Consider the following 72,089-nt stretch of genomic DNA (forward strand, 5'->3'; position numbering starts at 1 on the left):
CATTTGTGGTTACTTTCTCTTTAGGCATAAATCCTATAGAAGATGGTAACAACTTAAAAGGAGAAAGATGATTGAACCCACACATAACTTTAAAAGTAGAAATATAAGTAGTTTTGTGAACTACTTTATGGTATGTTTGCTCACCTCTAGAGTTGTGTGTGCACTTCATGATTATTCTAGGCATAGTAGAAAGAGCTAGATTTTCAAATATATTTTGACCATGCGTTTGAGGATGATAAGAATTTAAAGTGTGCAATTTAGTTGCAAGTTTTCCAAAGGAAATCCTCAAATCATGGTTTGCGTAATTTGGAACTCTATTCAACATTATGCTTGAAGATAAACCATGAAGATGTATCACTTCTCTAGAGAAGAGTTTATCCATAACCATGAAGATTGAATCACAACCTTTTGTTGTCCTAGGGAGTTTTAATATGAAATTTATATCTTCCCAATGATCATTTGCAAAAGGTGAAGGAGTATAGAGTTTATGAGACATTGCCTTGGGCGTAGTTTGAAAACAAGAATTGTACCTAAGGTAATGTCTTTGAACTTCTTTTCTCATGGGGGACAAAAGTTTTCCTTTTAAAAGCTCTAGAGTTTTATCAACTCTAATTTGTCTCATGAGTTCTCCTTCATGAAGACTTTTTCTCTTATGTGTAAGGATAGTCTCGTTGTGACAATCATTGTTTATAAGGATTTGTACACTTTGCAATGGTTGTCTCAATAAGACATGACAAGTTTCTTTAGGCACTACTTCACATAAAAAATTGTTTTTGTAGATGCTTATAAAAAACTTGACATTCACTTGGTGATATCCTAGCACATATGAGAAATAATCTATTTCATTTTTATCTATGCAAGCTTCTTTTAAAGACTCTTCTTTTTCACTTACGCTTGCAAGTGTTCCTTTACCAAAGGTAAGGCTTTGAGGTTGTTCAACAAGACACATATTTTCAAAGGTATTTTTAAATCTTTGGTCTTGTTGAATGACCTTGTGGGAAGGAACACTCTTCTCCCACGCCTTTTGTTCTTCAAGGGTCTTCTCATGCTTTTCTTTTTCTTTAGCTTCCCTTTCGACTTCCCCTCTCTTCTTTTGTATTTTTCTTTCCTTTCTTTCTTTATGGGAAGCAAACAATTTTTCTACCCTCATTTCCCAATCTAGGAAAACTTCTATATTTTCTTTTCCATGGAAGTGGGGTTGTTCTACCCTAACCTCTCTTGGGTTTTCTTGTTCTTTTCTATCTCTTCTATGTCTTCTAGGGGGTGCTTGATAATAATCATTTACTCTAATGCTTCCCTCCCCAAAAAAATCATGATCTTTAGAGATATATGCATGAGAAGGTAATTTTTTTAGAATGTGAGACTTCTCATCCTTTGCTTTAGTCAAAACATTAAGTTTAGTCTCACTCTCCAATTGTCTATATGCAATTGATTGCACAGTTTGTGAAACTTCTTTCAAAAGAGTTTTTAACGATTTTAATTCACTTCCAATAGACTTTGTAGAATGAGAAGAAGAAGACATGGCTAAAGCTTTGTGTATACAAGTATTTTACCTTGAGAAAACTTAGGAAAGTCAAAGAAGGTAGTTTTCCAGGTAAGGGAGGTGAGTCACAAAGGACTACTTAAATACCAAGCCTTTGCCTTAGCCAAAAACTATCCCTCAATGTCTTCACACAAAACTTCCTCTTAGTAAACTACTTAGAACACAATTAAGTTGAGAAATCAAATTTTCAATGAAAGAAAACAATGCAAGCTACTAATCAACAAAGCTAGTCGGTTTAACACAAACTTAACAAAATAACCATGCAAAGCGTCACTAACTAAGCAATAGAAAAACAATTACAAACAATTAACAATTGCTAATTAAGAATTCTATACTAGTCAGCCCTAGGTGAGGCTTCTTGGACACTTTGAGCCCTTGAAGACACACTCAACGTCTAAATCGTAATTAAGAGGTAATTAACACAAATTAAGTTGCAAGGAAATTAAGAAAACTCCCTTTGTTGATCCTCTTTTTGCTTAATGCACTTCCTTGTTGTCTTTGCTTGTTGGCCCTCCAAGTGTTTGTAGTGTTTTTCAAGAAAGCTTGTTTGGGCCTTGGCTTTGTTTCCCCCTTAGAATGAAGGTTTTAATTCTCCAATTCCAGCACCTATCAAAAGACTAGACCTTACCCAAGTCAAGTTTCCATTCAATTAAGCACCAAAGGAGAAATAAATTCCAGCACCAAATTAGAGGTCAAAGAACAAAAGCAAGAAACAATTTAATTGAATAAAACAGTACCACCAAAAGGAGTTAGATTATGACAACTAGAAAGAGGTCCAAGAAATATTAAGCAAGCAAATAAAAGGTACCAAAATAAAGGTAGACACACAAAAGAATCCTAAGAATGGCACTAGAATTAGATGACCAAATAAAAAAAACAGCACCACTGGAAAATGTTGTGGGCCAGAAACGTGTTTTTCCCCAATTTATGCTGAGCTGTGTTTTTAAGATATGATTCTGAAATTTGATATGCAAGATATTCAAGATCTTAGCTAAATCCTGGCTTTGGAATCACTCAAAACGCATGGACCAATTTTTTTTAATAAATTTTGCAATTTTGGTGTTCAGTTACGCCAGCTGTAGCGCCTCAGGTTTGCACACTGATTTTAAAAGATTTATCATTTTTTTTCTGTTGCTTCTTTTGGACTAATTCTTTTTTTTTCCTTTCTATAACACTTCAAACTTGCAAATTCCAGAGAATCAAAATTTTCCTATGAGTGGAAATATTTTTCTGGATCAAAACAGTCAGCACAGAAAATCTGAAACAGGGGATTCTGAAAACTGGAAACAAAAACAGCAAGATACCAAAGTTTAGACACAATGGAAATTTGTGAAATAGAATTGTGTAGGATCTAAACCTCAATATGAACTCAAACTAAAATTAAAAAGGCACCAAAAGATCAAAGAACAGCAGATTCAAAGCAATTAAAGATACCCAAAATCAAGAAACAATCAAGCCAAATAAAGGACTACTAAGAATTGTTGACAATGTGGATGAACATGACTTGACAAAACATATAATATTCAGAAATTAAAGACTCAAAAGCATAATATGAACCAAATAATGAAAGCAATAAAGACTCAAAAGCCTAAAAGAAAATGGCAACTCAAAGGTGTATGGAATCCTATCACAATTTGCACAAGAACTTGTTCAAGATCAATTGAACAAGAGTGCTTCGGTTGGATCTTCCACAAAGCACACCAAACAAATTAAAATGTAAAAAACAGCAAGACAATTATGGAAAATAAGATGAACAACATGAAAGTAAAGAAGAACTAAAAATGAAAGACCAAAAGCAACTCATCTTGAAGAACATGGGGAGGGGTGTGTTCTAGTTTCCCTTGCTTTTTGCTTCGGTCCTTTTACATTTGTTGTCCCTCTTTGCTTCTTCTTCTTTTCTAGTTGTTGTTTTGATTCAATTGACAATACATGGATCTTCCATGTGAGTTTGGGTTTTGGTACTTGATGGCATTTTCATGAAGTTCTTCTTGAATCAAAGTAGAGTATGGGGCGGAAGCAATGTATGAGAGTGAGCAAGATCCTCCTAAGAGTGGTGTTGATCTTGTAGGTGCATGATAGGTATGGGTATTGAGTGGTTCGGCCAGCTCAAGGGAAAAGATGAAGGAATTGAAGTTTAGAGCCTAGGATTCTAGGGAGAAGCAAAGTTGAGCACAAATGGGCAGCATAACTTTACTCACAATAAACTTGAAAATACAAGGTGTAGGCTCCTCCTTTTATAGGCTAAGGAGGACCATAATGCAACCCTAATGCTAGCCAAATGAAATGTAAATGTGAAGCACATGGGTGCACATGGCACATGGGTGCAAAAATGAGCACATGGGGAGGGGTGTGTCTAGTTTTTATGCTCACCCCCTCCATGGGCTTTCTAGACCGGCCTTGGTAAATTTAGAGGTTTTTTTTAGAAACTCTAAGTTTACTTAGGTTGGTGTTTTAGGTGCCAAAATTAATTCTAAGAAAATTACAAATAAAGTTCCTATGCTAATTTTGACAAGAAATTAAAGTCTACTCTACACTAGAGTTTATGGCATTTGAACATGTAAAAGAACGTCTTCTTGGATCCTCTTGGCCATAACTCTATGGTTGGCCCAAATCTACCCTTTGGTGGGCTTGCATGTGGGCTTGTGCTTGGGCCTCTTCCATCAGTACTAGTCTTGGTGAGTTCTTGAACATAGAACCTTGATCCAATTCTATTAAAAAGTGCCTACCTCTTCTTCTTTTCTAGTTGTTGTTTTGATTCAATAGACAATACATGGATCTTCCATGTGAGTTTGGGTTTTGGTACTAGTCTTGGTGAGTTCTTGAACATAGAACCTTGATCCAATTCTATTAAAAAGTGCCTACCTCATATCCAACTCAAGTTGATTCCTAAGAATGTCAAGAATCATTCATATTGTGCTATTGGAATCATATCACCAAACGTGTAGTCCTGCCTGGCCCACTCGACATAGCACCACCTCTTCATTAGGTTCAACCTGAGGTTCGTTATTTGGTCTTGGATCCAAGTCGTCGCATAGGGATATATGATGAACCTCGGCCCTCCGGGTGGGTGTTCGTGGTGGCAGAATTTTCATGCTTGCGGCATAACATTCTCTCGCGTGTTTTTGGTCAGCATGGAGGGTGACCACCTCCCGGCCTCGACTCGGGTTGTCGGCTGGGAACTTCATGGCCAGGTGGGGTGTCGAGACTATAGCTCCCAACTTGTTGAGAGAGGATCGCCCGGTCAAAATATTGTAAGACGTTTCGGCATCGACCAGTAAGTATCTGATTTTGATCGTCCGGCAGTCTCGGTTTCCTTCTCCAAACTTGGTGTCCAGGTCAATGTACCCTCTGGTGTTTACTCTGTGCCCCGCGAAGCCAATAATTTGTTCATCATACTAGACAATGTCGTCATCCGACATGCCCATCTTTCGGAAGGTCTTCCACTACAAGATATCCACATAGCTACCTTGATCTATCAGTGTTTCCATGATGACAAAGTTGGCTACTTCAATGGTGACCACCATAGGGTCATCTTGCCTCGGGTTTATGTTTCTGAAGTCCGAATTCGTGAAAAGCATGGGAGGCAGGTCTCTCCTATTGCTTCTACTGATGGAGTACACAGAGTTGACTGCTCGGAGGTGTCTTTTTCAGGAGGATGACGTAGTACCCCCTCCCGCGAAACCTCCGACGATCATGTTTATAACTCCTCGTACTGGTATGGTTCCTCGACGGTCTCTTCCTCCTCGTCCTTCTCGGCCTTCTCGGCCTCCTCGACCTCTCCGTTCGTTTGTTTGGGTGTCTCTTCGTCCTTGTCTTTTTCCTATGTCAATTTCATTTTTCCCGTCTTCTCGGCTTGTTTGGACAAAACGTCGTAGATGGCCGGCTTGGATGAGCTCTTCGATTTTATCCTTCAGTGCCCAACAATCTTCCGTTGTGTGCCCCAAATTGCGGTGGTATCGGCACTGCTTGGTCAGATCAGCACTATGCGGGGTGGGAGTCCTGCTTGGTGCCTTCAGGAGATCTGCATTGAGAGCTTCCTCTAAGACCCTCGACCTTTCGGCAATCAAGGGGGTGTAACGGGTGAAACGTGGCCTGATAGAGATCAAGAGCAAGTAGAAGTAGAGGCCGAAGAACGATGATCAAGAAGAGGTAAAGGCCGAAGCTGAAGAGGTTCAAGAAGACATTAGCCTACCTCAAAGGCTTACAAGGAGCAAGTTCAAAGAATTAGGAAGTAGTGGTAGAATGTTTTCTCTTTTTATAGTGTCTTTTGTAGAATGTTTAAATATATAGCTTTTAGGAAGGTGCTTGGAGGGAAACATTAGATACCTCTTTTGTAAAAGCATCTTTAGGCTTTAGTTTAGAATTTTCTAGAAGGTGACTCTTCTTGACTCACTATAGGCGTTAGGAGTGAGTGAAAGGGGACCTTTGGTTAGCTTGTAGTGCAAGCTTTGTAGTTTTATGACCGCTTGCTCCTATAAAAGGAGGGCTTAGGTCCTTCATATATTAGAATTGATTTTTGAAGTAACAAAACTCTCCCAAATTGGTGATTGAGTGTAGTGAGAACTTGCCTTCTCCTCTTCCTAGTCTCATCTTGAGTGCCTTGGTTCCTCAAGTGGCGGCAATTCACACTTATCTTGGAGCATTCACACTTCAAGTGGCATGTTCATCAACCAAGAGCTACAACCACATAAGTCTTCTCTCTTCTCCATCTATTTCTTCCATTTCCATGTCCATTTGAACTCCGTAAACATGTTTTAGGACTTGTCTTGCAATTCTCTTCGGTGTTTAAGTTTCTTTTGTGGTTTTCATCGGTTCATCTTCTTCTTTGCTGAACATGTTCGGTTCATCTTCCTTCTCTAAGACTTTGTTCGGTTCATTTCTTTTCTAAGGCTTTTTAATCGGTTCATTTGAGCTTTTAAGCATTCCAATCGGTAAAATTGGCAAGAAATGGACTTCCATATGTGTTTTGGCTTGGTTACTTAAGTTTTGGTGAGTTCTCGAAAGATAGAACATTGATCCAATTTTATAAAAGTGCCTAATCATATTCCAGCTCAAGTTGATTCCATAAAATGTCAAAGAATCATCTACATCTTGGTATTGGAATCATATCATGTGGTATCATGAGTTTAGGTTTCTTCTTGTTTGTGTTTTGAGTTGTTTGTAGGCTCTTTAATTCAAGAACTTTCAATTCTTGTTGTTTCATTTCTGTTTTAGGATAATTTTTTAGTTTTCTTGTTGTTTTTTCCTTTTGCTTTTACTTTGTGTTTGTGTCACTTTAATTTTTGAATCCTTACAAGTTTTGTCATAGTCATATTTTTCCAAGAATGTTATCAATTCCTTGTGTTCCTTTTGTTGTAATTTTTGTTTCTTGCTTTTGTGTAATGCAGTTTTCTGAGTTTGTTTCTTGTCCCTTTGATGCATTTTCCTTTTAGTTTTGAGTTCATACTTGTATTTTAGATCTATACAAGTTCTTATACATCATTTCTATTATGTCTTTGCTAGTTCTTAATTCTGTTTTTCATTCCTATTAGGATTCCTCTATTTTCCAGAAAACGTGCTAATTGTTTTGCCTTATTGCAATTGATTTACTTACTGGAATTTTCTGCAATTCTGGATTTGTGTTCGTCAAAGTGTTATAAAAAAGTAGAAAAAAGAAGTACTTCAAAATTCAAAGTACAAAAAAAATGATAAATCAAATACAAACAGTGTGTAATTCTGCCGAAAAAAATACGGTAATCTGGCAGTGATTTTAGAAAATTTATCTCAATTAATTGGCTTACTGTTTTTGAGTAATTCCAGTGCCATTGTTGAGCTAAGATCTTTGAACCTGCCGGTTGACCTAGCGCAAGAGCGTTGCCTCTTCACGATCTTTCTCGCCAACTTGACACCACATGCCCTTCAAGTCCGCACCACAGATAGTCGCTCTGAGAACCTGAAAACAGAATATGGCGCCTCTGCGGCCGGTGGCGCTCTGACGCTCAAGTCAGTAACAAGAACACCAAAAAATTGAGAGAAAACTATACTCTGTAGAACCGTACTAAAGTGCACTCAACCCAAAACAATGAGCCGTAATGAAAACGTACCTATGCAAATTCTCTTAAGTTTACCTTTATAGCTAGGTTTTTTCTCTCTCCAAGCAGTTATGCTTTGGACGCATGGCTCGCATCCAACCCTGCACGTGTCATCATCTGGGCTGGGGTAGCAGGTAGCACCCAGCCCTACACGTGTCATCATCTGGTGGGGGTAACTTGAGCGTCACTTCTATGTAGCATCCAACCCTACACGTGTCATCATCTGGGTTGGAGCAACAGGTAGCATCCAACCCTACACGTGTCGTCATCTGGGTTGGGGTAACTTGAGCGCCATTCCTACATAGCATGCAGTTGTGCGACCAAGTCTCCTACTCAAGGTGTAACCTAGCATGCAACACGCTCTGGAACGCCACCTGACAAGGCGAATATCGGATGCAACAAAGTACACCGTCTCTGTCATACTACTTGTCGTAGGTGCCACCTTCCTCTTCGCCACGCCATGCACGTTCTAACTGAGAGGAACTCGCCATCGATGAACGTGCACTCTGGGAATCCTGTCGTCGAGGAGCAAGCTATTTACTCCAACTCATTTAACCTTCGCGCCTCATGCTGACGTAACGATCATCTTTACTGAACTCACATGCTTGAACTTCCTCGCTCGAACCCCCAATCAGCTACAACTGAGTTTACTGGGAAGTTCGGCGATGTGCTTCTTGCGGCGATGCCAGACCACCTGATCTTCCATTATCTAATACGTCGATGACACACAAACCCGGCGACAACCGACTATGTACACTGCAGAACGCCACTTCCACGATCGGCGACCATGCTTACTTCTGAACCATTCGTCTTTCTCTTGTCCACGTGTTCTGCTGAGCACGCCCCACATAGTCACGTGCTACACACATCATCACACCCGATGACCTGGTCGGTACACAAGCCCCCCAGTCTTGAGCTGCAACTTGTTCAGTGAAAAGACTGAAGGGTTGAATTTCCGGCGACCTACGTGGCCTCGCGCGTTGGTGCTCATACTGTTCACTGAGTTGACACTTCACCAACCCCTTCGATCATACGACATGTGGACTTATCAACGACTATTATTCATTGCCGTTTGTGCTTCTCGCAACGTTCGAAACTCTTAAACACTTCGCGCCACTAAACTATTTCATTATCTTCTTCCTCACTCCAAACTCTCGAAACGCTTCTTCTCCTTCAATCACCATCTTGCTGAACGCTCTTCTGATCATCAAAAGGTAACTTTTTTATCACTCCCGTTGATATTTGCTGCATTTTAATCAATTTGCATCATCCATTAACTGTCTGGAGCATACGTTGTGGGTTGTTTTCGTTCTTTGCTTCACTTTTTCCTGCGTTTAGGGTTTCTAGCCTTTTCTCCGTGAGCCCCCCTCGTCCTCCCTGTCTTCTCCTTTTTCTGTTGGGTCCCTCTGTTTTCAAGCTCTCATCTCTTCCTTTTTCGTTTTCTTTGCATCTCTTCTGATGGCTCGCTCCAAAGTCACTCCAAACCCTCCTCCATCTCCACAAAACCCTCCGACGAAAACTTGTAGGGTCAACCCCTCTTTCTCTCACAATCCACCAAGGGATCCTAATATCCCTTCGAGCCAGGTCGTGAGACCTGCACCTTCACGACCTCCCCAACCGCAACCAAACCCACCTCACACCAGTAGAGTTGTGCGACCACTCCTAGACTATAAACAACTGTATCCCTAGGCCTCCTTAGCTTTGCTGGGTGAGACCTCCTCCATTAACACCGACCTCGACATCCTCCGCCTCAAGAAAGGTGATCAAGCTCACCTTTCTTTCAGCAAAGAACACGACGACAAAGTGGTTGTTCGACCTTGTCCTCCCGGATAACCCATTTGCACTTACAGCCAGGGGAGTAACGGCGAGCCCTTTTGCTTTATCTACGCCACGATGTTCAAGAAAGTCAAACTTCGCTTCCCCTTCACTCACTTCGAGAGGGAGCTTTTGACTGAGCTTGACATAGCCCCCACCCAGCTTCATCCCAACAGTTGGGCGTTCGTTAGGGCATACCAAATCCTTTGTGCACACTTGGGACATCCAGCTTCGGTGGACGTGTTCCTTTACCTGTTTGAGGGCAAGAACCCAGGCGATCATCTATGGGTCAGTCTCAATGGGGTTGCTGGGAGGTCCATCCTCTCCATCTTTCAGCAATCCTATAAAGACTGGAAGGGGAAGTTCGTGTGCGTCTGCTGTAATGACCAAGACCCCACTCTCCTCGACGGATTTCCCTCGTATTGGGTGGACAAGGGAATGAAAGAGACTAGCTTCAGGAGGGCTAGAGGGCCGGAAAAGATGGGGGAGCTCGACAAATACCTGTGCAACTTCTGGAAAGGAGTTTCCTCCTCTAACGTAACGTTGGCCACCTCCTCCATCATCGCCTATGAATTTCACGAAGGCCAACTAGACATTCATATAGGTTTGTCCTTCCCTCCTCTCCGAGTTCCCTTTCCTTGAATTCGCGTCACCTTGCTTTTTACATTGATGTCATCATTCTGATTCGCGCGTAGTCTTAACTAGCTAGTCCATGCATTAACTCATATTGCTTATTTCCTTATGCATCATCAACTGCTTGAATTTGGACTGGTTTGTGATCGTTGGCTTCTTTGTGCAGATATGATGTTGGGAAAAGGAATGATGGCTAAGCTGCACTCCATAGCCAAGCTTCACAACCTGGCGGCGGGCTCCCAAACCGTGCCAAACTCTGCTGCAGAAATCGCCGCCGCCCAAGGCAAACCTCCGCCAGTTGGCCCATCCGCCGCCGCTGCTCTTCTAGCCCCCGAGCGGAAGAAATTACCACTCAAAAAGGCTAAGAGGAAAGCCCCCATGGTTGTATCGGACGACGAAGCAGATGAAAGTACCGAGGACGGGCTGATCTGCAAGAGAAAGAGGGGAGCTGCAACTGAACCACCAGCAGCTGAGGGCGCCCTTCCTGACTACGTCGAGAACCCCCCGACCGCCTCCACGCCATTCAAGTCCGCTGGGGATGTTCTTGCTTCAAACGCCTCGGCTGCTGAAGTTGTACCTGAACAGCTTGCGGATACGCAAGCTTCCTCTCAAGCTGCAACAGAACTCCCCTCCTCACCACCACGCCTCGAGGCTCCCCTCGCCATCCAACCTTGCGAGGGTGGTAGTGAGAACCAACCTTCACCTCCTCCCTCAACTCCAGCCCTTCCAGCTCCTCTCCAGGAAGCCTTGAAGTCCTTCACAGTGCGCCTGAACGCCATGCTCGACGAATGTCTTCCTCAAATCGTCAGTGAAGGGCTAAAAGACTCCTTGGACAAGTTTGCGCTTGATAACCGCATCCGTCAGGAGGAGGCGAGCACCGCGAGAGCCGAAGCCGAGAAAGTCAAGTGTGACATGATGATGCAAGGGCTCGAGTTCTCGCGGGTAGAAAACGCTCTCAACGAAGAGCTCCGAAGTTTGTGCAAGGACAAGACTGAACTGCGCCAGAAACTGCACTACAAACTTCAGGACGCCGTCGAGCTAGAGAGCAAGCTCGTCCCTATGAGGGAGAAAATTGCAGAGGCCAAAAAGATGGCCAAACTCGAGAAGAGGTCGACCGAGAGGGAAACCCTTCTGGGGAAAGTTGAACAAGATCGAGACAAAGCCTCCAAAGAACTGAGCGAAACTGCTGTCGAGCTTGCCCAAGTTCACTGAATGCATGCAATCTGAATTCGCCGTTGCTTTAAATTACACCAGGGCGACAAAGTCTCTTTACAAAAACTTAAAAAAGGTAAGCATGCAAACTTAATAACTTGGAAACTTTGATAAACTTCTAAACTTTCTTTATTGGGTGGCCTCATTAAAAACCCTCCTTAGGGAAAAAAGAGTGCCCCCTTGAAAAATTGTTTTAACTGAAACATCTTAAACTGTTCAAGTTAATTTCTACTTACAATGCCTTAACAGTAATAAAACTTGAGATGGGTGGCGTAACAAGTGCGAGGAATCGCCCCTCCTTCCAGCGTCTCCAAGCGGTAGGCGCCGTTCCCGAGCGCTTCGGTTATTCTAAACGGTCCTGTCCACTTGGGTGACAATTTGTTCTCCATCTCGTATTGGTGGGCCTTCCTCATCACCAGGTCACCATCTCTGAATTGCCTCGGCCTTATTCTGGAGTTGTACTTGCGTTCAACTCTTCTCTTTACTGCCTCAGCCTTCACCCGCGCTTCCTCCCTGACCTCATCCAGCAAATCCAAGTTCATCCTCCTTTCTTCGTTGGAGTCTTCCGCCACGAAGTTTTGGAATCTCAGCGAGCTTTCCTGGGTTTCAACTGGAATCATCGCATCACACTCATACACCAAACTAAACGGGGTTTCGTGGGTTCCCGATTGCTCAGTGGTATGGTACGCCCATACTAAGCGGGGAACCTCTTCAGCCCAAGACCCTTTGGCCTTCTCCAACCTCCTCTTCAACCCTCTCAACAAGACCCGGTTGGCTGACTGCACTTGCCCGTTCGTTTGTGGGTGCTCCACAGAAGCAAACACCTGCTGAATCCCAACATCCCCACACAGCTTCTTCAACAGGTGACTTGCAAACTGAGTCCCATTATCTGATACCAAACGCTTGGGCACACCAAATCGACACACAATATTCTTCCACATGAAACTCTGAATCTTGTGCACAGTGATCTAGGCTACTGGTTTTGCTTCAATCCACTTTGTGAAGTACTCGATCGCCACAACCAAATACTTCATCTGCCTGATCGCCAAAGAGGAAAAGGTCCCAGTATATCGATTCCCCACGTATGGAACGACCAGGGGCTATAAATTGACTTCAGCTCTTCTGGAGGCGCCTTGTGCCAATCGGCGTGCTATTGGCATTGCTTGCAACACTGGGCGTATTTCTTGCAATTTTCCCTCATCGTGGGCCAGTAATAACCTGGGCGGAGGGTTCTTGTTGCCAAAGCTCGACCCCCGATGTGACTCCCACAGATCCCCTCATGGAGCTCAGCCATAATCCTCATGCACTTCTCTCCATATACGCATACTAAAAGGGGATGTGTGAACCCGAACCTGTATAACTCGCCATCGATGAGGGTGAACCTGCTAGAGTTCTTCTTTATCTTTCTGGCCTCCATCAAGTCCAATGGGAGCATGCCATCCGCCAAGTAGCGCTGGTACGGCGTTATCCATGTATCTGGCTCATGGATAGCGCAGACTTACGTTATATTCGTCTCCCCCCCTGGACGTGCTCTGACTCTCGGCGTCCTCAGAGTCTCCTGAGTCAAAGATCTATGACTCTTCGTCGTTCCTTCCATTGACTTGCACACGTGAAGAATCTGGTGATCTACCACGAATGCTCGAGGTGTCTTCAAAGTTTCTTATATAACAGTCCTCTGCCTGCCCCCCTTGCCCGAATTGGCGAGCTTGGCTAGCAAGTCAGCTCGGGCATTCTGCTCCCTTGGCACGTGCACCACTTCGAACAAAATGAAGGACTTCTTCAACTCTTGAACATACTCCAGGTAATCCGCCATCTGCGGATCTTTGGCCTGAAACTCACACGTTACCTGCCCGGTGACCAACAACGACTCACTCTTGGCCATCAGCACCTTTGCTCCCATCTCCTTTGCCAACAAGATACCAGCGATCAAAGCCTCATACTCCGCTTGATTGTTGCTGGCTCTAAAGGCAAACCTCAGAGATTGCTCTATCAACACACTGTTGGGTCCCTCCAAAATAACTCCAGCCCCGCTATCCAGCTGGTTAGACGACCCATCCACCGAGAGCACCCAACGAAAATCATCCCCGGCGTTCTGCACTGTTTCAGAAGATAGCTCGACCACAAAGTCAGCGAAGATTTGCCCCTTGATCGGTCCCCGTGGCTCATACTTGATGTCGAATTCCGACAACTCTACCGCCCATTTCACCATCCTCCCAGCTACATCCGGTTTTTTCAAAACCTTCTGGATGGGTAAGTCGATCATTACCAACACTGTAAAGCTCTGGAAGTAATGGCGCAGCCTCCTCGCCGAAAATACAACCGCCAGCGCTGCCTTCTCTAAGGTCTGATACCTCACTTCTGGGCCCTGCAACACCTTGCTAACAAAATAGATGCGTTTCTGGACATGATCTTGATCCTGGACAAGCATCGCACTTATCGCCCTCTCGGTTATGGCAAAATATAACCTGAGGGGCGTTGCCACTTGAGGTTTGCACAGAACCGGCGGACTCGCCAAGTACTCTTTGAGCTACACAAAAGCTTCTTCACACTCCTTCGTCCAAACAAACCTGTTATTTCTCTTCAAGCATTGGAAGTATGGGTGGCCCTTCTCTCCACTGGCGGATACGAATCGAGACAGAGCGGTCATCCGGCCCATGAGCTGTTGCACCTCCTTTACAGTGGCAGGACTCCTCATCGCCAGAATGGCAGCACATTTGTCGGGGTTTGCCTCGATTCCCCTCTCCGACAAGAGAAATCCCATAAATTTTCCTCCCTCCACGCCGAAAATACACTTCTCAAGATTTAGTTTCAGCTTGTATCTGACTATTGTAACGAACAACTCTTCCAGATCAGTGACATGCCTGCTCTTTTCCAGAGATGTTACGACCATGTCTTCAACATATGCCTGCACATTCTTCCCGAGCATAGGGGCGAGCACCTTGTCCATTAGCCTCTGGTACGTGGCCCCCGCATTCTTCAGCCCGAAAGGCATCACCTTGTAGCAATAGCATGACCTTTCCGTCATGAAAGCAGTCTTCTCCTCATCCATGGGATGAATTTTAATCTGGTTGTATCCTGAGAAGGCATCCAAGAAGCTGAGCAACTTACACCCTGACGCACTGTCTACCAGGGCATCCTTGGCAAGGGATAAGAATCCTTTGGACAGGCCTTATTCAGATCTGTGAAGTCAACACACATCCGCCATTTCCCACTGCGCTTCTTGACCAGAACGTCTTTGGCGAGCCATTCTGGATATTGGATCTCCCTGATATGGCCTGCTGCAAGGAGTTTCTGCGTTTCGTCCTTGATCACCTGTCTCTTTTCCTCGTTGAACTTACTCCTTCTCTGGCGGATTGGCCTGACCTGGGGATCCATTGCTAAACGATGGCACAAGAAATCGGGGTCAATCCCCGGCATGTCTGAAGCAGACCATGCAAATGCGTCCAGGTGTCTACTTATCACCTTGGTGATCTGGTCTTGTGTCTCGCTGTCTAAGGTTTTCCCCAGTTTAAACGTCTTGTCGTTGATCTTCTTCTCAAGCCACTCCTCCACCGGTTGAGGCCACATGCAAGCCCACCAAAGGGTAGATTTGGGCCAACCATAGAGTTATGGCCAAGAGGATCCAAGAAGACGTTCTTTTACATGTTCAAATGCCATAAACTCTAGTGTAGAGTAGACTTTAATTTCTTGTCAAAATTAGCATAGGAACTTTATTTGTAATTTTCTTAGAATTAATTTTGGCACCTAAAACACCAACCTAGGTAAACTTAGAGTTTCTAAAAAAACCTCTAAATTTACCAAGGCCGGTCTAGAAAGCCCATGGAGGGGGTGAGCATAAAAACTAGACACACCCCTCCCCATGTGCTCATTTGTGCACCCATGTGCCATGTGCACCCATATGCTTCACATTTACATTTCATTTGGCTAGCATTAGGGTTGCATTATGGTCCTCCTTAGCCTATAAAAGGAGGAGCCTACACCTTGTATTTTCAAGATTATTGTGAGTAAAGTTATGCTGCCATTTTTGTGCCAAGCTTTGCTTCTACCTAGATTCTAGGCTCTAATCTTCACATCCTTCACATTTCCTTGGGCTGGCCGAACCTCCCAACTTTCATACATACCATGCACCTTCAAGATCACCATAGCTCTTAGGAGGATCTTGCACACACACATCCATGGCTTCCGCACCATCTCTTACATGATTCAAGAAGAACTTCATGAATTTTGCCATCACCTCTTCTCGCTGGCGATCAGCGCTCTCGCAATACCTAACTCCCTGGCGGTCTCCGGGCAGTTTCTCTCTTCCTCCACCCGAGCGGCGCTCTCGGACCTCGCCTCGATATCCTCCATTGGCACATCGCCCTTGACGGCCACCTCCAACGCTGTATCCACAACTGGCCAGTTTTCCTGCTCAGGCTCCACACCAGGGGGCGGCGTTGTGGTTACGTGGCATACAGATCTTGAGGTTGTTTTCATAGCACTTCTTCGCCTCCTTCTGGTCAAAACAGATGGTGATAATCATCCCTTCCATTGATGGTAGCTTGACCTTCATGTGCCTTGTTAAAGGCACAGCTCCTGCCTTGTTGAGCGTTGGCCTTCCCAACAGGATGTTGTATGCCGATGGAGCGTTCACGACAAGGTACTTGATCTTCTCTGTGCGCGAGGCCAAGCCATCTGTGAACGTCTTCCTCAACTCAATGTACCCCCTGACCTCCACTTGATCACCAGCAAAACCGTACAAGCAGCTCCCATATGGCCTCAGCTGGTCAGGGGATAACTGTAACTTTTCAAAAGTTGGCCAAAACATCACATCTGCCGAGCTTCCTTGATCGACCAGCACCTGACAGACTGTCCTTCCCGCCGTAACAAGCGAGATTACAATAGGGTCATTGTTATGAGGCACGACATCCCTAAGGTCTTCTTTGGTGAACGTGATGTCCACGTCGGGTGAGTGATCCTCAAAGACCTCCACTGACATCACAGACCTTGCATACTTCTTTCGCTGCGATGCAGTACACCCACCACCCGATAATCCACAACATATGGTGTGGATCTCGCCGTGGATGGGTACTTCGTGCTGCTGTCCTTCACTGCCCGCCGATTGTGAGCCTGATGATTGGCCCGCTTGCTTCTCCGGCAAGTAATCCTTCAAGAACCCACATTTGACTAACTCGGCGAGTTGGTATCCCAAAGCCAAACACGAGTTGATAGAGTGGCCAAAGCTCTTGTGGAACTCACACCACGCGTCCGGTTTTGGTCCCAACACCTTATCTGTCGTCTTTTCAGGCACTTTGAGCTTGGCAGCAATGTTCAGGATGGCTATCAGGTCAGCCAACCTCATCCCGAACTCATACCTTGGCAGGCGATTGGGCTCTCTAGCCCTCCCTGGGCCCTTTCCCTTGCTCTTCTTTGGATCGTAAGGATGATGCACCCTTTGACCCTTGTACCGTCCCGTATCCGGGCGTTGACTAAGTCAAGGTCAACGTCAACGGCTGAGAGTCAAAGTCAACGCAAGGCTTCGCCTAGGTGTGGAGACGCCAAGTGCCAGCATCGCCGAGAGGAAGCGTCGCCAAGGCAAGGCGTCGCCTAGGTGAAGGCGTCGCCCAACCAGGGCGTCGCCAGATCAAACAGTGTAGAAACAAGGCAATCACAGCGCGGTTCCCCGATACCCATGGGTAGGAAAGACCATGGAGGGAGCGGCACCGTGGGAAGGCCTCAGGTCCCGATATCTCGGGAAAGTGATAAAGAGAAAAAAAAAGGTGGCTTCAAGGCCATAGTGATAACATCAAGGTAGGGCAGCCTGACTCGTGAAGTACCCCTGCCACCCCAGAGACGCCTTCGGGACAGACACGACCCAAGAGGAAGGTCACGCCCAGGGTAAGCGGGTGCAGGGTACGAAAAGAAGGCAGATACGCTCTCAAAGTAAGTGGCTAGATACTTGGGGGCATGAGTTGACACCCAAAAAGTCACCCCTAGCGCATTAGCCCTCCCAAGCAGGAGGACTCACACGTAGAAACGTCCCCAGATGGGCAGAAACGCCCCAGATGGGGTCACGGCGTCGTGAGGCCCTCCACGTGTACAACAGCCATGTCAGAATGGAAACACCCTTTAGTCAGGTGCCAGGTAATTAAGAGTCATTCAATACAGTTTCCCTTTCGAGCATTCAGGTACTATAATGGCTCCCAAGCGTTTCAACGACTTAAATGCGCTAAGTTTTCTAATTAAAACGCTTTAATGAGTGCGTTACGTTTGTGATTAAAAGCGCTTTAAGGCGCTTCAAATGCTTGGGTAGTTTAAATAGCGCGGAGAATGTTGGAAAGAGGGTTGGAACTTTCGGCAAATTTACCAGAGAACTCTCTAGTTGCTTGCTCGTGCTTCAAGGTTACGCACAAGTGACTGGAGAATATTTTTGCCTGAAGGAGACAACACACACACATATACACAGTTCTTTTACCACCTTCAGAGTGCCATACGCAGTGCTCAGACACGTAGGTGGACAGTTTTGGTGTTTCTTCCTGGCTGACTTGAGCGTCGGAGTGCACACGGCCGCTAGGGCGCCCCTTTGTCCTCTTTTTTGCAGGAATCCACAGGCAACCAGTGGGAAGGAGTCCCTAGCTGACGGTTGAGGTCTCGCGCAAAGACGTCCCGGTCAACCGGACGGAACAACCCTTCTTCCCTGTCGCGACCTTCATCACCCTCTGCGGCTGGATCCTCGTTTGAGCGCGGGGCTTAGCTGGGGCCACATTTCCCATTTTCTCGGAGACTTCGCTCTTAGCGGCGATGTGAGCCACGGCACGTCGCCGGATTTCAGCAAGCAGTCGAACAGAAAACACCAAAGCTTCAACAAACTCTAACTGTGGTTGGGAATCACCTTTTATACGGCCCCACGGTGGGCGCCAGATGATACTGTCGTTTGACCTAGCGCAAGAGCGTTGCCTCGTCACGATCTTCCTCGCCAACTTGACACCACGTGCCCTTCAAGTCCGCACCACAGATAGTCGCTCTACGAACCTGAAAACACAAGATGGCGCCTCTGCGGCCGGTGGCGCTCCGACGCTCAAGTCAGTAACAAGAACACCCAAAAACTGAGAGAAAACTATACTCTGTAGAATCGTACTAAAGTGCACTCAACCCAAAACAATGAGCCGTAATGAAAACGTACCTCTGCAAATTCTTTTAAGTTTACCTTTATAGCTAGGTTTTTTCTCTCTCCAGTCAGTTACGCTTTGGACGTGTGGCTTGCATCCAACCCTGCACGTGTCATCATCTGGGCTGGGGTAGCAGGTAGCACCCAGCCCTACACGTGTCATCATCTGGCGGGGGTAACTTGAGCGTCACTTCTATGTAGCATCCAACCCTACACGTGTCATCTTCTGGGTTGGAGCAACAGGTAGCATCCAACCCTACACGTGTCGTCATCTGGGTTAGGGTAACTTGAGCGCCATTCCTACGTAGCATGCAGTTGTGCGACCAAGTCTCCTACTCAAGGTGTAACCTAGCATGCAACACGCTCTGGAACGCCACCTGACAAGCCGAGTATCGGATGCAACAAAGTACACCGTCTCTGTCATACTACTTGTCGCAAGTGCCACCTTCCTCTTCACCACGCCATGCACACTCTAACTGAGAGGAACTCGCCATCGACGAACGTCCACTCTGGGAATCCTGTCGTCGAGGAGCAAGCTGTTTACTCCAACTCATTTAACCTTCGCGACTCATGCTGACGTAACGATCATCTTTACTGAACTCACATGCTTGAACTTCCTCGCTCGAACCCCCAATCAGCTACAACTGAGTTTACTGCGAAGTTCGGCGATGTGCTTCTTGCGGCGATGCCAGACCACCTGATCTTCCATTATCTAATATGTCGGTGACACACAAACCCGGCGACAACCGACTATGTACACTGCAGAACGCCACTTCCACGAGCGGCGACCATGCTTACTTCTGAACCATTCGTCTTTCTCTTGTCCACGTGTTCTGCTGAGCACGCCCCACATAGTCACGTGCTGGACACATCATCACACCCGATGACCTGGTCGGTACAATCTTGAATTTTTTGTGGTTACAATTTCATTATCCAGTTCGTTTTATATCATTCCAGATAAATCGGTAAACATCAAGCACAGTTTGCACAAAAATATTTTCCAGTAGTTCTGTTTTTGTTTTCTTCATCTACTCTAGTTCTTTTCTTTAGGTCTCTTTTGTGTGCCTTCTTTTTTCATTGAGTACCTTATTTTCTTGTTTGTCTTTTATTCACTAATCTTTGAGTTTGTCATACATTTTGTATTCCTTTTGTTATAGCCTTTTATTGTTTATACCTTTTCTTGTTTGTCCTTCATTGTTTCTTTGGTTTTGTGGTGATTAGCTTTGAGATTGTGTGCTATTGCTTTGAAATCTTTAATTTGAGGTTACTAAAGGCCTCCAGATAAGATTGGTAAAGGGGAGTATTCTTTCTTTGGAGTGCTTTGAGTGACACTTCACTTCGGCATTTTGTTCTAATTGTTGCTAACTTTGTTTTCTTAACATTGTTTGTTCTTGTGTTTGCTGTTTTCTTTTCTAATGGATACCTATTCAAGTGAGGAATCTTCAAAGCCACGCTCTACTCATAGAGCTTATGTTGTTAATGAATTGAAAGAAGCAAGGAAGGCTCTTGCTCAAAAGGATGAAGAATTGCAAAAATTAGAAGCACGGTTGGCTAAGATTGAATTGCAACAAGAAGGAGTTGTCCATTCTTTGCATGAGAGGCAACCTTCTCCTAGACATTCTTCAAAAGGTTCTGCATCTGCTCACGGTTCTAGGGATGATCATAGACGAAGGAGGCATCATCCTCATACCAATGAAAGAAACCATCACCATGACCAAAGACAACACCAAGAGTCCAAGCCTCAAGTTCCTTTTGTCAAAGTTCCTAGTTTTAATGGTTATAGTGATCCAAATGTATATATAGATTGGGAGGCTAAATGTGAACAAATTTTTAACACCTATGAGGTTGAAGAGGACCAAAAGGTGAAGATAGCTACCCTAGAATTTTTTTATTATGCCATGAAATGGTGGCATAGCTATGTAACGGACATTTGCTACAACAAGAGACCTCCCGTGGTCTCTTGGAACAATTTGGTTGAGTGTATGCGCTTTAGGTTTGTACCACCACACTTTAGGAAAGACCTCATGTTGAAGCTCCAACGGTTTCAACAAGGCACGCTAAGTGTGGATGCATATTTCAAAGAATTGGAAACGCTTTTGCTTAAAGTTGATTTGAGAGAGAGTGAGGAAGCCTTGATAGCTAGGTTTGTAAGTGGTCTAAGGAGGGATATTCAAGATGTTGTTGAGCTTCAAGAGTATTCATCTTTGGGATCTTTGGTTCATCTTGCAATGAAGGTTGAGGCCCAAATTGCTAAAAGAAATGCTTTTAAAAATTCTCCCAATGATGGTTACTACAACAATTCTTGGAAAAATAGAAGATCTTTTTCCAAAACTCCTTCTAAAGAGTCTTCTTTCAAACCTAAGGAATCTAGGCCTTCGACTTCTACACCTAAATCTCCAATTAAATCGTCTAGTAGGAAATGCTTTAAGTGTATGGGTTATGGTCACATTGTGGCTAATTGTCCTTCTAAGAGGAATATGTTTGTGCATAATGGCATTGTAGTTAGTGAGCATGATTCGGATTCACCTAAGCATTCTTCACATTCTAGAACATCTAGTGAGCATGAGAGTGAGAAACCACTTGAAGGAGATTTGTTGGTTGTGAGAAGACTTCTTGGACAAGTTTTACAACCTTTTGATGAAAGTCAAAGGGAAAATATTTTTCATACAAGATGTCTTATTCAAAACAACATTTGTTCTTTAATAGTGGATGGGGGAAGTTGTGCTAATGTGGCTAGTACAAGAGTAGTAGATAAGCTTGGATTCCGTACTATCTCTCATACAAAGCCCTACAAATTGCAATGGCTAAGTGAAGTAGGCGAAATCATTGTGAATAAACAAGTCCTCATTCATTTCTCTATTGGAAAATACAAGGATGAGGTATTATGTGATGTTGTGTCCATGGAAGCAACACATGTTCTTTTGGGAAGGCCTTGGCAATATGATAGAAAAGTTTTTCATGATGGCTTTACCAATAAACTCTCTTTTGATTTCCATGGTCACAAGGTCATTTTGAAATCTCTCTCTCCAAGGGAAGTCCATGAGGACCAAATTCTTATGAAGAAAAAGAGGGAGAGTGAAAAAGAAAAGAGTCATAAGCATACGCTCTTCATTTCTAGGCATGATGTCCAAAGGGATATAGTGGCTCACAATCCTATTTTCTTAGCTATTCCTAGACCTCATAAGATAGAACAACTTGTAGATAGTCCTCATTGTTTGGATAATTTGGTAAAGGAGTTTCATGATGTGTTTCAAGATCCTCCAAAAGGCCTTCCACCTTTGAGAGGGATTGAGCATCAAATTGATTTAATTCCGGGATCTTCTTTACCGAATCGTCCGGCCTATAGGACCAATCCAAGTGAAACTAGGGAAATTCGCCAACAAGTTGAGGATTTAATTGCAAAAGGTTGGGTTCAAGATAGCATGAGCCCTTGTGCTATGCCTATTATCCTTGTCCCTAAGAAAGATGGCACATGGAGGATGTGTTCGGATTGTAGGGCTATAAATAACATTACAATTAAGTATAGGCATCCCATACCTAGGCTTGATGATTTGTTAGATGAATTGCATAGTTCCAAAAATTTTACAAAGATTGATCTTAAAAGTGGCTACAATCAATTCCGTATAAAACCAGCCATGTAGATCAATCTAAGGTAGTGGCCATTCAAAATTGGCCTACACCTACCAATGTGAATGATGTCCGAAGTTTCCATGGTCTTGCTTCTTTTTATAGAAGATTTGTACCCAACTTCGGTACCATAGCTGCACCTCTCAATGATATAATAAAAAAGGATGTGGTTTTTAATTGGAGAGAAGCACAACAAAAAGCTTTTGATGTTTTAAAAGAAAAATTGACTAATGCCCCCATCTTAGCCCTTCGTAATATTGCTAAAGCATTTGAGATTGAATGTGATGCTTCAAGTATAGGCATTGGGGTTGTTCTCCTTCAAGAGGGCCATCCCATAGCTTATTTTAGTGAAAAGTTGAAAGGAAGTCATCTCAACTATTCCACTTATGATAAAGAATTGTATGCACTTGTTATAGCTTTGTTTACTTGGCAACATTATCTTTTTCCTAAAGAGTTTGTGATTCATAGTGATCATGAATCTCTTAAATATTTTAAAAGCCAAAACAAACTTAACAAGAGGCATGCTAAGTGGGTGGAATTCCTTGAGCAATTTCCTTATGTGATCAAGCATAAGCAAGGCAAAAATAATGTTGTGGCCGATGCACTTTCCAGACGATATGCTTTGCTAAATCTTTTGGGTACTCAATTTCTTGGCTTTGATCACATTAAGGAACTTTATCATGATGACTTTGATTTTTCTCTTATCTATCAAGAGTGTTTAAAAGGAGGACACAAAGACTTTTTTTATACAAGATGGCTTTCTTTTTAAAGGAAAACGTCTTTGTGTTCCCCAAAGCTCCATTAGATTATCTCTTGTTAGAGAAGCACATGAAGGAGGATTAATGGGTCATTTTGGGGTTGCAAAAACTTTGGATGTGTTACATGAACATTTCTCTTGGCCTCATATGCATAAACATGTTCATAGTTTGTGTGAAAAATGCATAGCTTACCGTAAGGCTAAATCTAGATTGCATCCCCAAGGTTTATATACTCCTCTTCCTATCCCTTCAATGCCTTGGGTTGACATTTCTATGGATTTCATCTTAGGATTACCCAAGACATCTAAGGGAAAGGATTCCATTTTTGTGGTAGTGGATCGTTTTTCAAAGATGGCTCACTTTATTCCTTGCCACAAAGTGGATAATGCATGTCATATTGCAAACCTCTTCTTTCAAGAAGTGGTTCGTTTGCATGGTATTCCTAGAACTATTGTGTCCGATAGGGATTTCAAAGGCTTACAAGGAGCAAGTTCAAAGAATTAGGAAGTAGTGGTAGAATGTTTTCTCTTTTATAGTGTCTTTTGTAGAATGTTTAAATATATAGCTTTTAGGAAGGTGCTTGGAGGGAAACATTAGATACCTCTTTTGTAAAAGCATCTTTAGGCTTTAGTTTAGAATTTTCTAGAAGGTGACTCTTCTTGACTCACTATAGGCGTTAGGAGTGAGTGAAAGGGGACCTTTGGTTAGCTTGTAGTGCAAGCTTTGTAGTCTTATGACCGGCCCTTGCTCCTATAAAGGGAGGGCTTAGGTCCTTCAAATATTAGAATTGATTTTTGAAATAACAAAAACTCTCCCAAATTGGTGATTGAGTGTAGTGAGAACTTGCCTTCTCCTCTTCCTAGTCTCATCTTGAGTGCCTTGGTTCCTCAAGTGGCGGCAATTCACACTTATCTTGGAGCATTCACACTTCAAGTGGCGTGTTCATCAACCAAGAGCTACAACCACATAAGTCTTCTCTCTTGTCCATCTATTTCTTCCATTTCCATGTCCATTTGAACTCCGTAAACATGTTTTAGGACTTGTCTTGCAATTCTATTCTGTGTTTTAGTTTCTTTTGTCGTTGTAATCGGTTCATCTTCTTCTTTGTTGAATATGTTCGGTTCATATTCCTTTTCTAAGACTTTGTTCGGTTCATTTCTTTTCTAAAGCTTTTTAATCGGTTCATTTGAGCTTTTAAGCATTCCAATCGGTTCAATTGGCAAGAAATGGAGTTCCATATGAGTTTTGGCTTGGTTACTTAAGTTTTGGTGAGTTCTTGAAAGATAGAACATTGGTCCAATTCTATAAAAGTGCCTAATCATATTCTAGCTCAAGTTGATTCCATAAAATGTCAAAGAATCATCTACATCTTGTTATTGGAATCATATCATGGCCCCTTGGGAAAGTCTCTAGGCTTCCCGAAATGTGTTGGTCTGCTTCTGTCTCTCCTCCTCTCAGGTTCGTCGGGTGCCTGAGCTCTGTTTCGGAATTCTTTCAATTCCTCCAGCTGCATGTATTTGGTGGCTCTTTGGCGCAACTCATCCAATGTCGCGGCCGGCTGCATGCATAAACTATCTGAAAACGGTCCCGGCTTCAGTGCAGTTACCATGTGGTGCATTGCCACTTCGGGACTAAGGTTCCGTATGTCCAAAGCCGTTTTGCTGAATCTATCCATGAAGGCTCTCAAGGACTCCGACTTCTCTTGTCGAATATTCACCAAGGCGATCGAGGTGAGGTGGTGTGGTCGGCTGGTAGTGAACTGAGCTCCAAACTTAGTTTCAAGTGTGTCAAAACAATCTATGGACTGTGTCAAAACAATCTATGGACTGAGCCGGTACTCGGGTAAACCAGCTTAAGGCTGCTCCCTTAAGGGAGGTGGGAAATATTCGGCACCATAGCGTGTCTTCTGCCGTGTGCAGGCCAACCTGGGTTAGGTACGCATTCACATGTTCGTCTGGGTCTGTGGTTCCATCATATTTATCCAACGTGGAATTGCTCCAGGTTCCCGGCAAGGGAACTTCAAGGACAGTGTCGGCAAAGGGGCTCATTCGGGGTGACGTGCCTAACGCGTTATATAAGATCGGCCTCATGTTTCCCTGATACGAGCTTCCGATCTCATGTGTGTCCGCGGCTTCCAGAATTGTCGGCCTCTCAGCAAGCTTTTGTTTCATCCGAGCATTCTCTTTCCTCAAAGCCTTTATCTCCTCCTCGCTTTTCTTTTTCAATAAATCCATCTCCCTTTGTATCTTCAATATCAATGTCATAGGGTCCAGATGACTGGTTTCTTCTTTGGCATTCCTATCGTTGCCTGTCATGTTCCTCGCAGTTACCATGTGGAAAATTCGTGGGGTTTTTCTTCTCGGCCCCACGGTGGGCGCCAAAATGTTCCTACAAGACCTAAACCCTGCAGAACACTTCCTCCTGTGGTGATCTTCTCGTCTTTCAGGTCTTTCAGCTAGGCTTCTTCCAACCGGAGTCTCCTGATCTGGACACGATGGGGGGAGGGGGGGGAGGGTACCTGCGAAGACACTCCGACGATCAAGTTAGACCGAGAGCTAAGTACCAAAATAGTTGGGAATGAATAGTTACCTTGGGTCTTCTGCTATTTATACTGCTCTAGATGGGCTATGGTTGTTATGTCCTGCTTTAAGGTCCAAACGAAGGCCCAATTGTGCCTTAGCTGTGCTTATCACCTAAGTTGGCTTGTTTATACCTAATTACGTGTTTAGCTTCGCATCTTGTCGTCTAGTCGGCCTTTCGGCCATCTGGTAGTACAGCCTCTAAACTTCACAGGGATACTAATTTGCGAGTATATGTCAACATGTTCAACTAAAACTACTTCCTTCTCAAATTTATCTACCTTAATGTCGTATGACTTGCATGCAATGTTCACGAGGATTTTTCTAGAAAATAGGGTAGAAGAAGTTCCTTTTTAAATGGGAAGAAGGAATTAAAATATTTAATATGGCTCAATATTTGAAAATTATATCTTATTTAACTTCACATGATCTGACCACTGATTTCTCTGTTTCAAACATTGGTAATGCATGCATCAAACCATGGATAAGCGGGGTTTTTTTTATTATTATGGAGCAATTTCACAAGTTATTTACTGTGTTTTAAAATTTTAAAAAATATTAAAATAGATAATTCGTGTTGTGTTGAAGTGTTACAACTTCAATTGAAATGAAATTTGATTATATTTCTTCCTAATAAAGAGAGTGGTACATTGAGCGTGACTTATTCATTTGGTTAATCTTTTAAAATTTTACCTATTTGAGTAATTAATAAGTAAAATGGTAAATGGTAGAATTCCCTACAGAGGCCACATTTAATATGCTTTGCATGAGTTGATGGTAAATTTTGTATAGAATTGAATCTGTCTATCACTGTCATTTTATTTCTATTCTCCTTTCTTCTACATTTAGTTTTCGGATTTTATCAGGGATTAAATTTTTGCATGATGCTGTAATAACTCATATGCAGTTGACAAAGTGTTTGTTTATATTGTTTTCACATAATCAGATTTCTATAGCAATATGTTTCCGCCGGTTGACCAGGGTCGTCTTCATGCGTGGCTTATCCTCACAAGCTAGGGCACCTTCGTTCTGCTCTGTCTGTGAGTACCTGAAAAGAAGTGAACAAAGGGGCGCCCTCGCGGCCGTTTGCACTCCGACGATCAAGTCAGCTAGCGAGAAACATCAAAGGTGACACACCTCCGTATCGAACACCGTGACTGGATGCTCTGAAGGTGGTCGAAAATACTCAGTAACTAATATTGTGTTGCCCTAATTGTCTGTGCGTACAGTGGGTGCGCCGTGAAACAACTAGGGTTTTTCTTCTCTGTGTAAACTGTGAGAATTAGGTCAAAAAACTTCCACCGTTTCAAACATCCCAAGGCCCCTTTTTATACACCTCCCGCATTTAAAGCGCGTTAAAGCGCATTGAAAGCGTATAAAAACATGCATTGAAACGTTCGAAACTTAACTGAATTAACGCGTACCTTAGTGAACTATTAGGAAAGGCTTGATGTTTTTAGTGCTTATTGCCACTTATTCTTCTGACTTGATCGCTGCTCTACACAGAGAGCCTCACAGCGCCGTAACCTAACTTAGGGTTATTCCATTGTGTGAGTCCTCTTTCCTCAAAATGCATCTGGCGCAGGGGGTGACTTTCTGGGTGCCAACTCATGCGCCCCAGCCTCTAGTCATTCGCCCTGGGAGTGTATCTACCTTCCTCTCGCACTACGCACGTGGTTTGCCCCTGGGCGTGCCCCTCTCATGGGTTGTATCTATCCCAGGGGCCTCCAAGCGATGGCATGAGTACTTCACGAGCCAGGTTACTCCCTACTAGTACTAGAACTATGGCTTTGAAGCCACCTTCCTCTTCTCCTTATCACTGCTCTGAGGTGCTGAGGCCTTTCGCGGTGTTGCCCTTTCCACGGTCTTTTCCTACCCGTGGGTATCGGGGGGCAGCACCGTCGATGCCTTAACCTTGGCGATGCCTACCCCAGGCGACGCCTCATCTTGGCGACGCCTCACCTAAGCGACACCTACACTAGGCGATGCATCGTCTTGGCGACGCCTTACCTTGGCGACGCCCCAAGTGGTCAATTCGTTGAATTTCTTCCTTGGGTCCCTTGAGGGGCCCCACCATACGTTGACCTTTGACTTTGACTTTGACTTTGGTCAACGCCCGGGGACGGGACGGTACACAAGCACCCCAGTCTTGAGCTGACACTTGTTTCAGCAAAAAGACTAAGGCCTCGCCCTAGCATCCACGTGGCATTCCTGTTGACGTGACATTCCTTTCATCAGTTGACGTGACGCTCTCTGAGCGTCTGACGCAACATTCTCTGCACCAGAGATGTGACGCTTTAAGTTGCGCTTTAATCTTTCGACACGTTGCGCGATCCAACGGCGGAGGATGAGTGTCGTTGGCGCTTCCAAGTTAACATTATAACCTTTCGAAATCGCGCGCTCAAGGCACTGTTTCATCTGTTCTTTTCGCATTCTACTCACTGTTCACCTTCTTCTCCAAAAGCTCTCACTGCATTCTTCATTCTCTCCTTAGCACTTCCAAAACCGATACTCAAAAGGTACGATTTTTCTCCTTCAATGGCCCTCTTCCTTAACTTTTTGTACTGATATAACTGCCTGGGCCTGTTTATTTGCATTTTTCTTCCTCATTTCTCTGTTTCTTCCCTTCTGAACTTCTCGCATGGGTAGGGGTTTTCTTAGGGCTTCTTCCCCCTTTTCTTCCTAACCCCATTCGCTAAACCTTTTCTCTTCTTCATTCTCCAGTTTCTTCATCAATGGCGCGTACCAAAACAACGGCCAACCCTCCACCCTCCAAAGTCAACTATAGGGCCCTTTACCCATGGGCTTCAGACGAGCTGCTCGAGGAGTACTCGTGCTTGGTCTCCACAAAGGCTTGGAGGGATCACGTAGGACAGTCGAGCGCCTACGACCATCGTGCCTTCGCGAAAAGGCATGATGATGACATAGCAGTGTTCCCTTGTACCTTAGGGGAGCCTGTATGTGGGGATGAGCGGGCCAACAACGGGGTCCCCTTCTTCTATTTCTACCAGGTGGTTTTCAAGCGCATAGGGATGCGCTTGCCCTTCTCCAGGTTCAAGAGGGAACTGTTAACTGAAATCAACATTGCCCCAGCCCAGCTGCACCCCAACGGCTGGGCCTTTGTCAAGGCCTTTGACATCTTGTGCGGGTTCTTCAAGCGCGCTCCCTCCGTCGACATCTTCCTTCATTTCTTCGAAGTGAAGAAGCAAGGGAAGAGCCTCTGGGTGATCCTCAGCAACATCCCTGGAAGGGTCCTCCTGACCTTATTCCAACAATCCTTCAAGGGGTGGAAAGGCAAATTCTTCAAGGTTTGTTGTTCCGACTTTGACCCCTCCGCCCTTGACGACTTCCCCCTATACTGGGTGAAGGAGGTGAAGACCATGAAGCCCAAATCCCTTGACGAGTTGCCCTCGAACGATCGAGAGGCTTGTCAAATTCTGACCAGCACGGGGGGCTTCGACACTGCCACCCTGATAAGCCTAGAGTACAACGTTGAGGCTCTAGCAAAATACATAAGTATGAGAGCCACCCCTATAACTCTTCCTTCACTGCACTTTCTCGTTCTTACTTAGTGTATGACTTACCTGCTTTCTTTGTATAGTGTTTGACTTGTGCTTAACCCCTACTACGTTTGTCTTTTTGATGCAGATTCAAAGATGGATAGATAACGAAGGTTGAGGCTGGCTCATGTCCTGAAGTCCAAAGATGGGGCTTCGGCGAAGGAAGTTGAGAGCCACCCCTATAACCCTTCCAACCTCCAACGCCTCTCCATCTTCTCCCAATGCTCGCCCTCAACCTTCCACGACGCCATCAACTCCATCAGTCCAACCTTCTCCTAATCATCCTCCACACTCTCCACCTCCCATCGCGGCCATGCCTCTCGCGCTGGCCGAATTTGCTGCCCCCTCAGCCCCCCTTGACAAAGGAAAAAGGGTTGTGGAGGTGGTTTCTGATGATGAAGAATCTGCTGAGGGGCAGGTCTTTAAATGACAAAGGACAACTCACCATGCCCCTCAACAAATTGCCTCTGCCACTTCCTCTTCGCATGGGGTTGAATCCTTGAGGGAGGACCCTCCAAGCGCCACTTCCCCCCCTCAACCAACCGATTTGGAGGGTGGGGTCGAAGCTGGGCCCACAACAGCTCCTCCAACTATCCCAAATCTCCCTCTCCCCATACAAGATTCACTGAGGGGCTTTTTGGGTAGGCTCTCTCCACGCGGCCAATGATGGCAAATTTCATGAAGGTCTTCTTGAATCATGTAAGAAAATGGTGCGGAAGCTATGGAGGTGTGTGTGCAAGATCCTCCTAAGAGTGATGTTGATCTTGAAGGTGCATGATAGGTATGAACATAGGGAGGTTCGGCCAGCCCAAGGAAAGGTGAAGGATGTGAAGTTTAGAGCCTAGAGTTCTAGGGAGAAGCAAAGCTTGGCACAAAATGGCAGCATAACTTTACTCACAATAAACTTGCAAATACAAGGTGTAGGCCTTCCTATTTATAAGCTAAATGGCCGTAAGTTTTAAGCTAATGTCTAATGAAATGAAAGCCAAATTAAATACAATTCACAAAGCACATGTGCCATGTGCTCATGACCGGCTAAACCTAGAGAGTTTCTAGAATGTTTCACTCAAATATGCTTTCTACACTACTCTATTTACTAAGCACCCCTAATGGGCCTTTATGCAACATGTACAAAGCTTTCTCTCTTCCATCCGTGGCTTCATTCAATTGGGCTTTAATATGCTTAGCCATTGACCTTGTGATAGGCCCTAGACGGTCTAGGTCTCCTCCTAGACGCTCCATGGGTAGCCTTGCCTCTTCACGTCCTAGACGCTCCTTCCTTCTAGCTAGGCGCTCATCATGGTCTAGACGCTCTTCATGGTCTAGTGTTGGGCTTTGGCTTTCATGGCTAGATGTGCTTGGCCCTCCTCCATCAGTCAGGTTGAAGGGCCCCAAAAGGAAAGCCTTTATTACTATATGGGTGCCTTCATGTCCTGTGCCCACTCCTGCCATGCGCAGGCCAGGGCTAAAGCTATCAAAGCTTCTACCTTCCAAGCGCAGGAAGTTGCCTCTCTGAAGGAGGAGAAGGAGAGGCTAGCCACTCACTGGGGGCGTCAAGAGGATGCCTATAAGACCTCTCTAGGGTGGCGCAAAAAGCAAAAGATGAGGCTAACAAACGGCTGCATGAGGTGTCGCAAGCCCAAGCCAAACTCCTCAATCAGGTGGTGCCCCTTCGAGTGAAGATCGTCGATCTCGAGGAGGCAGTCAAGACCTCTGAGGCGTAGCAGAAGAAACTTGAGAACCAGTGCATTGATCGGGAGCAAACACTGGGGAAAACTGAAGTTGCGCTCGAGGAAAAGACTGGTGAATGCTCCCGACTAGCCGCCGAGAATGCCACCCTCCAAGCCAAAGTCCAAGAGCTAATTTCTACCTTGGCCTCCAAGGACCAAGAGATGGCCACTCAAGCTGCCAACTTCAAGGTTGCCGAGGAGAAGCTGATAGGGGAGGCTGCCACTGGGTTCGCCAATGGGTTCGCGAAGGCTCTTGTCCAAGCGGCCTGTGCCAACCCTGGTATCGACGTCTTCGGGTGCAGCCCTCTGAATGAAGTGGTCGATGGCAGAATCGTGCCATTGGAGGCCCCTGAGGAACAACCTCTCTTTGTAACCACAGCAAACTTTCATTTATAATACCTAATTGATTTCCTTTTTCTTTGTAACTTTGTATTTACAACATTTGGACTATCTGCAATTCTGACACTTCGACTTCGCTTAAATGTTATCTGCTTTCAACTCTTCTTGCGCTTTATCTGCTTCTGCTTTCTTTTTTATGTCAAAGGCACAACTAGTACTTGCCTTCGATGCATTTCTTCGTTGCTTCGCCTTTAACTCTTTAGGTAGCACGTGTCTCTCCCTCTTACTCTTTCTTCTTAAGTCGTGAGGCACACCCTTCTCTTGGTCCTTTCGCTCAGAACCTTGCTTGGCCTTCGTATCTGTAAGGAACCTTCCTCATGAAGGTGTCGCCTGCCTGGTCATTGCTCAAAGGCCAAGGAGGATTGCTTATAAAAATCTTCAACCTGCTTTTTACTTATTTTTCTTTGAGCCCGAGGCACTTGTAGCCAAAGGCATTGCCAACTTTCTCATCGCTTTAGGACGAAAAAGGGGAGTCTCTTCTTTCCTGGCCTCCACATCGCTCAAGGGCGAGGTAGGACTTGATCCCTTCTATGGCCTCAACATCGCTCGAGGAGAGACCTGCTCTGGGTGTCCTCAGCGTGTCTAAACACTTGGGACAAAAGTCGTGCTTTGGTGTCCACACCCGAGGAGAGGCCTATTTCAACAGCGTCGTATCGCCCACGGGGTGTCTAAACACCAGAGCAACTTAGCCCTTATCTTTTCGCGCTTGGTGCCCACGCTTGAGGAGGGCCCACTACAACAGCGTCGTATTGTCCTCAGGGTGTCTGAAAACACCAAGGCGAAGTGTTCTAAACATCAGACGCTGGGGCTAGCTGTTCCTACCTGAGGAGGGGGCGTCCCGAAGGAATCCCTTAACCCCTGCTCAGGGACTAGGCGCCCAGATTTTTAGCCTACGTCTAACGTCTGATACCGGGGCTAGCTATTCATATCTGAGGAGGGGGTGTCCCGAAGGAATCCCTTAACCCCTGCTCAAGGACTAGGCACCTGGATTTTTAACTTATGTCTAACATCTGATACCGGGGCTAGCTATTCATACCTGAGGAGGGGGTGTTCCGCAGGAATCCCTTAACCCCTGCTCAAGGACTAGGCACCTGGATTTTTAACTTATACTGAACATACCTGTTATCTTGCTTTGAATCTGACCTCCGCTCCTTTATCTGGCGATGCCTACTTCTAGCGGTGCCTTGTCCTGGCGACGCCTTATCTGGGCAACGCTTCACCTTGGCGACGCCTCATCTTGGCGACGCCTTGAATCTTTGTCTTTGTTTCTTTAATCTTTGATCTTACATGAGAGGGAAAAACTAAGGCAGAAATATCTTAAACTTCTCTTTTCTTTATTTGGGTGACCTCGTTAAAACACCCCCCGGGAGGGAAAAAGAGTGTCCCCTTTACAAAATTTCAACTAAAATAAAACTTTAAATTCGCCGCATTCCAACTACGTGGGATGGGGCCTCCTTCTAGAGTCTCTAACTTATATGAACCATTCCCCTTGGCTTTGATTACTCTGAACGGCCCAATCCATTTGAGAGACAACTTGTTTTCCAACTCGTAAGGATGAGCCTTCCTCATGACCAGATCACCAACTTGGAATTGTCGCAGCTTCACCTTAGAGTTGTACTGACACTCTACTCTTCCTCACGCCTCAGCCTTTATTCTCGCCTCTTCTCTGGCTTCGTCTATCAGATCCAGGTTCACTTTCCTTTCTTCGTTGGATTCTTCTGCCACGAACCCTAGGAAACAAGGCGAGCTCTCATGGATCTCCACTGGGATCATGGCGTCCGACCCATATACTACGCTGAAAGGCGTCTCCATGGTGGAAGATTGGGGCGTTGTGTGGTAAGCCCACATAATCCTCGGTACTTCTTCTGCCCACGCCCCTTTAGCTTTCTCTAATCTGCGTTTCAAACCTCTCAACAAAACTCTATTTGCTGACTCGACCTGCCCATTCGTCTGGAAGTGTTCGACTGATGCAAACACCTGCTTGATTCCTACTTCTGTACACAGCTTCCCCAACTGTTGGCTCGCGAACTGGGTGCCATTATCTGAAATGAGACGCCTCGGCAACCCAAAACAACACACAATGTTCTTCCAAACAAAGTGTTGTACCTTGTGCGCAGTTATTTGTGCCACTGGTTCTGCCTCTATCCACTTGGTGAAGTACTCGATGGCAACGATTAAGTACTTCATTTGCCTTATTGCCAGTGGGAACGGGCCTAAGATATCAATCCCCCAAGTATGAAAAGGCCATGGGCTGTATATGGATCTTAGTTCCTCTGGCGGCGCCTTGTGCCAATCAGTGTGCATCTGACACTGCTTGCAACGCTGGGCGTATCGAACACAGTCTTCTCTTACCGTTCGCCAGAAAAAACCTGCACGTATTACCTTGGATGCCAAGGATCTTCCTCCCACGTGGCTCCCACAAATACCTTCGTGGAGTTCAGCCATTATCCTATTGCACTCATCGCCACTTACGCACGTCAAGATAGGGTGCGTAAACCCATGTCTCAATAATATCCCATCCACTAAGGTGTACCTTGCGGCGTTCCTCTTGACCTTCTTGCCTTCTTCTGGTTCCACTAGGAGGATCCCATCCGCGAGGTATCGCCTGTAAGGGGTCATCCAGGTGTCTCCTTCCTCCAAGGCGCATACCTGTACACCTTTCTCTTCTTCCGACGAGGTCGCGTAGGTACTGATGCAGGGTGCCCTCGCCGTATCTTGACTCAAAGAGCGATGGCTCCTTGGATTTCCTCTCGCTGCACTAATGTGAAGGACATCCACCCTGTTGTCCGCCACAAACTTTCATGGCATTTTGAGGGTCTCTTGGATGACAGTCATCTGCCTTCCCCGCTTGCCTGAGCTGGCCAGCTTGGCAAGCAGGTCAGCTCTGGCATTTTTCTCCCTAGGGACATGCACCAGCTCAACCGCGGCGAAGGCTCCCTTCAACATCTCGACATACTTCAAGTATGCGGCCATCTGTGAATCCTTTGCCTGATACTCCCCTGTTACTTGCCCTGTGACCAATTGTGAGTCCCTCTTTGCCAAGAGGCTTTGAGCGCCCATTTCTTTAGCCAAAAGCATCCCAACAATCAACGCCTCGTACTCCGCTTGGTTATTGCTTGCTTTGAAGGCGAAGCATAAAGCTTGCTTGATCAACACTCCGTTAGGCCCCTCCAAGATTATTGCAGCACCACTCCCCTGCTGGTTGGAGGACCCATCCACTGAGAGCATCCACTTTGACTCCAACTCTACCTCTTGAGGGTCTCCTCCTGGTGAGAGCTCTGCCACGAAATCAGCATAGACTTGCCCCTTGATGGATCCCCTGGGTTCATACTGGATATCAAACTCTGACAGCTCCACCGCCCAGCGAACCATTTTCCCCCCTACATCTGGCTTTCGAAGTATTTTCTGGATGGAGAGGTTCGTCATCACCACCACTGTGAAACTGTGGAAATAGTGGCGGAGCCTTCTGGCTGAGAACACCATTGCTAGTGTCGCCTTCTCTAGTGACTGGTACCTCAATTTTGGGCCTTGCAAGGCCTTGCTTACGAAGTAAATGAGCTTCTGCACTTGGTCTTGCTCCTGGACCAGCACAGAGCTAATGGCCCACTCTGTTACCGCAAAGTATAATCAGAGGGGGACGCCTACTTGTGGCTTGCAAAGCACAGGTGGCGTTGCCAAGTACTCCTTCAACTTGAGAAACGCCGCTTCACACTCATCTGTCCATGCAAAACGGCTATTCCTCTTAGGCATTGGAAGTAGGGGTGCCCTTCTCCCCTCCAGCAGACACAAACCTTGACAAAGCTGCCATCCTCCTAGTCAATTGCTGAACTTCTGATGAGAATCAAATAAAGGAGGCTTTTATTAATAAAGGAAGAGGTCATTCACCTTCACATTTGAAGTTCTTCCTTCTAGTCTTCTCAAAATTAAAAGAAGACATAAAATAAAGATGAGGGCCAAGCCCAAGCCCAAGAAGGCCAAAGCCCAAAAAGCCCAAGTCCATCCCATGAGGCAACGCCAAGCATTAAATAAAAGAGCATCATTTGATTTACTCTTGTAGGACGTGTGGATATTAAATAAAGGAGTGTGAAAATGTAAAATAAAGTCACATTGTCCATGTGACTTAGGAGAGTAGGTGTAGGTGTAGTTTTTAGGAGGTGTCATAGTAGAAAAAGGTCACACCTCCCATGTGACTTGTTTTTTGTGGGAATTTCAAATGAGTTTTATTTGAATTTTCCCACCTATTTTCCAGCACCCTCACACTATAAATAGAGGTGTGGGCTCTTGTAAAACTCGGAATTGAAATTGGTAATAGAGAAAGTCTACTCAAATTGAGAGAGAATTGTGAGAACTTTGTCTTCTCCTACACCTTGTCTTATCTTGAGTGCATTTGGTTCTCTCAAGTGGCGGCACTAGCTCACTTATCTTGGAGCCTTCACCATCCAAGTGGCGTGATCATCAAATCAAGTCCTTCATCTCCATAAGTTCTTCTCTCCTTCATCTTCCATTTCATTTCCTAAGCTTTACAAAATGCTAAATATGTCTTAAGCTTCTTTCTGTTCGGTAATTCAACTTATTTCTAGCTTTGTTCGGTTCTTCTTTCTTTGCTTTGCTTTTGGTTCGGTGCTTTTCATTTCTAAGCAATTTTATTCGGTTCATTTGCTTTTATACACATTTTAATCGGTTCAATTGGCAATAGATGGATCTTCCATGTGAGATTGGTGTTTGGTGCAAGTTTTGGTGAGTTCTTGAAACATAGAACATTGATCCAATTCTATTAAAAGTGCCTATTCTTTCTCCAACTCAAGTTGATTCCATAGAATGTCAAAGAATCATCTCTACTTTGCTAGTGGAATCATATCAACTTCTTTAACTGATGTTGGGCTTCTCATGGTGATGATAGCTGCACACTTATCGGGGTTCGCCTCTATCCCTCTCTCGGTGAGCATAAACCCCAAGAACTTCACTGCCTCCACGCCAAAAACGCACTTTTCTAGGTTTAATTTGAGGCGATACTTTGATATGGTAGCAAACAGCTCTTCCAAATCCGCTGCGTGCCGCCCTCTCTTGTGTGAAGTCACCACCATGTCATCTACGTAGGCCTGCACGTTCCTTTCCAGCATGGGTGCAAGGACCTTGTCCATTAGCCTTTGGTAGGTGGCGCCTGCATTCTTCAACCCAAATGGCATCACCTTGTAACAGTAGCTGCATGTCTCCGTCATGAACGTCGTTTTACTCTCGTCCCTTGGATGCATCTTGATCTGATTGTAACCTGAGAATGCATCCAAGAAACTCAACATCTTGCAGCCCGATGCGTTATCCACCAACGCGTCGATGTTGGGCAGTGGGTACGAATCTTTGGGGCACGCCTTGTTCAGATCTGTGAAGTCAACGCACATCCTCCATTTCTCATTCGCCTTCTTCACTAGAACCACGTTGGCAAGCCACTCAGGGTATTGTATCTCCCAGATGTGCCCGGCACTTAGCAGCTTCTGCATCTCTTCCTTCACGTCGAGGAATCGTTCTTCGTTGAACTTCCTCCTTCTCTGTCGCACAGGGCAAACCTTGGCGTCCATGGTAAGATGGTGGCACAAAAAATCTGGGTCGATGCCTGCCATGTCCGCCGCAGTCCACACGAATGCATCTAGGTGGCGTGAGATTACTGCAGCTACCTCTTCTTGTTCTTCCTGGCTCAAGAAGCGTCCTAACTTGAAAACCTTACCCCTTATCTGCCTTTCCACTACGTTGTCTACTGGTTGGGGTTGCTCACTCTGCAAGTTCTCTGCGCGAGACTCATCCATGGGGTCCTCTTTTATAGGCGTCACCCTATCGGATGCATCGGGCATCGCCTCCTCTGACTCTTCTTCCATGGGCGAGGCCACTCCGTATTCTTCTTCCATTGGCGAGGCGTCACCATATCTTCCTTATGGGCGTGCATCTTCTATAGGCGTCGCCCCTGCAGGTGTGGCCTCGACAGGCGTGGACTCTCCGGGCGTCGCCTCTTGCACTGGTTCTAACTCCATTTGCGAATCTGAAATGGGTAGTCGTTTAATCACCATGACCACGCCTCTCTTTGTCTTCAGGCTATTTTCATAGCATTTTCGGGCCTCTTCCTAATCTGACTTGATAACTATCACCTTGCCACTAAGGTCTGGTAACTTCATCTTCATGTAGCGTGTGGAGGACACTACCCTTAATCTGTTCAGGGCGGGTCTGCCTAACAAGATGTTATAGGCTGAGTTGGCGTTAACCACCAAGTACCAGATGCTCTTGGTGCTCGACGCCGCTCCATCAGTGAACGTCGTTCTCAGCTCCAAGTATCCACGTACCTCCACCGGGTTGTCTGCAAATCCATATAGGCATCCAGTATAGGGTCTCAAAAGGTCAAGGGATAACTGTAGCTTGTTGAAGGTCGACCAAAACATGACGTCTGCAGAACTGCCCTGGTCGACGAGAACCCTGTGTACTTTTCTTCCCGCAGTGACTATTGAAATGACCACGAGGTCATTATCGTGTAGGACGACATCCCGCGGGTCAGCCCTTGTGAAGACGAGGTGATGGCATTCCTATGAGCTCTTCTTGGATTTTGATGATGATGGGTGCGGAAGCTTGGTGGAGGAGAGTGGAACAAGGCCTTCCTAGGAAGTGTGGGTGCCTTGAAGGTGCATGAGGAGTAGTGAGGGTTGGAGTGGTTCGGCCATCTCCATTTGAGGGTGAAGATTGAAGACTAAAAACCTAATTCTAGAGAGAATTTGGCAAGGGAGTAATTTGAATGGCACTTGGGCAGCATTTCATTACTCAAAATAGTCTTGCAAATACATGAGCCAAGCCCTCTTATTTATAGTGTTTAGAGGGCTGGAAATTCAAAAGAAAGTGGAGGGAAATTCAAATGAGAAGCATTTGAATTTGGAGCCAATTCCTAGTCACAAGGAAAGTGTGACTTGGTTTCTTTTTTTTGGCACCTCCTAAATCTACACCTACACCTTCTTTTTTATGTCACATGGAAGGTTTGGCTTAGCTTTATACATTTGCACCTCTTATATTTATATCTACACCTCCCTTTATGTTCTACTAAAAATACTCAAAAGTAATTACAAAAGAAAGACATCCAATGATGCTTAGTTGGCCCATATCTTCTATTTGTTGGGCTTGAGCTGAAGCTTGAACTTGTATTTGGGCTTGGGCTTGGGCATTTTCTATCATGAGCTTGGGCCTCTTCCATCATCCCCTCCCTCTTGAAAAGGATTTGTCCTCAAATCCAATGATTCTTCTTCATCATCATTATGTGGATGTATGTGGCTGGATGGTTTCCATCACGAGGTCTAACTCCCATGGGTCATGCGGAAACTCCTCAGCAACTGAACTCACTGACCTCACATATTTCTTGCGTTGAGAGGCAGTGGGTCCTTGATGGAGATCAAGCTCAAGTGGACATGGAGGCCAATCATAAAGAGCAAGAAGAGGTTGAGGCTCAAGTGAAGGATGCCCATGGAGGTCAAAGCCCACCTTAAAGGCTTACAAGAAGCATGTTCAAAGCTTTAGGAGCTAATGGACGTTTATTTTCTCTTTTTGTAATTTCTTTGTGTGAAGGTGCTTAGAGGGAAACATTAGAAACCTCTTTTGTTAAAGCATCTTTAGGTCCTTAGTTAGGAGTATTAAGGGGGGGTGCGTTAGTAGATAGGTGTAGGAGTAACTAGGGAGGTGCCAAAGTGAGAGAGAAGGTCACACCTTCTTCATGACATAGTTGGCGCCACTTGCATTTGAATTTAGAGGGGAATTTTGAATTCATTTAGCTTTGCATTTGAGCACCTCTAGGCTATAAATTAAGGTGTTGCCCTTGTACATTTCAAATTTGAATTTTAATTAGAGAAACTATACTCAATTTTTTAGAGAAGCATTGGAGAGCTTTGTGCCTTCTTCACTAGTCTTATCTTGATGGTTCAATGGTTACCTCAAGTGGCAGCTTGCACACTTATCTTGGAGTCTCCATCCTTCTAGTGGCATGATCATCCAACCATTCCTCCATCTTCATGAGCTCTCTCTTCTCCTTCCTTCCTTCTCTTTTCGTATTCATGTCTTAGCTTGTGTTCCTTGTCTTTTGGTTCGGCAATCTTAATTTTCAGCTGGTTGTTCTTCCTTTGTTCTTGATTCTGTTCGGTTCTTTTAATTTTCCAGCATTTCTATTCGGTATTCTTGCCTTTTGTTTCATTTTGATCGGTTCATTTCAGTTTTATTCCATTTTGTTCGGTGCATTTGCTTTTCTTTCCAATTTAATCGGTTCAATTTGACAATAATTGGAACTTCCAAATGAGTTTGGGTTTTGGTACTAGTTTTGGTGAGTTCTTGTTCATAGAACCTTGATCCAATTCTATGATAAAGTGCCTATCTTATATCCAACTCAAGATGATTCCTAAGAATGTCAAAAATCATTCAAAGTGTGTTATTGGAATCACATCATGTGGTATCATGAGTTTAGGTGTGTTCTTGTTTAATTTTTGACTTGTGTAGCACTTTAATTTCAAGAGCTCTTTAATTTCTTGCAATTTACGGTTCTGTTTTTAGGCTTATTTGAGTTTGCTTGCTGTTTTAATTCTTTTGCCTATCATATGTTTGAGTATTTTTCCTTTTTGAATCCATACAAGTTTTGTCTTAGTCTTGTTTTGCCATAATTGTCATCACTTCTTGTAGTCCTTTTATTGATTTTGTTGTTTCTTGCTTTAGTGTCATATAATTTTCTGAGATTGATATTGATCCTTTGTGCATTTTCTGTTTTAGAATTGAGTTCATACTTGTATTCTAGACCTATACAAGTTCATATACATCATTTTCCATTATGTCTTTGCTAGTTCATAATTCTGTTTTTCATTCCTATTAGGATTCCTCTGTTTTTCTGAAAATGTGCTTAATGTTTTTCCTTATTGCAATTGATTTACTCACTGGAAAATTCTGAAATTCTGGATTTGTGATATTGAAAGTGTTAGAAAAGATTCTAAAAAAGAAGTACTCAAATTCAAAGTACACAAAAAATGATAAATAAAATACAAAAAGTGTACATGTCTGACGAAAAAAATACGGTAATCTGGCAGCGATTTTGAAAAATTTATCTCAATTAATTGGCTTACTGTTTTTGCGTAATTCCAGTGCCATTTTTGAGCTAAGATCTTGAAGTTTCTGTAGTTAAAATTTCATAATCTAGTTCGCTCTATATCATTCCAGTTAAATCAGTGAACATCAAGCACAGTTTGCATAAAAATATTTTCCAGTAGCTAATTTTTTGTTTTCTTCATCTACTCTTGTGCTTTTCTTTAAGTATTCTTTTGTGTGCCTACTTTCTCATTGAGTTCTTTAATTTTCTTGCTTGTCTTTTGTTCATTAATCTTTGAGTTTGTCAAACATCTAGTTTTCCTTTTGTTCTAGCCTTTCTTTGCTTATACTTTTTCTTGTTTGTCTTTCTTGCTTCATTGGTTTTGTTGTGGTTGGCTTTGAGATTGGTGTCTTGCTTTGACATCTTTCATTTGAGGATTCCAAGACCTCAAGATCAGATTGGTGCAAGGACATTATTTCTTTGAGAGTGACCTATTTTTCTGGCCAAATTCACTTCGGCAATTTCATTGCCAAACTCACTGTTTTTGCTAATTTTGTTTCTTGACTTGTTTGCTGTTTTTGTGTGTTTGCTGTTTTTATTTGCAAATGGCTGGATTTTTATTTGCAAGTGATGCATCTTACAAGCAAAATTCTCCTTCCAAAGCTTCGGTCCTTGGTGAATTACATGAAGCACAACGTACAATTAGGCGTTTGGAAGAGAAATTACAAAAGATGGAGGTGCAACAAGCTAGGCCATCTCCTTCTATCCATGATGGGCATCATTCACATAGACCTTCAACAAGAGCTTCTTCAAATGATTTTGGCCGTGAAGAAGACCATAGGAGAAGGAGAACTCCACCCCAATTTCATGGACATAGACATCACAACCAAGGGGAGCGACATCACTATGGAAATGGCTTCTACCAAGATGCAAAGGCTAGGCTACCTTCGGTCAAGCTTCCTTGTTTTAATGGCTCTAGTGATCCTAATGTATATTTAGATTGGGAGACTAAGTGTGAACAAATATTTGAGATCCATGAGATCCAAGATGAGCACAAGCATAAGCTAGCCACCTTAGAGTTTAGTGATTATGCCATGAAATGGTGGCATGGTGTTGTAAAAGACATTATCTATCACAAGGGTCCTCCCGTGGACTCTTGGAACTCTTTAAAGGATCACATGCGCGCTAGATTTGTGCCCCCACATTTTAGGAAAGACCTCATGTTGAGACTCCAACGGTTTCAACAAGGCACGCTAAATGTGGATGAATATTATAAAGAGCTAGAAACGCTTGTGCTTAAAATTGAATTAGAGGAAAGTGGAGAAGCTATGATTGCTAGGTTTGTGAGTGGTCTAAGGAAGGATATCCAAGATATTGTTGAGTTACAAGAGTATTCATCATTGGGTTCTTTAGTTCATCTTGCAATGAAGGTGGAAGCCCAACTTGCTAAGAAAAATTATTTCAAAAATGCTCCCAATGATGGTTACTACAACAAGTCTTGGAGGAACAAAAAGTCTTTTTCTAAATTTCCTTCCAAAGATTCTTCTTTCAAACCCAAGGAAACTAAGCCATCTACTTCTAGACCTAAATCACCCACTAGAACGTCTAATACTAAATGTTTTAAATGTATGGGTTATGGTCATATAGCTGCTAATTGCCCTTCTAAACGAAGTATGTACATGCATGAAGGCATTGTAGTGAGTGAGCATGATTCGGATTCTCCTAAGCATTCATTGCATTCTAGTTCATCTAGTGAGGAAGAGAGTGAATGTCCACTTGAACGGGATTTGTTAGTTGTGAGAAGACTTCTTGGTCAAGTTTCACAACCTTTTAATGAAAGTCAAAGGGAAAATATTTTCCATACAAGATGTCTTATTCAAAACAAAATTTGCTCTTTGATAGTGGATGGGGGTAGTTGTGCTAATGTGGCTAGTACAAGAGTAGTAGATAAGCTTGGATTGCCTACTATCTCTCATACAAAGCCCTACAAATTGCAATGGCTTAGTGAAGTGGGAGAAATAGTTGTAAATAAACAAGTCCTCATCCATTTCTCAATTGGAAAATACAAAGATGAGGTATTATGTGATGTTGTGCCCATGGAAGCCACTCATGTTCTTTTGGGAAGGCCTTGGCAATTTGATAGAAAAGTTTTACATGATGGCTTTACCAACAAACTTTCTTTTGAATTCCATGGTCACAAGGTTACTTTAAAATCTCTCTCTCCTAGAGAAGTCCATAAGGACCAAGTCATAATGAAGAAAAAGAGGGAGAGTGAAAAAGATAAAAAAGATAAAAAAGATAAGAGTTTTAAGCCTACACTCCTTGTGTCTAGGCATGAAATTGAAAGGGAAATAGTGGCTCCTCATCCTCTTTTCTTAGCCATCCCTAGAACTCTTAAAGTAGAATCACTTGTTGATAGTCCTCATTGCTTGGAAAATTTGGTAGAAGAGTTTCAAGATGTGTTTCAAGATCCTCCAAAAGGACTTCCACCTTTGAGAGGGATTGAGCACCAAATTGATTTGATACCAAGCTCTTCTTTACCAAACCGTCCAGCATATAGGACCAATCCAAGTGAAACCAAGGAAATTCGCCAACAAGTTAAGGCTTTGATTGAGAAAGGGTGGGTTCAAGATAGCATGAGTCCTTGTGCTATGCCTATCATCTTACTACCAAAAAAGGATGGCACATGGCGAATGTGTTCGGATTGTAGGGCCATCAATAACATTACAATTAAGTATAGGCATCTCATACCTAGACTAGATGATTTGTTGGATGAATTACATGGTTCAAAAATCTTTTCAAAGATTGATCTTAAAAGCGGCTACAATCAAATCCGTATCAAACCGGGTGATGAATGGAAGACGGCTTTTAAGACCAACTTTGGTTTATATGAGTGGTTAGTTATGCCCTTTGGTTTAACTAATGCACCAAGTACCTTCATGCGCCTCATGCATCATGTTCTTAGACCTTTCATTGGTAAGTTTGTTGTTGTTTACTTTGATGACATTCTCATTTATAGGTTATATTTGGAGGAACATAGGTTGCATGTTAGGCAAGTTTTAAAAACCCTTAGGAAGGAACATTTGTATGCTAATCTTGCTAAATGTATGTTTGCTCTTGATCATATAGAATTCCTAGGGTTTGTTGTGAGTTGCAAAGGGGTCCATGTGGACAAAACAAAGGTCATGGCCATTCAAAATTGGCCTACACCGAAAACCTTGAATGAGGTCCGAAGTTTTCATGGACTTGCTTCTTTCTATAGAAGATTTGTCCCAAACTTTGGTATCATTGCCGCACCTCTCAATGACATAGTGAAAAAGGATGTGGTCTTTCAATGGGGAGAAGCACAACAAAAGGCTTTTGAAACTTTGAAAGAAAAATTGACTAATGCTCCCATCTTGGCCCTTCCTAATTTCTCTAAGACATTTGAGATTGAGTGTGATGCTTCAAGCATAGGTATTGGGGCTGTTCTCCTAAAATAGGGCCATCCCATAGCCTATTTTAGTGAGAAATTGAAGGGAAGTCATCTCAATTATTCCACTTATGATAAAGAATTATATGCACTTGTTAGGGCTTTGTTTACTTGGCAACACTATCTTTTTCCCAAAGAGTTTGTGATACATAGTGATCATGAATCTCTTAAGTATTTGAAAAGCCAAAACAAGCTTAACAAGAGGCATGCTAAGTGGGTGGAATTCATTGAGCAATTTCCTTATGTGATCAAACACAAGCAAGGCAAAGTAAACATTGTGGCGGATGCACTTTCTAGAAGATACACTTTGCTAAATCTTTTAAGCTCTCAATATCTTGGCTTTGATCACATTAAGGAACTTTATCATGATGACCTTGATTTTTCTCTCATCTATCAAGAGTGTCTTAAGGGAGGACACAAAGACTTTTTTATACAAGATGGCTTTCTTTTTAAAGGAAAACGTCTTTGTGTTCCTCAATGCTCTATTAGATTATCTCTTGTTAGAGAAGCTCATGAGGGGGGTTTAATGGGTCACTTTGGGTTTGCTAAAATTTTGGATGTGTTGCATGAACATTTCTTTTGGCCTCATATGCATAAACATGTTCATAGTTTGTGTGATAAATGCATAGCTTGCCGCAAAGCTAAGTCTAAGATGCATCCCCATGGTTTATATACTCCTCTTCCTATCCCTTCAATGCCTTGGGTTGATATATCTATGGATTTCATCTTAGGATTACCCAAGACATCAAAGGGAAAGGACTCCATTTTTGTGGTAGTGGATCGTTTTTCAAAGATGGCTCACTTTATTCCTTGCCACAAAGTGGATGATGCATGCCATATTGCAAACCTCTTCTTCCAAGAAGTGGTTCGTTTGCATGGGATCCCTAGATCTATAGTGTCCGATAGAGATCCCAAGTTCTTAAGTCACTTTTGGAAGACCTTGTAGGGCAAGCTTGGAACTAAGCTTTTATTTTCTACCACTTGCCACCCACCAACTGATGGTCAAACCGAGGTGGTGAATAGAACTTTGGGACAACTATTGAGATGTTTTATTTCGGGGAATCCTAGAGTGTGGGAGAATTTACTACCCCATGTTGAGTTTGCATATAATCGTGTAGTAAATTCTACCACCTCACATTCTCCTTTTGAGGTTGTCTATGGGTTTAACCCCTTAACACCTCTTGATCTTCTTCCTATTCCCCTTCTTGGAGATGTCTTGTGCAAAGATGGGGATGAGAAAGCTTCTTTTTTGAAAACTTTGCAAAAAGACATCAAGAAGAGAATTGAGAAGAAGGTTGGCAAGTATGCTGAACTTGCCAATAAAAGGAGAAAAGCATTGTTGTTTGATGAGAGCGATTGGGTTCGGCTTCACTTGAGGAAGGATCGTTTTCCTACTCAAAGGAAGTCCAAACTAATGCCTTGTGGGGATGGACCTTTCCAAGTCCTCAAGAGGATTAATGACAATGCTTATGAGTTAGATATGCCTGATACATTCTTAGGTAGTCATACTTTTAATGGCAGTGATCTAACTCCTTTTTCTGTAGGTCTCCAGAATTCGTGGTCGAATTCTCTCCAACTCGGGGAGTATGATGGAGATCAAGCTCAAGTGGACATGGAGGCCAATCATCAAGAGCAAGAAGAGGTTGAGGCTCAAGTTGAGGACGCCCATGGAGGTCAAAGCCCACCTCAAAGGCTTACAAGAAGCATGTTCAAAGCTTTAGGAGCTAATGGACGTTTATTTTCTCTTTTTGTAATTTTTTTGTGTGAAGGTGCTTAGAGGGAAACATTAGAAACCTCTTTTGTTAAAGCATCTTTAGGTCCTTAGTTAGGAGTATTAAGGGGGGTGCGTTAGTAGATAGGTGTAGGAGTAACTAGGGAGGTGTCAAAGTGAGAGAGAAGGTCACACCTTCTTCATGACATAGTTGGAGCCACTTGCATTTGAATTTAGGGGGGAATTTTGAATTCATTTAGCTTTGCATTTCAGCGCCTCTAGGCTATAAATTAAGGTGCTGCCCTTGTACATTTCAGATTTGAATTTTAATTAGAGAAACTATACTCAATTTTTTAGAGAAGCATTGGAGAGCTTTGTGCCTTCTTCACTAGTCTTATCTTGATGGTTCAATGGTTACCTCAAGTGGCGGCTTGCACACTTATCTTGGAGTCTCCATCCTCCTAGTGGCATGATCATCCAACCATTCCTCCATCTTCATGAGCTCTCTCTTCTCCTTTCTTCCTTCTCTTTTCATATTCATGTCTTAGCTTGTGTTCCTTGTCTTTTGGTTCGGCAATCTTAATTTTCAGCTGGTTGTTCTTCCTTTGTTCTTGATTATGTTCGGTGCTTTTAATTTTCCAGCATTTCTATTCAGTACTCTTACCTTTTGTTTCATTTTGATCGGTTCATTTCAGTTTTATTCCATTTTGTTCGGTGCATTTGCTTTTCTTTCCAATTTAATCGGTTCAATTTGACAATAATTGGAACTTCCAAATGAGTTTGGGTTTTGGTACTAGTTTTGATGAGTTCTTGTTCATAGAACCTGGATCCAATTCTATGATAAAGTGCCTATCTCATATCCAACTCAAGATGATTCCTAAGAATGTCAAGAATCATTCAAAGTGTGCTATTGGAATCACATCAGTCCTCCTCCGGAAAATTCGCCAGAAATGGTGTGCTCTTCTCCGTGAGTCGGTATTTCATGTGCTTGACCTTCCTCTGGTGTCGCCATGGTTGTGCTCGTTGTAGACCCAGCGAGATAATCTTTTAGGAAACCATTCCTCACAAGCTCATCCAACTGATAGCCCAGCGCTAAGCAATTGTTAATATGATGCCCGAATGCCACGTGAAATTCGCACCATTATTCTTTGTGGGGTCCCAGCACCTTGTCAGACTTCACTGGTGGCCTCAACCTGTCAGCTATGTTGGGCACAACGATGAGGTCTTTAAGCTCCACCACGAAATTGTGCCTCAGAGGTATATTTCCCTCTCTCCTTCCTTCTGCTCGACCCCTAGGCTGGGTCCTCCTTGCCTCGTAGGTGCGCTTCCTGTCTTGGTTCTTTCTCTTTGTGGCGGCTTCGTGGACCCTAGCGGGTTGTGTGAGCATATGCGCTCTCGAGCGTGCAGGCGCGACAGTTGTGCGTTTCTCGTACACCTCCCCCTCTGAGGCAATGTGCTCTACTGCACGACGCCTTATTTCAGCAAAAGTCTTTGGGCGGTTGCGAATGATTGACTCGCATAAAGGCCCAGGACACACCCCCTTCCTGAATGCGTACACAATCATGGGCTCCTCCTTGGTGCTAACCTTCACCACATGCGCTCCAAAGCGGCTTATGTACTCCTTCAAAGTCTCGCCTTGATACTGCTTCACGTCGAATAGGTCGTATGAGACTGGGGGTGGAGCCCTGTTGGCTAGATACTACTCTCTGAATAACTGTGACAGCTGTGGGAAGGACGTGATATGACCCTCTGGGAGGCTGACGAACCAATCCATGGCCATTCCAGTCAAGGTGCTCATGAAGAGCTTGCACCTTACGACATCAGAGCCGCCTACCAGCATCATCTGCGTGTGGAACGCAGTGAGGTGCGCCTCAGGGTCCTCTATCCCTGTGAAGATTACTTTGGGCCCCGTGTTGTGTTGGGGATCGCTGTCTCTAGGATCGCCTGTGAGAATGGCGTTGAGAATTCTCTTGGTGGGGTGGCAGTCTCAAGCTCGTCTACGTCGCGCCACCCGCGGCGTATTTCCTCGTTGGTGCGGTGGAGCTCATCGTTTCTCACCTAAGATGCTGTGAGATCCGCCTGCATGCGCTCTTGCTCCGCTTTTGATGCTGCCATTGCTTCTTGCAATCCCTACATCATACCCATGAGTTGCTGCATGGTCATCTCTTCACTCCTAGCGCGTGCGGGTCTCATTTTCGTGGTTTCTAGAAGCCTTCCTGACTATCGTGCGATTTTAGAACTAGGACTGGGTTGGAAACTGCAACTGGAACTGAAAAACTGTGTGATGGGACTGATGTTTTATATCGGCCCCACGGTGGGCGCCAAATGTTCCCGCCGGTTGACCAGGGTCGTCTTTATGCGTGGCTTGTCCTCACGAGCTAGGGAACCTTCGTTCTGCTCCGTCTGTGAGTACCTGTAAGACTCCTAACTAAAGACTAAAAGATGATTTAACAATAGAGGTTTCTAATGTTTCCCTCTAAGCACCTTTCTAAACAATATTTATTTAATACTTGGCCTTGCCCTTCATGGGATGGACTTTGGGCTTTTGTGGGCTTTGACCTTCTTGGGCTTGGACTTTATCTTTTGCAAAGATTAACAAGAAAAACTTTAAATGTGAAGGCGAATGATCTTGTTCTTCATTATAAAAAGCCACCTTTAGTTGATTCTCATCATACTCCCCGAGTTGGAGAGAATTCGCCCACGAATTCTGAATCCCTGCATATAACAAAGTTAGTTTACTTTTACAATCAAAAGTGTAAGAAAAAGGAATACATGACTTAGCAGATGGAACCAAAGGGATTGCAGAAAAGGAGGTCCTACAAATCGACCAAGTTGGAAAAATGTGTTTGGGAATGATGATATTTTTGGGAAAAAGACCTCTTAAATGGTGAAACCCATTAGGAGGTATGAAAAAATCATCCCTAACATATTTTAACCAAGGTGGTGTTGAAATAGGAACCTTGGGTAATGAAAAAGATAAAGAAGAAGAAGACCTTGGACGGTCCATTTGAGGCATAGCACGAGTCAACATGATGGATTTAGAGGAGAAAATGGTGTGACTCGATGTAGTACTTACTTCTTTTTCTTTCTCATTTTCTCTTTTAGTTTTCATTTTTATTTGGTCCTCATGAACCTCTTTGGGAGAGAGGGGTTTTAATATAACCTTGCGCCCTAGGAAGGAAAAAGACATTGTATTGGATAGGCCATCATGTAAAACATATCTATCATATTGCCAAGGCCTTCCTAAAAGAAGATGAGATGCTTCCATGGGCACAATATCACATAAAACCTCATCTTTATACTTTCCTATTGCAAAGTTAATGAGGACTTGTTTATTCACCATGATTTCACCTACTTCACTAAGCCATTGTAATTTGTAGGGCTTGGTATGAGAGATAGTGGGTAAGGCTAACTTCTCCACAACTCTTGTACTAGCCACATTAATGCAACTTCCCCCATCAATAATCAAGGAACATAACTTGTTGTTGATAAGACATCGGGTGTGAAAAATATTTTCTCTTTGAGTATCATTCAAAGATTTTGGAATTGTGCCCAACATACGTCTTACCATCAATAAGTCACCTTCACAAGGACTTTCACTCTCATTTTCACTTGATGGTCTAGAAGGTGAAGAATGCCTAGGTGAATTGGAATCATGCTCACTAACTACAATGCCTTCATGCATGTACATACTTCGTTTAGAAGGGCAATTAGCAGCAATGTGACCATATCCCAAACATTTAAAACACTTTTGACTAGACGATTTAATTGGGGATTTAGGCCTAGAAGTAGATGGCGTAGGATCCTTGGGTTTGAAAGAAGAATCTTTGGAAGGATGTTTAGAAAAAGAATTTTTGTTTCTCCAAGACTTGGAGTAGTATCCATCATTGGAAGCATTTTTGAAAGAGTTTTTCTTAGCAAGTTGGGCTTCCACCTTCATTGCAAGATGAACTAAAGAGCCCAATGATGAATACTCTTGTAACTCAACAATGTCTTGAATATCCTTCCTAAGACCACTCACAAACCTAGCAATCATAGCTTCCTCACTTTCCTCTAATTCAATTTTAAGCACAAGCGTTTCTAGCTCTTTATAATATTCATCCACATTTAGCGTGCCTTGTTGAAACCGTTGGAGTCTCAACATGAGGTCTTTCCTAAAATGTGGGGGCACAAATCTAGCGCGCATTTGATCCTTTAAAGAGTTCCAAGAGTCCACGGGAGGACCCTTGTGATAGATAATGTCCTTTACAATTCCATGCCACCATTTCATGGCATAATCACTAAACTCTAGGGTGGCTAGCTTAAGCTTATGCTCATCTTGGATCTCATGGATCTCAAATATTTGTTAATCTAAATATACATTAGGATCACTTGAGCCATTGAAACAAGGAAGCTTGACCGAAGGTAGCCTAGCCTTTGCATCTTGGTAGTAGCCATTGCCATAGTGAGGTCTCTCCCCTTGGTTGTGATGTCTATGTCCAAGGAATTGGGGTGGAGTTCTCCTTCTCCTATGGTCCTCTTCACGGCCTATGTCATTGGAAGAACCTCTTGTTGAAGGTCTATGTGAATGATGCCCATCATGGATAGAAGGAGATGGTCTAGCTTGTTGGACCTCCATCTTTTGCATTTTCTCTTCCAAGCGTCTAATAGTTCTTTGTGCTTCATGTAATTCACCAAGGATTGAAGCTTTGGAAGGAGAATTCTGCTTGTATGATGCATCACTTGAAAATCCAGCCATTTGTAATTAAAAACAGCAAACACACAAAAACAGCAAACAAGTTAAGAAACAAAATTAACAAAAACAGTGAGCTTTGCAATTGAAACTGCCGAAGTGAAATGAGGTAGAAAAAGAGGTCACTCTCAAAGAAAATAATGTTCTTGCACCAATCTGATCTTGAGGCCTTGGAATCCTCAAATGAAAGATGTCAAAGCAAGCACACCAATCTCAAAAGCGACCACCACAAAACCAATGAAACAATAAAGACAAACAAGAAAAGGTATAAGCAAAGAAAGGTAATTGCAAAAGGAAAACTATATGTGAGACAAACTCAAAGAGTAAGAATGAAAGACAATCAAGAAAATAAAGAACTGAATGAGAAAAGTAGGCACACAAAAGAATACTTAAGGAAAAGTTCTAGAGTAGATGAAGAAAACAAAAAATTAGCTACTGGAAAATTTTTTTTTTAAAAGGCAAACTGTGCTTGATATTCACTGATTTAACTGGAATGATGTAGAGCGAACTGGATTATGAAATTTAAACCACAGAAACTTCAAGATGTTAACTCAATAATGGCACTGGAATCAATTAAAAACAGTAAGCCAATTGAGAGAAATAAATTTTTCAAAATCGCTGCCAGATTACCGTATTTTTTTCGGCAGAATTGTACACTTTTTTATTTTATTTATCATTTTTTGTGTACTTCGTATTTTTGAATGATTCTTTTTTCTATTCTTTTCTAACACTTTGAATATCTCAAATCCAGAATTTCAGAATTTTCCAGTAAGTAAATCAATTTCAATAAGGAAAAACAGTAAGCACTTTTTTTTCAGAAACAGAAGAATCCTAATAGGAATAAAAAAAAACAGAATGATGAACTAGCAAAGACATAATAGAAAATGATGTATTGGAACTTGTATAGGTCTAGAATACAAGTATGAACTCAATTCTAAAAAGAAAATGCACAAAGGATCAACATCAATTCAGAAAATTATATGACACCAAAGCAAGAAACAATCAAAACAATAAAAGTACTACTAGAAGTAATGACAAAAATATGGAATAACATGACTAAGACAAAACTTGACATGATTACAAAATTAAAAGACACATCACAAATTTTAACAAGTGAAAGGAAGCTTAAGGTAAACTCTAGGAAGGATAATGCCATTCCAAAAGAGCAACCATACTCATAAGAATTATGAGTGCCATAAACCTTTTCACAAGCACTTGGTGTAAAAGAAAAACAGCAAGAAAACTCAATTAAAATTCTAAAACAAAAACTTAAATTGCAAGAAAATTAAAGAGCTCTTGAAATTAAAGTGCACACAACTCAACAATTAAACAAGAATGAACCTAAGACTCATGATACCACATGATGTGATTCCACTAGCCATATAGAGAAAGGTTCTTGACCTTCTTAGGAATCACCTTGAGTTGGACATTATAGAGGCACTTTTCTTAGAGTTGGATTATTGTTCTAAGACAAGAACTCACCAAAAACTAGTACCAAATCCCAAACTCATTTGGATGAACCAATTGTAGTCAAATTGAACCGAATAAATGAGCAAGAAAAGCAAAGAAACAAGATGAATGGACAGAATTATAAAACTGTCGAACCAAAAACTCATAAAAACAGCAAGAACATCTAACCAAAACTCAAGAACACAAGCTAACACAAACAATAGAAAGAGGAGAAAGGAAGGAGAGAAGAAATGCTCATGAAGATGGAAGGAGGATGGATGATCTCGCCACTAGAAGTGTGGAATGCTCCTAGATGAGAGTGATGCCGCCACTTGAGGACTCCATTGATCCATCAAGATAAGACTAGAGAAGAAGGCTCAAAGCTCTCCAAAGTTCACTCAAAATTTGAGTAGAGTTTTCTTAGATTAATTCCAATTTGAAAAATACAAAGAGAGCACCTCTATTTATAGCCTAAGGTGCTGAAAAACAAAGCTAAGAGAATTCAAAAACTCCCTCCCAAAAACCTTCTAGAATTTGCGCCTAAAACAAAGCATGAGGAAGGTGTGACCTCTTCCTTCACTTTGGCACCTCCTTTTCTACTCCTACACCTATCTACTAACACACCCCCCTTAAGACTCCTAACTAAAGACTAAAAGATGCTTTAACAATAGAGGTTTCTAATGTTTCCCTCTAAGCACCTTTCTAAACAATATTTATTTAATACTTGGCCTTGCCCTTCATGGGATGGACTTTGGGCTTTTGTGGGCTTTGGCCTTCTTGGGCTTGGGCTTGGGCTTTATCTTTTGCAAAGATTAACAAGAAAAACTTTAAATGTGAAGGCGAATGATCTTGTTCTTCATTATAAAAAGCCACCTTTAGTTGATTCTCATCACTTTTGGAAGGAATTAATCGCAGAACGAATTTTGAAGGGACATGGCCAGATGACCTAATTTGTAGTGGACTGGTTCAGGCCCAATTGAGAACAAAAAGTTGGGTAAGGGAAACCCTAGGGCTTGGCCCATATGACGACGTGACGGAACACGCTGGGAACGTGGTGGCCGGTGGCGTGACACATTTGGTGGGTCTCGGTGGCAACGTAACCAGAGGGGACGACAACAACATAACAAGAGGGGATGGCGACGAGGTGGTGGAGGCGGTTTGGGAGTCGATTCTTTCGCGGGCTTCCCTATGACGCCAAGAGAGGGGTGTGACGACGACGAGGGAGTTGTGGCGGGCTGCGATGCTACAAGTTTTGGGCAAGGTATGTGTGGGGTTGAAGGTGAGACAACAACCGTTGCGGAGAAGATGAGCATTTTAGGGTCCGTGCGGAAAGGCGAGAAGGCAGTTTTCGGCAGGTCTACTGCGGTTTTTTCTCCTCCTATGGTCAAGGTGAGTGGGTTGAATTCCCTCTTTGCTAGTTGCCCAGTGGGGAGGATGTTGGCCAACATTGGTGAAATGGAGGGAATTACGTACCCGTTGAAAGATGGAAGTCTACCAGTGGTTGAGAGGGTTTCTAAGTTCGTTTCGTCAAGCGAGCTAAGGTCAGAGATCTTCATCTCAGACAGTGCTGTTAGAAATGGTAATAATTTGGTTTGGATGAAAAATGATTGCGGAGAAGCCAGGAAAATGTGTAACACTGGTAAGGAGATGGGTTTCACTTTGTTAGGGGAAGAAGAAGTTGTTTTAAACATGCTTCGTTCTATAGAAGACTGGAACAACAGGAGTAGACAAGCGGAGATTTGTGTTTCTGATGATGAATCTAATTAGTATGAATATAAGGGGGTTAGGAGGAAACACTAAAAGAAAATATTTAAGTGATTTGATTCAAAGCGATGAGGTTGGAATTATTTGCTTACAGGAGACAAAGTGCTCTGAGTTTGGTAAGTAAAGTTGCTACCATTTGTGGGATTCTAACGAAATTGATTGGGTTGAAATCGGGGCCATTAATTCTGCAGGAGTTATTATCACTATGTGAAGAAGAAATAGTTTCAATTTGACAAGCTCTTTCAATTCGTTCTCAATAGGTCGATCTTTGATCATTGTGTCCTAGTGCTTAGAGTTTCTTTGGTGGTTTAAAGGTCAAAACCCTTTAGGAGTTTGGATCTGTGGCAAAGAGATGGAAGGTTTTTAGCTTTCGTTCGTAGTAAATGGCAGAATTATGAGGGGTACGACGAAGGATTGTATATATTAAAAGAAAAACTAAAAAAGTTAAAACTAGATCTAGAAATATGGAATAAAGAGGTCTTCAAGAATGTTAATCAAACAGGGGAAATTTTACAAAGGAAAATACAAGAGCTAGATGCAGGAGTTGATGAGGACGATTTAGACTAGTTTGGGAGGAAGGAGAGGAGAATCCTGTTAGTCGAACAAAGTCGAAATTTCTTCAAACAGGAAGTAGTTATGTGTAAAAAAGCATGCACAAAGTGGTTAAAACAAGGAGATCTAAATACTAAATTCTTCCATTCGTCTGTGAAGTGGAGGAGAATAAGGAACGGGATCAACTGGGTACGATGATAAGGAGAAGGTTATGGCTAAGGTTAGAGAGTTCTTTAAAGTCATATTTGATGGGATGTCTGAGTCTCATGTTAGGTTGGATGATGTTTGTTTCAACTCCATTTCTGATGAAGATAATGCGTTGCTGGTCGAAGTTGTTTCTGATGAGAAAGTTAAGGATATAGTTTGGAGTTGTGATAGCTCGAAGACCTGGTCTAGACGGTTTCAATTTTAGCTTCATTAAATTTTGCTGGGAGTGCCTTAAGGATGATTTCATTTCGGCAGTAAAAGATTTTCTGGTCAACGAAAAGTGGCCTACAGGGTCAAATGTTTCGTTTACTTGTCAGATCCCTAAGACAAATAATCCGCAACAACTTAGAGATTTCGGACCCATCTCACTGGTAGGGTGCGTGTATAAAATCATCTCGAAGATTTTGGCTATTAGGCTGAAAAAGATGATTAATAAAGTCATTGATGCTAGGCAATCTTCTTTTCTTGAAGGAAGTGGGCTTATGGATGGTGTTCTAGTGGCTAATGAAGTCTTAGATGAGATGAAAAGGAAGAAAAAAAGTTGTGTTTTCTTCAAGGTGGACTACGAAAAGGCTAATGACTTCGTGATGAGGGATTTCATTTATTATATGTTAGGCAGATTTGGTTTCTGCGAAAAGTGGATCTCCTGGATTAAAGCTTGCTTTGAATCAGCGTTAGTTTCAGTTCTCATAAATGGGATCCCTAGTAAGGAGTTTATTCCAAAAAAGGGTTTGAGACAATGGGACCCTCTTGCACCGTTCTTGTTTCTTATAGTGATTGAAGGTTTAGTTGGGGTGTCTAGAACCGCGATTGAGAAAGAATTGGTGGAGAGTTTGGAGATTGACAAAAATTAGATTAAGGTAAACATGCTTCAGTACGCAGATGACACCTTGTTCTTCGGTAAAACAAGTATTAAAAGCGTGTATCACATAAAGGTCATTCTGAATTGTTTTGAGTTGGCTTCTAGTCTTAAGGTGAATTTTGAAGATGATTATCTTTAGTTAAAGTTATTAAATTAATATAATTTTAAAATAATTATTTTTCTCTTTATATTTTAAAAAATATATAAAATATTAATTCATTCTTTAATTTTATTTATAAAAATATTTATTTGTGTCCTACTTATTTCTGATCTTAATATAGAATCAAGCTTACATAGTTGTTTAATAAGAACATTTTGTTGATTGAAGCGTTTAAATATTTTAAAGTTATGATTGTTTAAATTGATATTTTTATATTAAAAAATTTAATTATCAAAAAAATGTCAAAGACAAAACAAGATAATTAATACTTTTTTAAATTATTATGTGAATAAAAAATTTAATTATTATACCGAATACTCCACATAATAATAATTAATCCTCCAAAAATTTTATGAATAAAATTTTAATTATTGAAAAAGTTGAAGACATAACTAATAACTTCAAAATTATTTGTAAGAGATTATTTTTTTTAGTTTTAAAATTTCAATACTCTTTGTAAATTATATTATTCAAAGTCTAAGATATTGTGAGAAAGTATATTTGATACAAATTATGTAATAAGTAAGAATAATGTAAATTATACATTATTATTGTGTGAACTTTATTTAGAGAAAAATATTTCACAAAACATACTTTTATTATATTTGAATTATTTTTAAATGATTGAACATTAAATATAAGATTATGTTTATATTCATATATATGTAACATCCCAAAAAATACATCTAACTATTACAATACAAGTTCTACCGATTTCTATACAAACTTGGAGTTTTTCAAAATATTAATTCTATTGCAAGATTATAACTTATACAAATACAAATATTAACAATATAAGGTTCAAAAGTACATCTTAAAGCCCTCCAGACCCTTTGACACCTCTATGATCATCTGCTTGTGTATGTAGTACATTCATCGCAGTTCAAACACAACAAGAAAAGCAAGGGTAAGCTAATGAAAATGAATTTCATAACATATCTAATTCATGCAAAAAGAACCAATCAAACTAATCATTTATAAACATTTCTTTAAATGTTGTCATATAAAATTTCAATACCAATTCCATCATTCATATAGACCACACATGGATCTATTTTCAATCACAATCATTGGATTTCATTTCAATCTCACTTACTACACATGAATCCATTGTCCAGAAGACTCATTAAGTACGCCTCTACCAGCGACTAACACCTGATCCAAAGATTACCCGCGAATCCAAGAGAAAGGATTAGGGTAAGTTCAAACATCCAATACCGAGTGTGTACAACGGGACTCGGTGTGTATGAACTCCCTTTCATCTTTTCACCACCTGATATCTTAGTCTATATGACTTAGATCATCAGTGAAACTAGATGATCTTTGTTAAACATAGACTTTTCATACTTAATGCCATCAAACAACAACTCATACATTATCCCAAATGTATGACATCAATTTCATACAATTTTCATCATTCATATATAATACATATCATTCAATCACATAACATTTAAAAATGCATACCCTTCATGAACTTTTCCAACATAAAAAACAATATTTAACTTTCAAACTATCAAAATATAATATTTATACATGTTCACACAACATAAAGTCAAACAATTTTATTAACTAACATCCCTGCAAGAGAAATTGAAACTTGGGACAACGTCTCATCTACATTCAGATCTTCTAGCCTAGGGTACCATTGAAAGTTAAAGTTAACTTCCCTTACCTGAAAGTTCCACTGATGGAAATTCTACCTCAAACAGGAAAATCCCAAAATTTAGGAGCCTATAGCAAGTTATCCAAATATTACCAAATTATTTTAGTATATGGTAAAACAAGTTGAGAGGAACACTTTTTTCAACTGCCCCCGTCAAGATTGATGACTAAATCATAGAGAAAAATAGATTTAGAATAAAAGTGAACTTACTCTATTTGAAAATCTGATTGGGTAGAAATATAGTCTGACTCCTCAACTACTGCAGGTGTGATCAGATTTTGACATAGATGAGTTATGGAAGAGAAAATGAAAAGAGAATGGAGAGGGAGAGAAATGGAGAGAGAGGAAAAAAAGGAAGAAGTGAAAAGGGGGACTAGTACGACCTTACTATGTACATATTTTAAATAATTTATTTTTTAATTTTATTATATTTAAACAATTTTCTAATATATTTTTGAATAACTACTTTTAAAATTTATTTTAAATAATAAAATATGAAATATGCATATTTATAATTTATTTAGATATAAAAATTTAACATAAAAATGGTTATCTTTTACTTCTATCGTATTTAAATATAAATACATATTTTAATTATATATATATATATATATTATCTAATACCTAAGTCGTTAGTATTTGTAAAATAATTACTTACGCAAACAAAATTTATGATTATGGAGTAAACTTCAAATAAAACTCACATGCGAATTGGATGATAAGATATATCTAGGCAAAACAAAATTAAGAGTAATAAATGTTAATAATAAATGATGTTACTCATTCATCATGCCCCTCAATGTTGTGAATGTTTTGCTTATGTTATTAATTCCTTTTGCGATAAAAAAAATGTTATTACTTCAAAGCCTCCTTCTATCACCTCATTTTTCAGACAACAAAACAATAGTCAAATATAATAAAATCACACCCACTTAACAATCCAGTTTAATAATATATATTAAAATTTTAAATTAAAAAATAAAACAAATATTATTAGGATTTTATTATTGAGGGATATCACGTGAGTATTTTTTTATTTGATGAGTGTTAAATATCATCACCCATATAACAATGCTAAAGTAGTCATCAGTTAAATATAAACAATTAAAGTGCGGAAATGATAGATAACTTTATTATAATGAACTGAATAAAGTTCGTATTCTTCATGAGTTACTCATTTTGACTATTCCAAAAGCCAGTAAATGTATTATTTATTTTTCTCATTTTTAAAGAGTTGTATATTAAATTTCTGTGTATCTTTAGGTAGTAAAAATGGTGGATATAATATGTATAAAGTTGTGGATGATCTCACTTAAATTTTCTTATGCTTATTCAATAACTAGTTCTATAGTTTGGAAATGGTGGAGGTACTTCATTGGTGGCAATGGCGACTAAGGAGAAGGACGTTGAAGCTTCCACTTTCTTTTTCCACATTTTACAAAAGAAAATTAACCCCTAGAATTAGTAACCAAATACAATACTCCAACCCTCAAGATATCCCTAGATCATTATATTTCACATTTAAAATTTCATTCACAATGATATGGTACAAATAAAAAAATAAAAAATAAAAAAGGCTCAAACATGGTGGTGACATATTTAAAACAACATTGTATAAAATACATCTAGGTTACTTTTGAATTGTTAATTTAAAAGTTATTTTGAATTGAATGCGTAAAAAAGTTGAATTGTATTGTAATAATTTAGAATATTAAAAGACGACATTGAAATTAGTGAAACTCTTTGGATACAGTTTTCAGGACTTGGTAACCTTACTTACCCTCATCTTCCAAGTATTTTCTGGTACGAGAGTTTGTGATGAGGTTGAATTCTTATAAGTCATCGACCAAAAAACTACATATTAACATCTCCACTGTTCTAGTTTTCTCGTAATTCAATCCATGGCTTCCTTAACCCTCCTTATACCAACACTTATCTGTCTTCAATTTCATCTTCTTTCTTTAGCTTTTGCAGACATTGATATTAGTTCCCAAATTTCCACCGATGACAATGATGTGTGGCGTTCTCCATCAGGTCATTTTGCCTTTGGGTTTCGCTCATTGGATAATAACACTGATCTCAATAAGAACCTGTTCATGCTTGCCATATGGTACGACATGATACCCGACAAGACCGTTGTTTGGAGTGCAAAAACAGACAACAAACTTGCAACAGCACCAACGGGATCACATGTTCGGATCACATCAGCGGGGCTAACACTGGCAGGTCCCAAAGGAGATTCCATATGGACATCAAACTTGGAAGGTGTTATTGTCTCCGTAGGATCTATGCTTGACACTGGCAACTTTGTTCTACTCAATCAGAACTCTGAAAAGCTGTGGCAAAGCTTTGAGAACCCCACAGACACGTTGTTGCCTAACCAATCTCTCCAACTCGGAGGCATGCTAACTTCTCGATTGACAGACACCAATTACACAAGTGGAAGGTTCCAACTTTATTTCAAGGATGGTAATGTGTTACTGAGTCCTCTTGCATGGCCTTCTCCACTGAAATACAACTCTTATTATGTGTTGGATGCCTCTGGTGCTGCTTCAACATTAGTGTTCAATGAGTCTGGGGATATCTATGTAAACACCACAAATGGGACTACAATCCAACCTCAAGGTTCGCAATGGAATAGCTCCGATCTCGATCCTGAGGTGAATTACTACAGAGCAACGCTTGACTTCAGTGGAGTTTTCACGCAGTATTATCATCCACGGAACAGCGCTGCTCAACCAGGGTGGAGAATCATGAGGTATGTTCCCGACAACATTTGCAATGCAATATCTTATCAGTATGGTAGCGGTTCCTGTGGCTATAATAGCTACTGCTCCATGGAAAATCATAGGCCTACCTGCAAATGCCCTTATGGGTATTCGCTGTTGGATCCAAGTAAACAATTTGGTGGATGCCAACCCAATTTCACCCTCGCTTGTGGAGCCGATGTTCAAACACCGCCAGAGGAACTATATGAAATGCATGCCGCTCAAGATTTTAATTTTCCAGAGGGGGATTATGAAAGGATACAACCTTACTCTAGCCAGGAATGCCAGCAATTTTGCTTGCAAGATTGCATGTGTGCTATGGTCGTTTCAGGAGGCGACACTTGTTGGCTGAAGAGATTTCCCCTTGGTAACGGTAGAGAAGAACCAGTCCATGATCTACATTTTGTCTATATCAAAACAAGAATTATTCGTGACTTTTATCCAGACGAGGAACTTTCCCCTGCTCCGGATTCAAAGAAAGAATACAACGGTAAGTTGTTTCTTTTGGGTCCCCTACTTGGTTCTCTTGTCCTCAACAGTATTCTCATTGCTACAGTTGCTTTGTTTGTTCTCATGAAGAAAAAGGCGAATAGGGTTTCCACAGCTGCCATTAGTCCTTTGGAAACAAATTTGCATTCATTTACTTATGAAAAATTGGAAAAGGCGACACAGAATTTTAAGGAGGAAATAGGTAGAGGTTCTTATGGCCTTGTTTACAAAGGGCAACTAGAAGCAGGTTCTTGTCATCTGGTTGCTGTGAAGAGATTGGACAGATTGGCACAAGAACGAGAGAAAGAATTTAGGACTGAATTGAGTTCCATTGGTAGAACCTGCCACAAAAATCTGGTCAGGTTGATTGGATTTTGTGACGAGGGAATGAATAGAATATTGGTGTACGAGTTCATGAGCAATGGTAATCTTGCAGACATCCTGTTTGGACAACCCAAGCCCAAATGGAATGTAAGGGTTGGATTTGCTCTGGGGATCGCAAGAGGGTTGGTGTACTTGCACGAAGAGTGTGACACTCCTATTATTCATTGTGATATAAAACCTCAAAATATACTGATAGATGAGTATTTGAATCCAAAGATATCTGACTTTGGGCTGGCCAAGTTGTTGTTGTCTGACCAAAGTAGAACCACCACTATGATCCGAGGAACCCGAGGATATGTGGCTCCTGAATGGTTCAAGAATGTTGCTGTGACGGTTAAAGTGGATGTTTACAGCTTTGGGGTAATGTTGTTGGAAATAATTTGCAGCAGAAGAAGTGTGTTGATGATGGAGCCAGGGGAAGAAGAGAAGGCATTGCTGACAGATTGGGCTTGTGATTGCTTTATGGAAGGGAAAACAGATGTTCTGGTGGAGAATGATGAAGAGGCCTTATCTGACTATGTGAGGCTACAAAAATGGATAAAAATAGCAATATGGTGCATTCATGAGCAACCTGAAATGAGACCAACAATGGGGATGGTCATGCAAATGTTAGAAGGCTTTGTTGAAGTCCCTAACCCACCATCTCCTTTTCTCATACGTTCCATGCCTTAACTAAACAAATTGTAGGGGAAAAGGTGATCTTGCGCAGTTGTATGATAAAGGTTTTTCAGTTCTTCGACTGTCATGAAATGTTTGAAGCGAAAGATCAGTGTTTCCTCGTTGGAACCTCATTCTAGCAAGTTACCGTAACGACCAAATCCACTCATGGCATGAATTCCCCAAGTCCAAGCATGACATGTAATTAGTTTCAAAATTTAGTTTCAATACTTGTTAACCTGAGGGTTATATCCTCTTTCTAACTTTTGTATATAAATGACACCTTACACCTTTAAGAGTCACATTCTATATTTCTCAACTCTCTCTTATTTTTTATGAGTGCAAACCTTATCTCATAAGCTGATTTTATTGGATTGAGTTAGACTTAAAGTTCATTTTGTAATATATTCAAAGACAAAACATTTTGAGTTGAACCTACATTTTGTTCATTATCATACAAAGGCACCATTAATCTTCTTCATCTTCTTGCACGCTTTCAAGTTGCAGACTCTCTCAGAAGGTTTAAGTTGGTCTTCCTAGAATTTTTTTTGAGAGAATTTATTTAGTCTAGAAATGAGCAAAGATGGATGGAAAATAATTAATATTAACTTGGATGGAGGAAAACAAGTTTTAGAAAATGTAGAGACTATAGATTTTTTTCTTCCATTTTTTTATTAAATTTTTTCTTATTTTTTCAACCATTCACACTACTTTTCATTTTATTTCTGATATAGTTTTACTCTGTCAACTTACTTTTTTTTATTTTACTATTTTCTCTTATCTACTAAACACGGTAAATCACAATTTTCATTATTATTTACTGAAAAGTATAGGAGACTAAACCCATGATTGAGTCATGATAAATTGAACATACTTTTGTTTCATGGCTGTTTGTTTCATGTAATTTGATGTTTTGTTTGATTATGATGGATAAATACTTTTAGGACTAGGTTCACACTGTAATTTTTTTACACTCCCATTTGCCAACCACTAATATTAATATTTTATTTTAAAATTGTATTTATATTTATTTATTAATTAAATATAATATTTTATTATTAAAAAGGGTTGTGGAATAGAAGAGTGAGAGAAAAAAAAGTGTGAAACTTGTATTTTCCATACTATACTTTTAAATCTAAAGTTGAATTTAAAAGCTTAAACATAACGTGTCGGAATCTCGAAAGAAGAATTAGTTTGTGTCAGGTGTGGAATGTAATAAAACAAATTGAGTTGTTTTACTTTTGACATTATTTTAAAAAAAAAATGCCATAGTAGCCCTCGTCTGGTGTGCCTTTAGCAAATATCTGCTCATAATATTACATTGCGTAGCATTTTTTATTTTTAAATTTGAGATTGAACTCAAAAGATATATGAAATATTAAAGTTTGAAAAAATTTGGTGAGATATTTGAATTAATTTTTTTATTTTTATTAAATTGATTAAACAATTATGATTGTTTATTGAAAATTGTTTTTGTTGAAGATGAGAGTTATGGATATAGTATTAAATAGTGATAAATATTAGATTATATTATAACAACTCAAAATTTGGATGTGATAGGTTCAGTTTGAAAATTCATTATTTTGTTTATGATTGTATGGTTGTGTCTAATATGGTTAATTGTGATTGTATTAATATAATTTTTGAAATTATGTTAGTTGATGTTGTCTAATTTGAGAAAGTAAGTGTAATGAAAGTAAGTGTAATGAATTTGTTTTAGTAATTGTGAATACTTGAATATGGAGATTTAACTTGGTTGAAGAAACTTGGATCAACTCTCAATTTATTTTACTTTTGAATTTTTTTAGAATTGATCAATAATTAATTTTGTATGATAAAAATTGGTTAAGTTGGTGTGAAGGTGAAATAATGTTGTTAGTTTTTAAAGTTAAGCATTTGAATATTATTTTTCATTTTACATATGAAGATATGTAACCTATTATTATGCAAGATAACAATTATGTGAGGACAGAAAAAAAACAATCAACATGTACTCAATAGAAAAATAACAACTTTTTGACACTTAATAAAACAAATTGTTTTAATAAAAAATTAATTAAAATACAAAGCTTAACATTTACTTCAGTCTATTTAAAATTATAGGTATAAAAAAGATAATTGTTTCCACTAAGCGAGAGACCAAATCTTTGTTTCTTTTTCACTTTCGTAACCTTATATAATGTGTCTCGTAGCTTGCAAGTATTATCAAGGTTCATTAATTTCTATTCACACATTCTTTTCTTGTTAGCTAACTTGTATTTTTGTATCTGTGTTTTTTCTACTACATTGCTGAGACTCCAAGAAAGAATAACAAACAGTGATATTAAATCCTATTTTGATATTAGAAAATAGAACATAAAACAAACTCAACTGTCGTTTCCAATAATAAAGAAAAAAAAAACGAGTATTGTTAAAAAATGTGAAGAAAAATACTCCAAAATCATTTTAGATAAAATAATTTGATTTACATTTAAGTATACACAATATTTATTATTAAAATTGTTTAATAAATTTGACTGATTGTGGGAGTAGATAAGCGTCAATAGAAGATGTGCAAGGACCTAGAAACAATCTTCTTTCTTCCGAAGATGTTGACTTCTCGGTGCGAGTTCTCTATTTGGACTTTCGGCTTAGACTTGGATATGACTTGTAGACTCTCACTTCTCCGGGCTAGGTCAACTGGATCTCTCGGTTCTTGGTCTTAGTCTCCTCTCACAGATGAGTGTGTGTACCTGAAAGGTGCTCCGATGTAAAAGTCAGAATTGTTACTAGTTAATTATCAGATAAATTCACTCTACTTACCTCTTGGGTTGATCACCTATTTATGACACTTTCTTATTGGGCTTAAAACCCAGTTGGACTTTTATTCTTTGAACCTGATCTTCTTTAAACACACCCTTTTATGTTTTAGGTCCTTTAGATGGGTTTTGCCACAATAACTATTTATTTATTTATTTAATTTTCACCTTTCAGCCAACCTTTTGGTTTTCCTATCGGTCCACCTCTCGGCCAACCTCTTGGCTATAGACAATAATACACTAGCCCCCCTAGGCATGAGAAATTTGAAAAGACGAAATGCCTATTAGAAGGAGCGAGAAGACGCATTAAATGCTTACCAGAGTAGAGATTTCTTCGGAATATATTTGATTTTCGCATTGATGAGATTTTGCATATTAAATGCGCCTGTGTAAGAAGAAATTGCATCGTTTTGCGGGTGTTGCTTTTACTGTGCCGCTTGACGTGAAAGTCATCACCATCATGATATTATGATGTTTCGTGTATAAGAGTTTTAAGAACACTATAAATACTTGGTTGAAAATTGTATACCTTATCGCTTTTCTTACTTTTGTATTCTTGCATCCGAGAGATCTAGATGAGTGTTTGATTGAGAGATTTTAGGCAAATATTCTTGAAATGTATTATGTTTTCTTCAAGCTTTGTTTCTGTTTCGGATGAGTTTTCGAGATTTTCAGGCGTGAGTAACAGGGCTACCAGGAACGTGATTTAGATGAATAAGGATATCCATTTGACTGCTTCATCTGCCACCATTTCTGTTGTGAAGAATAAAGCAAGTAGTGATATGAGTTCAAGTGAAGAAATTGTAGATCTTGAAGCTGAAGAAAGAGCCGAGAGGGCAGAAGAAAATTGAAGTCTTCGTTTCGGCTATGATTGGGTTAATCCGAAAGTTCGAGAATATTTTTCTCGGTATCACTATTCTTCAATCCTTCGAAATTTTCTTTCTAAAATTTTGATTTATTCTCCTAATGTTATTGGTATGTATCTTTTTCAATTTTTTCTTTTTTTAACAAGAGAATTTTAACTTTGCTAAATTATGTCTTGACTTTCAGGTTTAATGTCTGCTACTAATCCGTAAGGTCGAGCTTACATTTCAAAGTTGTTTGCCAAATCTGGTCGTTCCACTCCTCAACATGTAAGAGAAGTTCAACATGAAAGAGAGTTTGAAGCCATTCAAACCATTTCTCGAGTTGAAGTTGTGGTTGAGACCGTTGATGTCGGGAACATTACTAATGAATGTGTTAAGAAAAGGAAAAAAGAGAAAAGTGGTAGATGATCATATTCTTCTCCCAAGTACCATCGTCATGCATCCGGAAGCTCCTCCCAACCCCTCCTCGAAACCATTTTCGGTGCTTCATCGTTTTTCAAAATTTGTGCATGACAATCTTGATGGTCCTTCTCGTGAAATGTTTAGAACAACCAATGTTTCTTCTTTGACAAATTCAACAATTGAGCTTGCGGCCCGCTCTTTTCTGATTGCTAAGATGATTAGAGAAAAAATCATGAATGGTATTTCTTCTTCTGAATTCGAAAAAATGAAGAAAAATTTGGTTGAGTTCAGCAATAGTCTTGAATCCACTCTTGAGGCCAATTTATCACTGACCACTCAAATCAAATAGTTTTCGGTTGAACATGAAAGTACAAAAGAATCATTGAAGGATGAAATTGCTAGGTTATCTGCAAAAATGTTGGAACTTCAAAGTGAAAATCAAAGATTGAAGGAAGACTTGTTTGATTTATCTGCTGCTAAGCAAGCTGATACTGAGAAGATTCATCATTTAGATCTTAAGATTAGTTAAGTGAAGAAAAACTTATCCAAAGCCGAGAGCTTTGTTGTTGAACAACACGAATTGGGTTTCTCTAAAGCTCTTCAACAGGCTAAACACTTTAATAAGATCCCCATAGATGAAGGAAACTTTGATGTTGGTAAAGATTTTCACAATGATGAACTTATCTCAGTTGAAGACATTCCTTATGATGAAATGTCGGAAGAAGAGGTTGTGCATGGCAATGAGCATATTAATATTAAGAATGATTTAGCTATAGCTTCTAATTTTTTGTAATGGCTCTAAGTTACTGATAGTTGAATTTTGATGTATTTTGCCATTTTTGTAATGGGGTAACTTTTTAATATAATAGCTTTATCAACATCGACCTTTCAATCTTTTAACCTTTCGGTATATATGGATAAATATATGAAACAAAATGACTAAGTGTTAAAAGTTGTGTCTTATGTTATCTTTATTATTTTTGAACTTATGAAAGTTCTTAACTTGTGATAAAATAACTCTAATCAATTTTAAAATGTGTTTGAAACTTTCGATCTTTCGACCTTGTAGGTTTTCATAATAACTTGTTGAAAATCAATAAAATATTGGTTAAAAGTTTATCAACCTTTCGATTTATCTTTCGGCCAACCTTTCGGCCTATAACTTGTTGAAAAGCAATAAAATATTGGTTGAAATCTTGTCAACCTTTCAGTCTTTCTTTCGGTTAACCTTCCGACTTCTAACTTGGTAAAAATTGATAACATATTGTTTGAAGGCTTGTTTACCTTTCGACTTTCCTTTCGGCTAACCTTTCGGCTTCTTAAATAAGAACTTCGTTGATTGAGATTTGATTTGAATGAAACACACTCTCGGGAGGGATTTCACCTAGAGTGGAAGCATCCTGGTCCGAGAGGTTTAAAGTACGAGATACACTCTCAGGAGATGGAGTGAAAGCATCCTGGATCAAGAGGTTTGAGGTATGATATACACTCTCGGGAGGGATTTCACCTGGAGTTAAAGCATCCTGGACTGGACTGAGAGGTTTGAAATATGTGAAGCATTGAGAAACTTAATAGTTTGATTCTTCGTATGAATAATTTCTTCATTAAGTATTTCAATCTTGAATAAGACTTTCTTTATACATAAGAAACCATCCTTGACCGAAAGGTTTTATATACAATTACGAGTGTTTAACTGCCCTGGACTTTGTCTGATCCTTATCCCTCCATCTCTAACAAAGCGTTTCAACTTCCCAGCTTGAATCAGTTCCTCAATTTGGTCTTTCAAAGTTGCACACTCTTCTATAGGATGACCATGATTCTTATGGTATTGACAACTTTTACTTTGATCAGCTCGATCCGATGTTCTTGCTTTTCTTGAAGGCGAAATTACTTCGGTTGCCATAGCCTCTTGTAATATTCGTGTCCTGGTGGTGCTTAATGGTGTATAGTGCTGAAATTTTCTACCACGTGGTTCTTCTCGTACTCTTCTATTTTGATATCCTCCTTCTTTTTCATTTGTCTTCTTCTCACTTCCTACATCCATCCACACTTGATTTTGAAACTCCCTCAATTCCTCCATCTACATAAACTTCGTTGCATGCTGCCTTAACTCATCAAGATTTGTTGTCGATTTTTTACAAAGGCTATCGAAAAATTGTCCCGGCCTTAGTGTTGTAATCATATGATGCATAGTGACCTCCAAAGTAAGATTTCGGATACTCAGTGCTACTTTTCCAAAGCATTCCATGAATAATCTCAATGATTCTCCCTTTTTCCTGCCTTATATTCTCGAAGGCAATTGACGTTAGATGATGTGGCCGACTTGTAATAAATTGAGCTCCAAAATTTTCTACTAAAGTGTCGAAACAATCGGTAGATAACGGTGGCAACCAAGTAAACCAACTCAGAGTCGCTCCCTTCAAAGGTTTTGGGAATACTCGACACAAAATGGCATCATTCCATGTATACAAACTTATTTGTGTTGCATATACTGCAATGTGGTCATCAGGATCTATACCTCCATCATACTTCTCCATGGTTAAATTCTTCCAATTTTTGGGCTCTGGGGTTTCTATAATGGCTTCGGAAAATGGATGCCTCCTAACAGATATTCTGGGAAAGATACCATAAGTCTTTGGTATTCTCTTCTTTGTAGCTTCAAAGCTTTCCTCATTATGTACCCTCTGGTGGATATGTGTTCTTGGTTAAACAGTTTCTAACGATGTGTTTAAAACCGTTTCTTCATTCAACTTCCTCTTCATGTACTCATTCTCCGCCCTTAACATACTTAACTCTTCTTCATTGCTCTTCTTTAGTGTTTCAAACACTCTTTGTAACTACATGAGCATAGCCATTGACATATCATTCTAATTATCTCCCTACTCCTAGACTGCTCTCCTCTTCTACTCATCTTTGCTTACTTGCTCAGTTGTCCTGTTTCTCGACCCCATGGTGGGCGCCAAAATGTTCTTGCAAGGCCTAGAAACAATCTTCTTTCTTCTCGGTCTTCTTTCTCGGTGTGAGCTCTTGGTCTGGGCTTTCGGCTTGGACTTGGATATAACTTGTAGACTCTCACTTCTCTGGGCTAGGTCAACTAGATCTCTCGGTTCTTGGTCTCGGTCTTTTCTCACGGATGGGTATGTGTACCTGAAATGTGCTTCGATGCCAAAGTCAAAATTGGTACTAGTTAAATATCAGATAAATTCACTCTACTTACCTCTTGGGTTGATCACCTATTTATAACACTTTCTTATTGGGCTTAAAACCCAGTTGGTCTTTTATTCTTTGCACCTGATCTTCTTTAAACACACCATTTATGTTTTGGGTCCTTTAGATGAATTTTGTCACAATAACTATTTATTTATTTATTAAATTTTCACTTTTCTATCAAACTTTCGATTTTCCTATTAGTCCAATCGTAAATAGGACAAAAGATATTTAGAAAATCATAATTATAGGCTTTATTAAACTAATTAATTTTATTTTAGAACTTTACTATCAACATTTCTGTAAGTAAAATATCGAGTTTTATTAAATATATATTCATTATTGAAAAAAATAACGTAAAACATTTTTTAAAGCAAGATCTATAAAATAATTTAGTTTATGAAAATAATTTTATCTTCTCGACTTTCATTTTTTATATATTTATTAAAATGAACGACCATCCATACATTATAATAACATAATTATTCACGGTCATTTAATTATAATTTTTTATTAAAAAAACTTATTACTAAAAAATTATTAAATATAAAAAAAATTAAATATAAAAAAATAATTAATTATTATATTAATAAAATGTAATTAGTTATTATATTGATAAAAAATAGTTAGTTGTTATATTGACTAAATTATATATTATTTTATACACTAATATTAATATTTAATTAATTTTTATTATTATTAAATATTTTTTAAATTAATATTTAATTAGTTATCAATGTTTTAACTATCAATTTATAAACTATTTACTGATCTTGCAGGGGATTCAAACGTCGAAGGATTCGCCTCGTCAAACTCTATCTTCCACCTCCGCAACCGTGACAAGTGCAAGAACGCTCCAAGAACTCCACAAGAACTTCAAGCAAACCTGCGAAACACACCAAACGGCGCCTCTAGCGGCTGGTGGCACTCCGACGCTCAAATCAGCCTTACAAAACCATCAAACAACTAAGAATTGACTCTCTGCGAGACTCGTGTGCACTCTGTGATTCTCTCTCTTTTCTCTGTGTGTGTAAACTGGAAACTTGCAAGAATGAATCTTACCTCCTTTTGCATGAGCGTGGAATGCCCTTTATATACTCTGGCCGAACCTCTCTCCAGATGATGACACGTGGAGACATGTAACTCACATCTCACCTTACACGTGGCACCATCTGAGGGTCAAAGCGCACCTCTGTTGCGCGCCTAAGTTATCCGTGCATGAAGTAACTTAGCGCGTTTCTTCAACTAGGTGGCTCGTGCAACCTCAGTGTGAATACCAAGTGTGGCTTGGCTAAGCGCACGCACTAGGCATTACTTACTGTGTGAACGATCACCTCTGCTTTGCACCATGCACGTTATGGGTTAAGAGAGCACCAATCACCGACTGGCTTACTAGCTCTCTTAGGCCACTCTCGTGCACGACATTACAAAGCACATAACTTTTCCTTTCTCTAATACTCTGTCACGCAAGGCTCGTATGCAACGCTCTCGCTGGGAATCACCCTTCGTTTCCAGCTTAACTGCGTGTAACACGAAAACTCGATGATCATCGTTCACACCAGATGACCGATCGGTGCACCATAGCGCCACGCCTTCTGCTTCCAGGCACTTATCTAGGCGCTGATCGCGCATCCTCTCTGACCACCGCCCCCTGATCATCGATCACCACCCTGGGTGACTTACTCAATGACTCATCTGTTTCCCTGGCCCACGTGTTCCACTAAGAACGGTCCACGTGGCTATCTGTTGCTGATGTCACCGACTACCGATGACCGACCGGATCACAAGCCCCCCAGTCTCGAGCTGTAAATTTGTTTTCAGCGAAGAGACTAAGTGATCGTCTTCAGTGGCCACTTGGGAAGTTATGCCACGTCACATGCCATGTCAGGTGCTGTGTTTTAAGTGACGTTATGCCTTCCTCCCTTAATCTTGCGACACGTGTACACATCAACGGCTAGCATGAAACGTCATTTGCACTTCTCACATTCAAATACTTGCGCGCCTCCACTGTTCCATCACCTTCTCCAACACTCTTCTCTGAAACTCTGGAAGCCCTTCTCTGCGCGATTCGTCTTCCTCAATCTCAAGCTTTCAGAAACCACTTGCGATCATCAAAAGGTACCCCTTTTCATCATCTATGGCATATTGAATACTATCTACCGATTGCATCATCCAATAACTGTACTGTGCATACATTGTGGGTTGTTTTCCCTTTCCCTGCACTGTTCTAGGGTTTCTTCCGGTTTTTCTGCATTTCTCTGCATTTTTCTGTGTTTTCGCTTCTTCTTCTTCGTCGCTTTTCGCTTCTCCACTCCCTTCAACCATAGCATTTTCGTTATCCTCGCCTTCCTCTTGTTTTTCGCTGAACCCTGTTCCTTCTTTTCTTTCTCCATTGTAGCTACTGAACAATGGCTCGAACAAAAACTACTGCGCGTCTCGCTTCCTCCTCTGGTGCACAGCCTTCCGCAAGTGCACCACCACCGCCTTCGACGAGCACGCCCCCCTCAACGAGTGCGCACCCCCAAGCGGCGCCTCCTCAACATAACTACGCACGGGTGTACAAGTGGGCTCCTCTCCACTTGCTCGCTGAGACTTCTACGCAACTTCCCGACGACCATCTCACCAACCTTCTGAGCAGCGACTCAGACGAACCCACATGCGCCCTTGACAGGGAGGATGACTCACACTTGGACGTGTGCATCCCCCCTCGAGACATGCCAATATGCATGGATGATAGGGCCAACAATGGAGTGCCCTTCACCTTCATTTACTCCGCCATCTTTGATGGAAGAGGCCCAAGCACAAGCCCACATGCAAGCCCACCAAAGGGTAGATTTGGGCCAACCATAGAGTTATGGCCAAGAGGATCCAAGAAGACGTTCTTTTACATGTTCAAATGCCATAAACTCTAGTGTAGAGTAGACTTTAATTTCTTGTCAAAAATTAGCATAGGAACTTTATTTGTAATTTTCTTAGAATTGATTTTGGCACCTAAAACACCAACCTAGGTAAACTTAGAGTTTCTAAAAAAAACCTCTAAATTTACCAAGGCCGGTTTAGAAAGCCCATGGAGGGGGTGAGCATAAAAACTAGACACTCCCCTCCCCATGTGCTCATTTGTGCACCCATGTGCTTCACATTTACATTTCATTTGGCTAGCATTAGGGTTGCATTATGGTCCTCCTTAGCCTATAAAAGGAGGAGCCTACACCTTGTATTTTCAAGTTTATTGTGAGTAAAGTTATGCTGCCATTTTGTGCCAAGCTTTGCTTCTCCTAGAATTCTAGGCTCTAAACTTCACTTCCTTCACCTCTCCTTGGGCTGGCCGAACCTCCTTATAATCATACCTATCATGCACCTTCAAGATCAACACCACTCTTAGGAGGATCTTGCACACACACCTTCATAGCTTCCACACCACTTTCTTACATGATTCAAGAAGACCTTCATGAAAATGCCATCATTTGGTATTAGAGTTTGGGTTCTTCAAGATTTAATTGCTTTGAATCTGCTGTTCTTTAATCTTTTGGTGCCTTTTTAATTTTAGTTTGAGTTCATATTGTGTTTAGATCCTACACAATTCTATTTCACAAATTCCATTGTGTTTAAATTTTGGTATCTTGCTATTTTTGTTTCCAGTTTCCAGAATCCCCTGGTTCACATTCTCTGTGCTGGCTGTTTTGTTCCAGAAAAATATTTTCACTCATAGGAAAATTTTGATTCTCTGGAATATGCAAGTTTGAGGTGTTATAGAAAGGACAGAAAAAGAATTAGTCCAAAAGAATCA

General features: G+C 41.3%; 3 protein-coding genes across 3 annotated transcripts; 2 read left to right on the forward strand and 1 right to left on the reverse strand.

Moving 5' to 3' along the window:
• Positions 1-19,836: 19,836 nt before the first annotated feature.
• LOC137809910 (uncharacterized) lies at positions 19,837-22,062 on the forward strand. The gene is made up of 3 exons (XM_068610970.1): positions 19,837-21,014; positions 21,540-21,889; positions 21,980-22,062. Exons 1-3 carry the CDS (start codon positions 19,837-19,839, stop codon positions 22,060-22,062), a joined length of 1,611 nt encoding a protein of 536 aa, XP_068467071.1.
• Positions 22,063-33,873: 11,811 nt separating this feature from the next.
• Positions 33,874-34,557, reverse strand: LOC137809911 (uncharacterized). Its single transcript, XM_068610971.1, has one exon. The coding sequence runs from the start codon at positions 34,555-34,557 to the stop codon at positions 33,874-33,876; it is 684 nt and encodes a 227-aa protein (XP_068467072.1).
• Positions 34,558-58,378: 23,821 nt separating this feature from the next.
• LOC137810473 (G-type lectin S-receptor-like serine/threonine-protein kinase LECRK3) lies at positions 58,379-61,322 on the forward strand. The gene has a single exon (XM_068611740.1). The coding sequence runs from the start codon at positions 58,633-58,635 to the stop codon at positions 61,042-61,044; it is 2,412 nt and encodes an 803-aa protein (XP_068467841.1). The 5' UTR covers positions 58,379-58,632; the 3' UTR covers positions 61,045-61,322.
• The last annotated feature ends 10,767 nt before the right edge of the window (positions 61,323-72,089 follow it).

This window comes from Phaseolus vulgaris, chromosome 2 (assembly GCF_000499845.2).
Source record: "Phaseolus vulgaris cultivar G19833 chromosome 2, P. vulgaris v2.0, whole genome shotgun sequence".
In the NCBI taxonomy this organism is placed as follows: domain Eukaryota; kingdom Viridiplantae; phylum Streptophyta; class Magnoliopsida; order Fabales; family Fabaceae; genus Phaseolus; species Phaseolus vulgaris.

Excerpts from the sequence above, each read along its gene's own strand:
- LOC137809910 (XM_068610970.1), top strand. The coding sequence starts at position 19,837 with ATGGATACCTATTCAAGTGAGGAATCTTCAAAGCCACGCTCTACTCAT. Across the intron at positions 21,015-21,539 it reads AAACCACTTGAAGGAGATTT|GCATGATGTCCAAAGGGATA; the intron begins GTTGGTTGTGAG and ends CTTCATTTCTAG. Across the intron at positions 21,890-21,979 it reads CCTTGTCCCTAAGAAAGATG|ATGAATTGCATAGTTCCAAA; the intron begins GCACATGGAGGA and ends ATGATTTGTTAG.
- LOC137809911 (XM_068610971.1), bottom strand. The coding sequence starts at position 34,557 with ATGGTGTTCTCAGCCAGAAGGCTCCGCCACTATTTCCACAGTTTCACA.
- LOC137810473 (XM_068611740.1), top strand. The coding sequence starts at position 58,633 with ATGGCTTCCTTAACCCTCCTTATACCAACACTTATCTGTCTTCAATTT.